We start from the raw sequence: 72,089 nt of genomic DNA, 5'->3' as shown, positions 1-72,089 counted from the left end.
AGAATATCATCCAGATACACAATCATAAATTTGTCCAAATAATCGCGGAAAATGTCATGCATAAAGGACTGGAAGACTGAAGGGGCATTTGAAAGACCAAAAGGCATCACCAAATACTCAAAATGGCCCTCGGGCGTATTAAATGCGGTTTTCCACTCATCCCCCTGCTTGATTCGCACCAAATTATACGCCCCACGGAGATCAATCTTAGAGAACCACTTGGCCCCCTTTATACGAGCAAACAAATCAGTAAGCAGTGGTAACGGATATTGATATTTAACCGTGATTTTATTCAAAAGTCGATAATCAATACACGGCCTCAAAGAGCCGTCTTTCTTAGACACAAAGAAAAAACCGGCTCCTAAGGGAGATGACGAAGGACGAATATGTCCCTTTTCCAAGGACTCCTTTATATATTCTCGCATAGCCGCGTGTTCAGGCACAGACAGATTAAATAAACGACCCTTAGGGTATTTACTACCCGGGATCAAGTCTATGGCACAATCGCACTCCCGGTGCGGAGGTAGTGAACCAAGCTTGGGTTCTTCAAAAACGTCACGAAAGTCAGACAAGAATTCAGGAATCTCAGAGGGAATAGATGATGAAATGGAAACCAAAGGTACGTCCCCATGAGTTCCTTTACATCCCCAGCTTAACACAGACATAGCTCTCCAGTCGAGGACTGGGTTATGAGATTGCAGCCATGGCAATCCCAGCACCAAAACATCATGTAGATTATACAGCACCAGAAAGCGAATAACCTCCTGGTGATCCGGATTAACACGCATAGTCACTTGTGTCCAGTATTGTGGTTTATTACTAGCCAATGGGGTGGAGTCAATCCCTTTCAGAGGTATCGGAGCCTCCAATGGCTCCAAATCATACCCACAGCGTTTGGCAAAGGACCAATCCATAAGACTCAAAGCAGCGCCAGAGTCGACATAGGCGTCCGCGGTAATAGATGACAAAGAACAAATCAAGGTCACAGATAGAATAAACTTAGACTGTAAAGTGCTAATTGAAACAGACTTGTCAGGCTTCTTAGTACGCTTAAAGCATGCTGATATAACATGAGTTTAATCACCACAATAGAAGCACAACCCATTTTTTCGTCTAAAATTCTGCCGCTCGCTTCTGGACAGAATTCTATCACATTGCATATTTTCTGGCGTTTTCTCAGTAGACACCGCCAAATGGTGCACAGGTTTGCGCTCCCGCAGACGCCTATCGATCTGAATAGCCATCGTCATGGACTCATTCAGACTCGCAGGCACAGGGAACCCCACCATAACATCCTTAATGGCATCAGAGAGACCTTCTCTGAAAATCGCCGCCAGGGCGCACTCATTCCACTGAGTAAGCACAGACCATTTGCGGAATTTTTGGCAGTATATTTCAGCTTCATCTTGCCCCTGAGACAAGGACATCAAGGCCTTTTCCGCCTGAAGCTCTAAACGAGGTTCCTCATAAAGAAACCCCAAGGCCAGAAAAAATGCATCCACATTGAGCAACGCAGGATCCCCTGGTGCCAATGCAAAAGCCCAGTCTTGAGGGTCGCCCCGGAGCAAGGAAATTACAATCCTGACCTGCTGTGCAGGGTCTCCGGCAGAGCGAGACTTCAGGGACAAAAACAATTTGCAATTATTTTTAAAATTTTGAAAGTGAGATCTATTCCCCGAGAAGAATTCAGGCAAAGGAATTCTAGGCTCAGACATAGGTGCATGAACAACGAAATCTTGCAAATTTTGTACCTTTGTGGCGAGATTATTCAAACCTGTAGCTACACTCTGAAGATCCATTTGAAACAGGTGAACACAGAGCCATTCAAGGATAAGAAGGAGAGAAAGAGAGGAAGGCTGCAGTATAGGCAGACTAGCAAGTGATTCAATTAAGAGCACACTCAGAACTAGAGGAAAAAAAAAAAAAAAAAAAAAAAAAATTGTAGCAGACTTCTTTTTTCTCTCCTTTCTCAGCCAGTAATTTAACCCTTTTTTTTGGGCCGGTCAAACTGTCATGATTCTCAATGGCGAGAGAACATAGCCCAGCATATATGAGAACTAGCTCTTGGAAGATGGAAACTATACTGACCATGAACTAAACCTGCCGCACAACTAAAAGTGGCCGGGTAGCATGCCTACGTTTTTTTATCCCTAGATGCCCAGCGCCAGCCGGAGAACTACCCAATCCTAGCAGAGGAAAAGACAGTCCTGGCTCACCTCTAGAGAAATTTTCCCAAAAGGCAGACAGAGGCCCCCACATATATTGGCGGTGATTTTAGATGAAATGACAAACGTAGTATGAAAATAGGTTTAGCAAAAATCGAGGTCCGCTTACTAGATAGAAAGAAGACAGAAAGGGCACTTTCATGGTCAGCAGAAAACCCTATCAAAACACCATCCAGAAATTACTTTAAGACTCTAGCATTAACTCATAACACCAGAGTGGCAATTTCCGCTCACAAGAGCTTTCCAGACACAGTAACGAAACAGCAGCTGTGAACAGGAACAAAATGCAAAAACACACAAGGACAAAAGTCCAACTTAGCTGGGAGTTGTCTAGTAGCAGGAACATGCACAGAAAGGCATCTGATTACATTGTTGACCGGCATGAAACTGACAGAGGAGCAAGGTTATATAGCGACTCCCACATCCTGATAGGAGCAGGTGAACAGAGGGGATGATGCACACAAGTACAATTCCACAAGTGGCCACCGGGGGAGCCCAGAATCCAATTTCACAACAGGTACCCATCCGATTTGCGATTACCTTGATGTTTGGAGGATGGGCTCACATTTTTTGGCCAAATCTTGTGCTAAGCATCTCATGTGTTTTTTCATAGATTTCACAAGCCATTAAGCTATTCACATTTCATGTATCGCACATTTCCTTGCTTTAGTACAGTTGAGTGCAGCCATTGATCTATTTGCTATGTAAGACTTTTTTGGTTATGCACCAGTTCAGACTAGATTGCTGTTCAGTCAGTTTACTTATATTTACTATGTATACGTCACCAGAATCACCATCAGTACAAGAATACATCATCAAGATTAGTACAGCAATCAATTGTGATGTCATGTCAGGCCCATTTACATTTATGTCTCATGAACCTACACCTCCCAGTATGTCTTTAACAATGGTAAGGAGATGCTGAGAGTTGTTATCAGTCTTTATCAGACTGTGGACCATACAGGAACTACAGTACTGATGGCACATATTCAGTATTAATGAGTTAACATTTACATCCTGGTATCTTGTAGGTGACATCGCCTCTGATTGGGTTGTTTCTTTATTTTTGTCTCTATCTTTCCCAGATGCCATGATGGCTTTTTGCATCCACAGATCTTTACTCCAGATTCCTTCTTCTCTGGTCTTCTGCAACAGATTCTGACACAGTGCTCTAAAAAACAAAAGTGTTATTACAAAACCCTCTGTATAAAAATATCTGTCCATACTATGACCTAAAGAAGCCTTCCATGGTATATAGCCTCCACACCATCAGCACTTATGAACTACAGCCTATACCATGGCTGGCCCCTATCGATTGTTTTTCCTTACTCTCTCGATATTTCCACACTGTCCCTCCCCCATGCTAACCTCTCTCCATACTGTGCCATCATTGCATGCTGTCCTCTCTCCATGTTCATTCTGTGCCCTCATGCTGCTCACCATATTGTTCCACTCGAAACTGTGCTCCCTCCTCACACTGTTCCCCTACACGGCATGATGGTCACCACAGCTGCCCATACAGTATGATACCCACAACAGCCCCAATATACACTACAATGTCCACCACAGCTACCATGCAGAATGATGTCCACCACAGCCCCAATATACAGTAAGATGTCCACCACAGCCCCTATACAGTATAATGTCCTCAACACCCCCCTATACAGTATGATCATCGCAACCCCCAATACAGTATGGTTACCACAGCCCCTTTATAGTACAATGTCTTCACAGCCCTCAGTATAATGTCCCCCTCAGACCTCTTTAGTGTGATGTCTCCCACATATCCTATATTGTATAATGTCCCCACAGCAAAGTTATAATATCTTCCACAGCCCCTCTTGTTATGTCCCCAAAGTCGACCCCTCTTGTAATGTCCCTACAGCCAGTCCCTCGTATGTCACAACAAGCCAAATATATGTCCCCACAGCCAGCTCCATGTAGGTCCCCACAGCCAACCTCATGTATGTCTCCACAGCCAGCCCCATGTATGTCCCCACAGCCAACCCCATATGTCCCTACAGGAAGGCCCATGGCTAGTCCCAATATGTCCCCCAGAGCCTGCCCCATGTATGTCCCCTCAGCCAGCCTGACATATGTCCCCATAACAAGGCCCACAGCCAGCCGCACGTATGTCTCCCACAGCCAGGCCCATGTATGTCCCAACAGCCAACCACACATATGTGCTCATAGCCAGCCCCACATATGTTCTCTCAGCCATCCCATCTTATAACATCCCCTATTCAGTGGCAAATTGATATAAGATAAATAAAAAATAACTTAATCAACTAATCCAGGCTCCCCATGCAGTGGGAGCTGGATGGCGTGATGACAACACAGTATCGCACCATCCAACGTTCCCTGTGCATATAGTCTCCTATAGTGAATGCATTCTGCTGGAGCAGGAGGCTGATTACAGCTCCTCTGCTCCTATTCAGGGTAGTGCTCTCATCAATTGTGTTCGATTCTTATAGACAAGAATACAAATGAGTGCAGGGAAGGAGCAATAGCAGGGGCACAGGCAGAGAAAGGGTTGAGCGATGTTAATGACTGACACCGCTCACCTCCATGCCCGCGCCCCTGCCGTCAGTTTGCTCAAAAAATGCACCCCCTAGGGTGACAATAGGTAGTACCATAGGTGGGTGCATACCCTGCATATCCTTAGTCTCGGCCCTGTTCTTGTTATCTTCTTCTGCACACTATAATTACACCAACAGAATCCCATAAAGGAACCTATTCAGAAGAGCCATTGAGTCTATATGGGCTAGATTCCCCTACATATCTGTAGCTTTTCTACAAAAACAGGAGATGTAGCCAATGTAAAGTTCATGGTTTTGCAGAGTCATTAACCCTGGTGACTTTCTAACAAGCAGGGTCATGCTAAGACCATCAGTTGTATTGAGTAGCTCCTTCAAGATTTGAAGGTCTTAAACAACAACCGTTGAAACCATTGACCATCCATCAATTTTACTGGATGCCAGTAGTATTGTATTGTGAAGAGAAGTGCTTTTCTAAGACCTTGTGCATAAAAAGCTGTTTTATTAAACATTTTCAGTGTTGCCCAAGGCAAATAAAAAACTTTTAACTTTCAGCTAATTTTTATTAAGCTGTCTCCACCTGGATAAAACTTTTTGCATCACTCATTGTGAATGAAAGCTAAAGTTCACTACTAGTGATGAGCGAATATACTTGTTACTCAAGATTTCCTGAGCACGCTCAGGTGTCCTCCGAGTATTTTTTAGTGCTCGAAAATTTAGTTTTTATTGCCGCAGCTGAATGATTTATATCTATTAGCCAGCATAAGTACATGTGGGGGTTGCCTGGCTGCTAGGGAATCCCCACATGTACTTATGCTGGCTAACAGATATAAATCATTCAGCTGCGGCAATAAAAACTAAATTTCTGAGCACTAAAAAATACTCGGAGGACACCCAAGCGTGCTCAGGAAATCTCGAGTAACGAGTATATTCGCTCATCACTATTCACTACTGGTCGTGTCACGCCATTCATCTTGGGATATCTCGGGCCAAGAGAAAAGATAAAGACGGACACTTTCATACCCAGTCTAAAAAAAACATAAAGTAATCAGAATAAATGATTGAATCAGTGATCCATATTTGGAAATCATGTATTTATAACTTGTATCTCATGGGAAAGGCATCTTTTTAATTAACCAACCATCACAACATTCTACGTCAGAGAGTTTTACTGTCTCACTACTCTAACAGTAAAGAAACCCCACCTGTGATGAAAATTATGTAAACTTCTTTCTTGTAGACATAGGACACGATTAATCAAAACTTGTGTTGTTTATGCCGTTCTTGATGAGTGGACATGCTTGTCATGTCCCATGTTTTGGGAATTATATTGCATTATCATTGTGTTGTTATATTATACTGTTTCGTTGCTATGCAATAAGTTTTGCTCTTTTTAGAAGTTTGCACTTCCTCTCTCCTTGTCTGTTTCTGATGTAGTTTTGATGTCAGTAACCTCTCCCTTCTTTCTCATTCACCATCTATAAGCCATCTTACAGCCTCATGTGTGTGCAGTCCTGTTTCTGAAAAGTTTTTTTTACCTGCTGTATGTGTGCATATTTATGAGAATTCAGCTGGAAAATAAGCATTCTGGAATCTTCAAACGTTCCTCCTACAGTCAAGTTAAAACTATCTGAGGACACCACTATGTGTGAGTACTGTTTAAAAAGATAGCCTAGAAACTGTCTCACAGCGCTGTACGCTTGCAGCTTAGTCATGGAGCTTTTAGTCAGATACATCTGTAAAGCCAGTCTACAGCTTCCATAAAGCAACAAAACACTCTTCAGAGTATGTGCTTTAAGCATATAAGAAATCATTCAGTGTTTGTACGCATAATAGCAATTCCCCTCCTTCAGCTTCCAGAAACTAGCAGCTCTCATCACAACTTTTTTCAGCCTGTGAATTACAATGGATGAGGAAAAGACTACACTGTCTTTACCAGATCCACTATCCGATGATGAATGTATAAAGTTTAATCCTGAGTCCAGTGAGAAGGCTAAAAGTTCTACAAAACCTACATGGAAAGTTAGGGAGAACTTTGAATCCATTAAACATGATCTTTTTTGTGCTATAGCAGACTTATGGCAAAAATTGCTGAGTCACATTAACAGCATCTCCCAGCCTGATTTTCTCAAACTACCTTTAGCCCTAGGACAACTGTTCAGTTTATGAAACCTATGACAATTGTCTCTTCAGAGAGGAAGAGGACTAGAACTCTAGTGCCACCTATGCAGACACTGTGTTTCGGGGTACTGCCCCTCGTCAGTGCAAAGTGAAGATCTGGCTTGGCTGATTGAGAGGCGTCTGACCGGGATCCAAGAAGTATTGTTTCTCCTTGCGGAGAGTGACATGATAAGCATGTCGAGGTGAGGAGACTTAAAGCCTTTGCATATTTCCCAGAGGAGCATTGCGGCTTTAAGTCTCCTCACCTTGACATGCTTATCATGTCACTCTCCGCAAGGAGAAACGATACTTCTTGGATCCTGAAACCTATGACAGAAAGACAAACGAATACATTACAATTCTGCAAAGGCTTAACACATTTGTCTCTCTTGAAGAGCTGCAGGTTTTTTGGAAATGTGCCTTTAGAACGATAAACTGACCTCGGCATCACAGCAGTTGAAGAGCTAGATTTGCTGATCAGGTGGCCCAGGCCACAATCCACAGAACAAGTCAAGAGACTTAGAGCTGTCCACATCAGTAATCCATCGGTTGGTCTCATGGCTGGTTGGGGGAGACTAGAATGGAACTATAGTAGTCCTGAAGCCATAGAAAATGCACTATTCAAGCGACTATATGATTTTTCAAAAATATCCAATAAGAACAGTTCAAAATTCCAAGATCTCAATGACTTCTTGTTAGAGCTCCAGCTGGCCAAAACAGACATGCACCTACCTGACCTCAGCTACGTGGACTCTGTTCATGGGGTAAATCCACTTGTTTCTAAGCTATCGTACAATATTCAAGAAAAGTGAACCATACTTGGGTCAAGGTGCAAAAAAAAAAAACCAGGTCTCCTTTCCTCCATTTTTCTACTTCTGTGAATGTATAGAAAATATTGCAGAATCTAAGACTGACCCAAGCTTTTCCTATGGAGAGCTCAGTGGCCCTGGTTTATCGTCTTCTAAATATGAAAGTCCATATCCTAATAACAGAAACTGCTGAGGTCCAGTGTCAGTCAAGATGACTGATGTTCTTCCCACACCTTCATCATCTCCAGACAAAAGCAACAAAGGTGAATAGGTTGAAAACCCTAATCGACTGTGTCTCATTCATAAAAAAGCCGCATCCTTTAAAGGAGCGCATCAACTTCAGCAATTAAATGCTCCAGGAATGCAAGGAGATTATAAGGAACTATGGGATATGTTAGGCTAGGTTCACCTTGCGTTAGGGCAATCCATTTAGCGCTAGCGCTAGCGGATTGCGCTAACGCAATGTTTATTTAGGGGCCGCGTTAGGGGTCGCGTTAACGTCCCCGCTCTCGCAGATCCCCGATCTGCGAGAGCGGGGAACGGACCTCGAACGCGCCGCGGACGCTGCAAGCAGCGTCCGAGGCGCGCCACAGAAGAACGGCACATCGCCAGCGCGAGCCGAAAAAGGCACGCGCTAGTGATGCGCTACAGGGAAACTTCACATTGCTGTCAATGGGTGCGCTAACGGACCCGTTGCACGGCGTTAATTGCGACATTTTCGCCGTGCAACGCTGTCCGTTAGCATGCATACATTAACGCAATGTGAACCTAGCCTTACAGATATTGTGCTTCTACTGAACACCTTGCTAAAAGCTGTAAAGTTGCTATTAAGTGTTTGGAGTGCAACAGTGAAGATCACATACAGGTGCTCCGTCCATCCCAACCTAACTCTGTAGAGGTTACACCTTCTCCCATCACAAAGCATGATGGTGAAGATGGAGATTAAGCAGAGAGTCCTACCACAATATCTTCATCGTGCACAGAAGTCTGCGGTTATGGCCTCTGGAACAAATTGTGTGCAAAAATATGCCTGGTGAACATACATCCCAAGGGTCTAATCGCAAAGGTGTATGTCATCCTGGAAACTCTTTCATCAGTTTAACTTGAAATGCTCACCCTACACCCTGGGCGCCTGTAGTCATGTTACGGAGGTCTCTGTTGGAAGGGCCAATGGAGTCCTAGTAGCTTCTCTCGAGAACAACTTGGAGCTACCCCTACCCACTTTTGCTGAGAGCAACCAGATACCATATAACAATCCAAATATTCTGATTCTGTTCAGCAGAGACATTCTCCGGCTTCACAAGTTACATCAGCAAATGAACCGTCTACACAATACTCCATTTGCACAATGCTTTCATCTAGGCTGGGTTATCATAGATAAGATGAAGAGGCCTACAAGGATTTCCTCATTTAAGACTCATGTCTTTCCAAATGGTCGCAGCACTTCCTTGCAGTCATGCCCATATCATTTCTGGGTGAAAAAGAAGCTGAGTGACAGTAAGTGGCAAGCAAGAAACTCCTGACAACATGAACATGTTCGTGTCCTGTGATGAAAACCTCCGGTCAACAGTGTTCAATTCTACAAGTGAAAACAATAAGCTGGCACTTGCAAGAAAGGGCAAGGAATTCATAAGGATTATAGAAATGGAATTTGCCCAGCATGATTCCGACAGCTGGATTGCACCTTTAGTTTTTTCTTCTCCAAGAACAAGGTTGCAAATCTGCAGCAAGCAATGTCAAGGTTTTCATCTTTACTATGCACCCTAAAGAGAAAACCAGAGAAGGAAAAACATTCCTTTGACTTCATGCAGAATATTTTCGTGAGAGGTCATGCAGAGCATGCACCGCCACTGAAAGAAGAAGAATGCTAGTACCTGCCATCCTTTGTTGTCTATCATCCTTGCAAATCTAACCAAATCAGAGTGGTGTTTGACTCCAGTGCTCAGTATGAAGGTATCTCTCTTAATAGCCTACTCCTCTCTGAGCCTATCCTAAACAGTCTTATAAGAGTGCTGATTAGTTTCAGGCAAGAACCTGTTGCAGTAATGGCCTACATTCAGCTAATGTTCCATTGTTTTATCATGAGAGAAGACAGTAGAAACTACCTCAGATTCCTATGGCACAAGGACAATGATGTCCACAATGAGGTCATAGACTGCCAGATGACGGTACATGTCTTCGGGAACAGCCCCTCACCTGCTGTGACAATATATGGACTGAGATGGACAGCCCAGGAAGGTGAGAGAGCATATGGACCTAATGCTCGTCTATTTGTGAAACAATTACTATGTAGATCAGGGGTCTCAAACTGCATTCCTTGAGGGCCTCAAACTATGCATGTTTTCAAGATTTCCTTCGCATTGCACAAGGTGCTGGAATCATTATGTGTGTAGGTGATTAAATTATCACATGTGCAGTACAAGGAAATCCTGAAAACATGACCTGTTTGCGGCCCTTGAGGAATGCAGTTTGAGACCTCTGAGGTAGATGATGGGCTTAAATCTCTGCCCACAAGTAAAGAGGGAATTGGTCTGCTCTCTACCACACAGGAAATGCTGTCCACAGCAAACCTCAGACTTCACAAGATCATCTCCAACAGCCAGGAGCTAATGAAGGCATTCCCATCTGATTCTCATGCACCCTGCTTAAATGGCCTTGATCTGAGCTCTGACATTCCTCCTATGCAATGAAGCCTTGATCTGCTTTGGGACATTAAACAGGACATGCTCACATTCCAGGTGTCTGTCTGTGACAAACCCTTCACCAAATGTGGAGTCTTATGTGTGTGAACAGCATCTACTATCCTCTTGGATTTATAGCACCCATCACCATTCAAGGAAAGATACTGTTGAGAAAGCTGACAGTTGATAACACGGATTGGAACCCTACCATCACAGAAGTAAAAAAGACAGGAGACAAAGAAGAAGTCTCTGGAGGTCTTAGAACATCTACATGCCCAATGTTGTTATTCCTTAAGGTCCCTTTCACTGCCATCAGAAGAGAAGTCCTCATTTTCTTTGACGAACCTACAGAGGCAATAGCAGCAGTAGCCTATCTAAAGACCCCAGAAGTCAACAACAAGGTGCATTGTGGATTCATCATGGGTAAGGCCAAATTAGCCACAAAATCTGAAGACTGTGTACCAGGGCTTGGACATTGTGCTGCTGTACTGGTTGTGGAATTAGCTGAAGCTATAAAGGATGACATGGACATTGCCATTGATTCATTTAAATTCTACACAGATTGTAGAGTGGTGCTTGGTTATATGTACAACCAAATAAAACAATTCTACATCTATGTCAGCAATATAGTAGAGCACATCAGAACCTTTTTTACTGTGGAGCGGTGGCACCACATCTCCATTGACCTGAACTCAGCTGACTGAGGAACAGGACTCATGGCTGCATCTAGCCTTTGTGACAAAACCTCTCTATCATCTTCAGGCTTTCTACATGAGGTCCCCCTTGTTCTGTTGATGCCAGCAACACATATGAGCTTGAGGAAACGGACGCTGGTGGGGAGATCAGACCAGCCATCTCTACATGCTTACACATCTGTGGTACTACGGTGGAAGTTCACCCCTCCCTTCTTCCATATTCACCATCTATCAACCATCTAGAATCTCTTGTGTATGCAGTCCTGTTTCTGAAAAGTCTTTTTACCTGCTGTATGTGTGCATATTTACAAGATTTCAGCTGGAAAATAAACCAGCTGTGGGCATCACTATATGTGAGTAAGGTTTAAAAGAGACAGCCTAGGAATGGTGTCTCACAGCGCCCTGCGCTTGCAGCTTAGTCATGGAGTCCGAATAGTGCTGGAGTCAGACGCCTGTGATTCATAAAGAGCCTGACGCCTCTTCATGAATCAGGGGTGCCAGACAATTGGCATGCACATTCTGTGTGCAACTCACCACAAATCGTGCTCCAGTCCCTCTTGGCATTGTCACGACTCCTGGGTATTACTGCAGGGGGGAGAGCTGCACCCAGCAGCAAGGGAACTGAGCAAAGCGCCAGGTTACTAACCAGGTAACAAACGGGACCTGAACCATGTGACAGAGTGGGATGTGGTCGGGGCGGAGCCAGATGCCGGGATGCAGAGGAGACGATACACCCAGGAGAGTAGTCAAACAAGCTAAGATAAGAACCAGGAGATCACAAGGTACCAAATGGGAGAGACAGGGAATTGTCAGAAGAGAAGCCAGAGGTCAGAAATCCAAAAGAACAAGCGAGCAGAGTAAAGCACGGAGAGCAAGGAGCACAATTGCAAATGGAGTACACACTCCAGGGGTCAGGCACACAGACAAGACGAAAGTATAGCTAACAGGGAATCCTAATCTGGAGTGAATATTAATACCCCTCCCAGATCCAAAGAGAGGCCAGCAAAATTAACCCTGAGAGAACAAGACATTAACCATGTCCTAACCATGACAGGCGTCTTAACGCCACCATCTCAGCTCCTCTCATTTCAGCTGAGCTGGGAAAAACCTGCAAGAAGGACCCAGAAGTTGCAAAATTTAGGTACAACTAAACTTAGGTGCCTAAACTTTGCGCCTTTTCAAAGCTTCTATTTTGGACTACTGGTATGAAAGCTTTGATGAATCGGGGCCAAAGAGTATGTCCTTTTGTCATGGCCTAAGTGTTGCAATGTCCATTAACATTGATTTTAGATTTCCCCAAAATCTTCTTTTTATACTTTTTTGAATCCAATTAACCCTAAGTAGACATGACTGAATCAATCTGTGCACGATTTACTTAAAGCTGAATTTCCTGAACTGTACAGGTCCCTATGAATTTGAACTCTCTTCATTTCAATTGCGTTTCCGCCATTAAACACTGCTGAAGACTCAGAGAGTGAGCTAATGCCAATCACATGGACTAGCACAACTATCAAAGGCAGTATGAAAAAACGGTGGAAACCATGGAGTGCCTTTGTATGTTTGCTCATTTCGCATAATGATAGAAAAAAAACTAATCTGATTGTGGTTTAGTACTTTCAGTGCTGAAGAGGATTTAAAATGGGAGTGCAAGCCTCAGTTTGTGAATAATTTGATAAAGCCTCTGGCTTCCTCAAATCGCTTTAAATAAGATCTGTCACCAGGTTTTTGTTTCCTAATCTGTGTGCAGCATAATATAGGGTCAGAGACTCTGATTCTAGGGATGTGTTGCTTACTGGGCTACTTAATTTTTATAAAATCATTGTTTGATCAGCAAAAGATTGTCACTAGAGGACTACCTGGCCTACCGCCAGGTAGTGTAACCCTGCCCCCACCAAAAGTTAGCAGCTTTCTGCTTATGCACAATGTAAGCAGAAGGCTGTCAATCAGTGATGTGGGAGTGGTTATACAGAGCTCAGCTTTCAAAGAACTATTAAATCTGTAGAAGATAAAACAGCAAAAAGCCCAGTAAGTGATACATCGCTGGAATCAGGGTTTTTGCCCCTATATCATTTTTCTCTAAGATGGGGTAACCAAAACCTGGCAACAGAGGTTTTTGTGTATCCGTTTTTGTGTTGATCACTTTACAGAGCTATACATCATTTGTAAATGTTGAAATATTTTAAACATAATATTTAAAAAGTTAACTTATTAATCTTTCCTATAGATGTAGTGAGTCACCCGCCAGGGCCTGGGGTACTCGGTACCGAGTCGGGTTACTATTAAAGGGGTGGTCCCAGTGGCAGCGACCCGGTCCATGGCCCTGGGCACCCAAGTAAAAGGGGAAAGGTCTTTTTAAGGGAGTCATAGTAAAGTTTGGGTTCGTGATGCCACCTGTGGTTCTCGGTCAGAGGTGACCGACACTGCTTAAAGGGGTCCTATGGGGCTATGTTACTGCAGCAAAGATGGTGACGCTTCCCACAGGTGAAGCGGGGTCCCAAGGGCTCCCGATGTGTTTGGCAGGGATGGTGAATGCCAGCAAATAAACGGAGGACACAGGGTTGCAGTCTTTACCTGGTTTACTGATGTTGAACAGCCTCAGTCCAGGGTACCGGCAACAGGTGTCGATGGAGTCCAGGCAGCCTGAAGACAAGAGGAAATCCCTTTGCCAGGTCAGTTTGGGAGCCTTCCACCTTGCGCTGATTTCTAGTCCCTTGCTGCCTGTAGTGTCCTGACAAGGTCCTCGGTTACTCTCTGTCCTGGGACAGTCCCTGCATGGTAGGCAACTTGAGCCGTTCCCTTGGGGTCTCTGTATACAGTGACTCCGGGCTCTAATTGTTGCTGTACCACAGGTATTATGTGGGCAAGTCACTTTCAGCTTCTTGACCTCTGGTTCTGCTGTGGGACTTGCAGTTCCACACAGCCTCGGGCTTCCGGTGCCCGGTCTCTGCTCCCTTCCAGCTCTTGAGTTCTCCTGTGCTCCTTTACTGTCTCTCGTCTGCACCAGACTAACTCACTCCTCCTCCAGACCAGAATGTATATAGGGAAGTTCCCCTTAAACCAGGTTTAGAGCTCCCCCTTCTGGCCTGGAGTCAGAAAGTGTTGCATGTAGGATTACCTGCCAAAGGGATCCCTCTTGTCTCCAGGCATGGCATTACCCTCCCAGAGAGGAAGACACCACCACTTTGGTACCCGAACTCCTGGGGTGCCACATGTAGCAATGCCTAAAAATGCCTATATAAAAATTGTAGGACATGTACACCATTTGTGTAGGCTGCTGCACACTTACTTTGTATAATGAGTGCCGAGGCCACACATATAACGTAGGTGCACTGGCACTATCATTAAACAGTTTAAAGAATCATTTTCACCTCCAGTTCTGTGTCAATCCAGAAATATTAACATGGATATCTGAAAATGATATTAGCAGATATTATATTTTACTTCTATTTTACTTTTAGATTTTTTAGATTTTTATTCTATTCTACTTTTAGATTTCTTCTCTATATTTCGTTCATCTTTCCATCAGTGATTGTATGTATTCTATCTTTATAGCCCTAAATGATTACTATGCAAAGTGTCTTCAGTAGCAGAGTCGACTTGCCTTAATTACTACATGTACAAACATTGGACTTGGTTGTACTCGCAAACCTTTCAGAGATAAAGTTTCATCGAGATTCCAAAAGCTCTATAATCCCATGATGAATTCTCTAGATGGCAGCATTTGCCTTCTTAAATATCTACTCATGTAGTACCTTATTAGTACCTTATGAATGGTAAATGTAACTCCAAAGCAATGAACAAATATGTAGGCGCATTGCCATAGACAATATTAAAATATTCCTTTTATGCACCTAATTTTTCAGTTACATTTCATAGATGTAATGGTGTATGACTAAACTATTTAAAGGGAATATGTCACCAGGAAAATGGAGCAAAATCTTCAGGCACTGTGTTATATAGCAGGGGCAGCTGAGCAGATTGATTGACACACAGCATACAATCAAAGACAAGATATGATTGTTGTAAATCTTGCACATGTGCCTAATGTGCCAGTATTCTGACCATACTGGGGATTATTTGGAGGATGTCAATCATGTCTACGGAGGCATTTTTACATGATCGACGTCTCACCAGACTAGTCTTGACTCATTTGCATATGCTGAGCTGCCTGGAAAAAGTTTATTTTTCAAGGACAGAAATGTTAGTGTCTTAAAAAACTCCATCTTTTAGAATGCAGAATTAGATGTACAGTGTAATGCTATACTGACATTTTGGGATAGTTAGTAGACCTGACAGGTTCCCATTAAACTTAATATAAAATCTGCAAAAGTCTTTAATGGGTTTAACCCCTTCCTGACATCTGACGTACTATCCCGTCGAGGTGGGGTGGGCCCGTATGACCGCCGACGGGATAGTACGTCATACGCGATCAGCGGCGCTCACGGGGGGAGCGCCGCCGATCGCGGCCGGGTGTCAGCTGATTATCACAGCTGACATCCGGCACTATATGCCAGGAGCGGTCACGGACCGCCCCCGGCACATTAACCCCCGGCACACCGCGATCAAACATGATCGCGATGTGCCGGCGGTGCAGGGAAGCATCGCGCAGGGAGGGGGCTCCCTGCGGGCTTCCCTGAGCCCCCCGCAGCAACGCGATGTGATCGCGTTGCTGCGAGGGTCTTACCTCCCTCCCTGCAGCTCCCAGACCCGGATCCAAGATGGCCGCGGATCCGGGTCCTGCAGGGAGGGAGGTGGCTTCACAGACGCCTGCTCAGAGCAGGCACTGTGAAGCAGCCTGCACTTTCCTCAGATCGGTGATCTGTCAGAGTGCTATGCAAACTGGCAGATCACCGATCTGTATTGTCCCCCCCTGGGGCAAAGTAAAAAAGTTAAAAAAAATTTTTTCCAAATGTGTAAAAAAAAAAAAAAAAAATATTCCAAAATAATGAAAAAAAAAATAAAATATTATTCCCATAAATACATTTCTTTATCTAAATAAAATAAAAAAAACAATAAAAGTACACATATTTAGTATCGCCGCGTCCGTAACGACCCAACCTATAAAACTGCCCCACTAGTTAACCCCTTCACTAAACACCGTAAGAAAAAAAAAAAAAAAACGAGGCAAAAAACAACGCTTTATTACCATACCGCCGAACAAAAAGTGGAATAACACGCGATCAAAAAGACGGATATAAATAACCATGGTACCGCTGAAAACGTCATCTTGTCCCGCAAAAAACGAGCCGCCATACAGCATCATCAGCAAAAAAATAAAAAAGTTATAGTCCTGAGAATAAAGGGATACCAAAATAATTATTTTTTCTATAAAATAGTTTTTATCGTATAAAAGCGCCAAAACATAAAAAAATTATATAAATGAGATATCGCTGTAATCGTACTGACCCGACGAATAAAACTGCTTTATCAATTTTACCAAACGCGGAACGGTATAAACGCCTCTCCCAAAAGAAATTCATGAATAGCTGGTTTTTGGTCCTTCTGCCTCACAAAAATCGGAATAAAAAGTGATGAAAAATGGTCACGTGTCCGAAAATGTTACCAATAAAAACGTCAACTCGTCCCACAAAAAACAAGACCTCACATGACTCTGTGGACCAAAATGTGGAAAAATTATAGGTCTCAAAATGTGGAGACGCAAAAACTTTTTTGCTATAAAAAGCGTCTTTTAGGCTGGTTTCACACTTGCGTTTTTATCTGCATGCGTTTTTTAAAAAAACGCATGTGTGAAAAAACGCATGTAAACGTGGTAAAACGCATGCGTTTTTAGACGCATGCGTTTTTATAGAAAAACACAAGAAAACAAACAAAAAAAAAAAACCCTACCCCTAACCCTACCCCTAACCTGAAATACGTGGCACTAAAATATACGTTTATATACGTATATAAGTGCCACGATATTTCAGTGGCCACGTATATAAGTGTCACGTATATAAGTGCCACGTATATAAGTGCCACGTACTTAAGTGCCACGTACTTAAGTGCCACGTACTTAAGTGCCACGTACTTAAGTGCCACGTACTTAAGTGCCACGTACTTAAGTGCCACGTACTTAAGTGCCACGTATTTACGTGCCACGATATTTCAGTGCCACGTATAACCACATAGTTATAGTATTTATAGTACGTGGCACTGAAATACGTGGCACTGAAATATCGTGGCACTGAAACACGTGGCACTGAAACACGTGGCACTGAAACACGTGGCACTTAAATACGTGGCACTTAAATATGTGGCACTTAAATACGTGGCACTTAAATACGTGGCACTTAAATACGTGGCACTTATGACTGTCAGAAAATGTTCATTAAACGGTTAGAGGTGAGGTTAGGGGTAGGGTTAGGGTTACCGTTGGGATTAGGGTTAGGGCTGTGTTTGGGTTAGGGTTTCAGGTAGAATTGGGGAGTTTCCACTGTTCAGGCACATCAGGGGCTCTCCAAACGCGACATGGCGTCCGATCTCAATTCCAGCCAATTCTGCGTTGAAAAAGTAAAACAGTGCTCCTTCCCTTCCGAGCTCTCCCGTGCGTCCAAAAAGGGGTTTATCCCAACATATGGGTTATCAGCGTACTCGGGACAAATTGAACAACAACTTCTGGGGTCCAAGTTCTCTTGTTATCCTTGGGAAAATAAAAATTTGGGGGGCTAAAAATCATTTTTGTGGGAAAAAAATATGTTTTATTTTCACGGCTCTGCGTTGTAAACTGTAGTGAAACACTTGGGGGTTCAAAGTTCTCACAACACATCTAGATAAGTTCCTTGGGAGGTCTAGTTTCCAATATGGGGTCACTTGTGGGGGGTTTGTACTGTTTGGGTACATCAGGGGCTCTGCAAATGCAACGTGACGCCTGCAGACCAATCCATTTAAGTCTGCATTCCAAATGGCGCTCCTTCCCTTCCGAGCTCTGTCATGTGCCCAAACAGTGGTTACCCCCCACATAGGGGGTATCAGCGTACTCAGGACAAATTGGAAAACAACTTTTAGGGTCCAATTTATTCTGTTACCCTTGTAAAAATACAAAGCTGGGGGCTAAAAAATCATTTTTGTGAAAAAAAAAAAGAATTTTTATTTTCACGGCTTTGCGTTACAAACTGTAGTGAAACACTTGGGGGTTCAAAGTTCTCACAACACATCTAGATAAGTTCCTTGGGAGGTCTAGTTTCCAATATGGGGTCACTTGTGGGGGGTTTGTACTGTTTGGGTACATCAGGGGCTCTGCAAATGCAACGTGACGCCTGCAGACCAATCCATTTAAGTCTGCATTCCAAATGGCGCTCCTTCCCTTCCGAGCTCTGTCATGCGCCCAAACAGTGGTTACCCTCCATATATGGGGTATCAGCGTACTCAGGACAAATTGGACAACAACTTTTGGGGTCCAGTTTATTCTGTTACTCTTGTAAAAATACAAAAGCTGGGGGCTAAAAAATCATTTTTGTGAAAAAAAAAAAAGAATTTTTATTTTCACGGCTCTGCGTTATAATCTGTAGTGAAACACTTGGGGGTGCAAAGCTCTCAAAACACATCTAGATAAGTTCCTTAGGGGGTCTAATTTCCAAAATGGTGTCATTTGTGGGGGGTTTCAATGTTTAGGCACATCAGGGGCTCTCCAAACGCAACATGGCGTCCCATCTCAATTCCAGTCAATTTTGCATTGAAAAGTCAAATGGCGCTCCTTCCCTTCCAAGCTCTGCCATGCGCCCAAACAGTGGTTTACCCCAACATATGGGGTATCTGCGTACTCAGGACAAATTGCACAACGTTTTTTGGGGACCAATTTCTTCTCTTACCCTTGGGAAAATAAAAAATTGGGGGCGAAAAGATCATTTTTGTGAAAAAATATGATTTTTTATTTTTACGGCTCTGCATTATAAACTTCTGTGAAGCACTTGGTGGGTCAAAGTGCTCACCACACATCTAGATAAGTTCCTTAGGGGGTCTACTTTCCAAAACGGTGTCATTTGTAGGAGGTTTCAATGTTTAGGCACATCAGGGGCTCTCCAAACGCAACATGGCGTCCCATCTCAATTCCAGTCAATTTTGCATTGAAAAGTCAAATGGCGCTCCTTCACTTCCGAGCTCTGCCATGCGCCCAAACAGTGGTTTACCCCAACATATGGGGTATCTGCGTACTCAGGACAAATTGCACAACATTTTTTGGGGACCAATTTCTTCTCTTACCCTTGGGAAAATAAAAAATTGGGGGCGAAAAGATCATTTTTGTGAAAAAATATGATTTTTTATTTTTACGGCTCTGCATTATAAACTTCTGTGAAGCACTTGGTGGGTCAAAGTGCTCACCACACATCTAGATAAGTTCCTTAGGGGGTCTACTTTCCAAAATGGTGTCACTTGTAGGGGGTTTCAATGTTTAGGCACATCAGGGGCTCTCCAAACGCAACATGGCGTCCCATCTCAATTCCAGTCAATTTTGCATTGAAAAGTCAAATGGCGCTCCTTCCCTTCCAAGCTCTGCCATGCGCCCAAACAGTGGTTTACCCCAACATATGGGGTATCTGCGTACTCAGGACAAATTGCACAACATTTTTTGGGGACCAATTTCTTCTCTTACCATTGGGAAAATAAAAAATTGGGGGCGAAAAGATCATTTTTGTGAAAAAATATGATTTTTTATTTTTACGGCTCTGCATTATAAACTTCTGTGAAGCACTTGGTGGGTCAAAGTGCTCACCACACATCTAGATAAGTTCCTTAGGGGGTCTACTTTCCAAAATGGTGTCACTTGTAGGGGGTTTCAATGTTTAGGCACATCAGGGGCTCTCCAAACGCAACATGGCGTCCCATCTCAATTCCAGTCAATTTTGCATTGAAAAGTCAAATGGCGCTCCTTCCCTTCCAAGCTCTGCCATGCGCCCAAACAATGGTTTACACCCACATATGGGGTATCAGCGTACTCAGGACAAATTGTACAACAACTTTTGCAGTCTATTTTCTCCTGTTACCCTTGGTAAAATAAAACAAATTGGAGCTGAAATAAATTTTGTGTGAAAAAAAATTAAATGTTCATTTTTATTTAAACATTCCAAAAATTCCTGTGAAACACCTGAAGGGTTAATAAACTTCTTGAGTGTGGTTTTGAGCACCTTGAGGGGTGCAGTTTTTAGAATGGTGTCACACTTGGGTATTTTCTATCATACAGACCCCTCAAAATGACTTCAAATGAGATGTGGTCCCTAAAAAAAAATGGTGTTGTAAAAATGAGAAATTTCTGGTCAACTTTTAACCCTTATAACTCCCTAACAAAAAAAAATTTTGGTTCCAAAATTGTGCTGATGTAAAGTAGACATGTGGGAAATGTTACTTATTAAGTATTTTGCGTGACATATGTCTGTGATTTAAGGGCATAACAATTCAAAGTTGGAAAATTGCAAAATTTTCCAAATTTTCGCCAAATTTCCGTTTTTTTCACAAATAAACGCAAGTTATATCGAAGAAATTTTACCACTATCATGAAGTACAATATGTCACAAGAAAACAATGTCAGAATCGCCAAGATCCGTTGAAGCGTTCCAGAGTTATAACCTCCTAAAGGGACAGTGGTCAGAATTGTAAAAATTGGCCCGGTCATTAACGTGCAAACCACCCTTGGGGGTGAAGGGGTTAAACAGAATTTGAAAAACATGGCCACTTTCTTCCACAAACAGCTCAACATCTGTCCATGAGTTATATCTGCAGTTTGGCTCCATTGCAGTAAATGGGCCTAAGTTCCAATACGACTCACAACTAATATATAGGTATTAACCCTGCTGTTCTGTTTAGATTTCACATTAAAAAATTGTAACAAATAAAGTAAACAAAAATTAAAAAAAAAAAAAATTCCCACAGAGAGTACCCCCCTATTGACGAAAAGTCAGCGACCCTCAAGTCTCAGAATCACACGCTGAATTTTTATAACATTATAGAATTTCAAAAACGGTCATTTTTGACCAACAGAACAGCATCTGTCAGTAGAATCAACCCTTCTAAGTTGTTTATATGGGCACTCAGGTCATAGGAAGCTGGATAAAATGATACCTTCATATCTGTGATCTCATGTCTTGTTCTAGAAAAATCCATGGCTTTGTTAACATGTAATTGAACTGTTCAGGCTATGGGCTTGGCACGGATCTGCATGAGAATCTACCTCCAGGTTAGGGGCGGACATAGCGCATGTGCAGCCAGTGCGGCTGGACCGGGGTCTGGAGGTGGTGGTTGGCCCCTGGAGGGGGGCAAATAATGATGGCAATCTGGACTTTTTCTCTGGCCCCGAGGATCCAGGGGGCCCCTGGCCAGATTGCTCTCATATGTGGCTGGCAGGGAGCGATCCCTGCAACTCCGCTGCCTATAGGAGAAGCTGCAGGGATCCATGCTCTGTTTCCTACCCGCGCTTCCTGTCTAACACAGCAGCGCAGCTGGATGACATCATCATTCAGCGTGTGGCTGTGCCAGAGAGAGGAAGCTGCCGGCGACAGTGATGCTGCGGCTGAGGGAAATGTGCCGAGAGGTGAGTGGTGCTCTGTGTGAGTGTGTGTGCGTGCATATGCATGCGTAGAAGTGAGTGGTGCTGTGTGTGCGTGCAGAGAGGTGAGTGATGTCTGTGTGTGTGTAGGTGGTGGAGAGGGCAATTATATGGGTGGAAAGGGCAATAATGGTGGTGGTGGGGGAGGAGGCAATGATGAGGGTGGTGGGGGAGGATGCAATGATGGAGGTGGTTGAATGGGCAATGATGGGGATGGTGGGGGAGAAGGCAATGATGGAGGTGATGGAAATGGCAATGATGGGGTGGTGGGGAGAAGGCAATGATGGAGGTGGTGGAAAGGGCAACGATGGGGTGGTTGGGGAGAAGGAAATGATGGGGGTGGAGGAGAAGGCAATGATGGAGATGGTGGAAAGTACAATGATTGGGTAGTGGGGGAGAAGAATGATGGGGTGAGGGAGAGGATAATGATGGGAGTGGTGGGGAAGAACAATGATTGTGTGTTGGAGAGGGCAATTATGGAGGTGGTGGTGGAGAGGGCAATGATGGAGTGGTGAGGGAGAAGGGCAATGATGGGAATGGTGGGGAAGAAGGCAATGATGGATATGATGGGGAGGGCAATGATGGGGGTGGGGAGAAGACAATGATGGGAGTGGTGGGGGAGAACAATGATTGGGGTGATGGAGAGGACAATGATGGAGGTGCTGGAGAGTGAAATAATGGGGGTGGTGGAGAGGACAATGATGGATGTGGGGGAATGGGATGAGAGTAAATGGGACTTATATTGGACTTATGAACAGGAGGAGGGGGAGAAAGACCTAAGATATGGATGTGAAATGAATTGGGTAGTGCAGGACGGTGTGAAGCCTCTAATAGCATCCTCCCCATCTCACAATTCATTGTGATGCTATCGGGGACTTAAAATTTATTGGGGAGAGGAGGCGGTAAGGTGCATAGGACACTTCATAATGAACTGAAAGGTGGGAAAAGACTCTGTCTAGAACTTGTAATAAATTGGGAGGTGGTGGAGGATGCTCAGTACCTGATAATGTCTTTTCCCACCCCCAAATTCATTATTATGCTATTAAGGACTTATAATGAATGGGTGGAATACAGGACAGGGACTAAGACTATGTGCATACATTCAAAATTTGCAGGAGAAAATTCTGCTGCATATCCTAATGTGTTGGAAACTAAGAGAGAAAATGATGCGCTCTCTGATTAAGTGTAGGTGCAGACTGAACACGGACTAAGTCCAATGACCGTAATCAAAAGGAGAAATCAGCCACACTCAAAAAGTCTTTTTCAGTTGCAAAAAGGAACACTTGTGTTTATTTCATATACAAGAGACGTTCACCACAGACAAAATAAGTGAAAACAAGGTGGTAAGGTAATTTTTTGACCCTGCTCCAGGTCTTTGTCAAGCCTTACTTGAGTAGTACAGAAAAACACTTGTAGGCTGGTGTAGAGGGTTAGAGTAACATAAGTCCCAATTGGGGCTTATTCATATGTAGAGTAGGATGCCGTCTGTGGTGGTAAGCAGCATGTGCATGAGACTTCAGGGATCTCATTCACTTTTCTTGTACTGTAAAACCTTACATAATTTCCATGTGCACATAGCCTTACAGAAATTAAGCAGAGTCACAGACTCAATAATTTATATTATTGGGCTTCAGAGAATTATAGTTAATGGGTGATACAGTGCTGCTTATCACTTTATATTTTTAATGTTTGGGTACATATTTGTATTGAGAGGAGAGACACAAGCATGTATACAATACAGTGGGGAAAAAGGTATTTAGTCAGTCAATGTGTTGGCACACATTGTAGTGGAATGATGGCCCATTCATCCATGCAGATCTCCTCTAGAGCAGTGATGTTTTGGGCCTGTCGCTGGGCAACACTGACTTTCAATTCCCTCTGATAGTTTTCTATGGGGTTGAGATCTGGAGAGTGGCTAGGCCACTTCAGGACCTTCATATGCTTCTTACGAAGCCACTCCTTCGTTGCCCTGGCGGTGTGCTTGGGATCATTATCATGCTGAAAGACCAATCCACGTTTCATCTTCAATGCTCTTGCTGATCGAAGGAGGTTTGCACTCAAAATCTCACGATACATGGCCCCATTCATTTTTTCATGTACACAGATCAGTCGTCCTGGTCCCTTTGCAGAGAAACAGCCCCAAAGCATGATGTTGCCACCCCCATGCTTTACAGTAGGTATGGTGTTCTTTGGATGCAACTCAGCATTCTGTCTCCTCCAAAGCGTTCAACCTGCAGTGTCCAGATGTTACAGCATAGTGGAGTGGATTTTATGAAATCCCATCTCCACTATGCGTGCGAACACGCATCCGGTGGTCCTGCATTTACGGACATGCGGCACATCTTTTTTAGAATGCAGTATGTCTATTTAAATCACAGAGCCCTATGTATCTATGTGGTGCGGAGATTCTGGATGTGTGCAATGAACACATCCGGAATCACCGCATGTGCAGAAGGGGCGGCGCTTTGGACGGAGCAGGGTTTCCGCTCCGTCCAAAGCGCCGTCATTAAGGACCGTGGACACGCACCCTAAAGGACAGAGGCCTACATAACAAGAGAGGGTGCTGTGTAATAAGAGATGGCAATATATATAATAAAGGAGACAATGTAAGATATATATGTATATCTGTAGCTTTGTCACCATAAAAGGTTGGGGACCCAGACAGATTCCTTGCACAAAGGCTCCAAGCTGTTAGAGTCTGCTCCTGCTCCAGAGATTACTTTAAATGAAAGGGGTGTTACCAGTGTGATGTGTAATGGTTGCTCTTCTCTCCTGATCTCTCTGCAAAGCTGTGGGTCATTATAACTGATACATCTACAGGTACCTCCAACTTCAGCTTCCATCTCACAGGCAGACAGTGTAGCAATAATGTTACAATACAGCAGAGCTGTGAGAGCTGCAGATGCTAATGTGTTTGTAAGAAGGTAAAGTTCAATTTTCCTGTTCTGTGTCAGTTACATGTCTCACACCGGTATCTCCCCCTTTTATTTAAAATAATATCTGTAGGCAGATTTTTACGTAGATCAGTGTATTTGTGTGTTTTACTATTTACCTCTATCAAGGATCACATACAGAATTTTAAGAAACATTGTCACCTGGTATATGCAACTCACTGTATATACTTGATAACTTATAACTTTGAATGTATATTTCTCTCATGCCAATAATAACTACAGGAAAACATTCAGAAGGTGGTATTTATGAAGGTGCGGTATTTATGTGTAAAATGAATTACTTATTAGCAATCACTTAGACATTATTTGCCATATCTAATATGTTGAAGCACTGCTTTATCTTTTCCGAACACAGGAGCAGGGTGCGATATTGAATTACTAACTAATACCTGTTTATATAAGCCGCATACTTCAGATAAGTATTTGGTGCAGGAAAAAGGTCATCATATTGAAATCAGATGTGGCTGCGCTCATAATTTCTTCCTGCACTTCTGTCCTGTTTTCCCCGAGATCTAGAAACACGCCTGTTTTTCCTCTTTTAGCTGACATGAGCCAGTAAAATTATTCAAGCATTTGAGATACTTTCACAGAAACATCAATGATTGCTTGACTTCACAGCAAATAAATCTAACCCAAGGCAAAATTGTACAGTAGTGAGCTGAAGCATCGCTACTTCTCAGAGACACCCAATCCAAACTAACCTGCTGCTTCCAAGATAGCGTCGGCTTCTTCAAGGCATGTTAGTGATAGTCTTATACGAATTTGGCATGCTCCAAATGTAAAATATAAAGTGTCAAATGAGAAAGGGTTCACCTCTGTGTCCTTGCTCCACACTGGATATTTTATACATTGCTTTAAATCTTATTCCAGTGAACTTTGAACTGGGATTTATACAATATTTTTGTTATCAACTACTTCTAATGCAGCTGTGGCTTCAGATACACTTTATGTAATAATAATAATAATAATAATAATAATAATAAATATAATGTACGTAATTGAATAGTAGTGCAGAGAAGAGTTGTTATAATAGCAATAAGGGTAATAGTTTTGAAAACTAAAAGCACTATAATGGTTAAAGAAGTGCTCCCATTAAATTTCTATCTTAATATATTGCATTCATCATATTATATAGTACTGTAATCTTACAATTGCTCATTTTGCCTTTCTACCCAGTTAATTCTTCTCTTTTCCATTAGGTCTATGACATAGCATGATTAAAAACAGACTAGCTGAATCCTTTTAAGCTCTGTGTAGAAACATGAGGTCAATTTTCCCTGCATGAGTCACTACAAAAGTCCCTGGCAGGGGAAGAAGAGAGCAACTGAGTCAGGAGTTGAAGAGAGGAATGATAAATGCAGGGACAAGAGACTTCCTGTTTCTACACAGAGCAGAGAAAAGAGAAGAATTTACTGGGTATAAAGGCAAAACTAGCAATTGTGAGTGCAAAAAGAGGATAAAAACGTTGATGGGAGGGCTTCTTTAAAGTTGGCTGAGCCTTCCAATTTTGGTGTCATAAGTTATCCATCTAATGTATATGCGGTTTCCAAGATTTCAGAGAAAGAGTTGAGGGAGCTAAGGGTCAGGAAATGTGAATTCACACACCTGATCCCTTTCTTTTCTGGGGCGTAAGGGGTGTTGGACAGCAGCTTTGTCCTCTTTCCCAACAGAAACTAAATGTACTTGATCGAGCAGAGCATTAATATTTATAAAAGAGTTGGAAAATGCTGTTCATCTCATTTATATGGACACCTTCAAATGGGCCTCCAGCTGTATAGGGCAATTGGTGGTTGACATTGGGTGGAAAAGTAAATGGGAGCAATTTAGATACTTTACTCCAAGTGCAAAAATAAATTATACGCAATATACTTTTTTCCCATTAGTCTAATTATGAAATGCTAAAATGATAAAACGTAAAGGTTTGGGGGATTTATTCAGCAGGTTTTTTTGTTTGTTCTTCTTTTTTCTTCCTTATAAAGCTAGATTGACTCCACTGTAAACCCTTTAAGGGATACAAGGGATTTTCATCCACCATTTGTTGACTTCTGAATAGTATAGTAAATCTACTAGATAATACAATTGACAGTCCCTACTGGCATATCATTTCAAGACTTTTTCACTTTTTTGTAAAGTTGGAGGGCAACCCTGTAAGAACTGAACTAGTACCTAGTAGCCTAGTAGAAGAAATCAGCTGGAGGAAATACAAGTTTTATTTTTAATTAATTTTTATTAGAACCATTCAAATACATGTTGAGCAATGTAAATGTCCAAAACTTTGCTTTATTGACAGCCTGATAACATCATAGAACATTTTGATAATTGTGATTCTTTGTTCCTTAAAAATAAAGAGAGTCAATATTAGTCTTTAGATCAAAGTTTGAGGCCAGGACACAATATTTTTAGCAATACATTGAAGAGATACCAGAAAAGTAAACAGAGATAGTGAAAAAACCATGTTGGAATACTGGGCAAAGGTGCAGAACCTCTGTAAACAGGTATTCTGCCAATTCCAGTTGTTATAAATACTTTTATTATTATTTAAATGACCTAAAACCTTCTTGGGAGAATATAGAGCTTGGTGTCGGCTGATACAAGGAAAGGAACCAGATCATGACATAATCACCTGGGAATACAGGGATTGATAATCCGGTGTTAGGATTAAAGAGTGGCCTCTTATGATTTACCTTAGTCATAGCTTTTATTTTAATGGGAATGTAAATTAAGAAGTCAGTGCTGAAACCAAACTATTTCTTGATGCCCATCTAATTGAAGGTGGTAACCCCGTGTAAAATAAGGCAAGACAGGGAACATGACATTATATCCCTAAAAGATACAAGATTTCTCGTAGAAATTCAACAGACTTTTACATGATTTTTTAAATTAAAAAAGATGCTTCTCATATAATTATTTTCCTTTAATGAAGATCTTGGTAATGGTCATGGTAGCATATTTACAAGTCAATTGATGCTGATGGTAGCATATTTACAAACTAATTGATGCTGATGGTAGCATATTTACAAGCCAGTTGATGCTGATGGTAGCATATTCACAAGCCAGTTGATGCTGATGGTAGCATATTTACAAGCTAATTGATGCTGATAGTAGCATATTTACAAGCTAATTGATGCTGATGGAAGCATATTTACAAGCTAATTGATGCTGAGAGTAGCATATTTACAAGCCAATTGATGCTGATGGTAGCATATTTGCAAGCCAATTGATGCTGATGGTAGCATATTTACAAGCCAATTGATGCTGATGGTAGCATATTTACAAGCCAATTGATGCTTATGGTAGCATATTTACAAGCCAATTGATGCTTATGGTAGCATATTTACAAGCCAATTGATGTTGATGGTAGCATATTTACAAGCCAATTGATGCTGATGGTAGCATATTTACAAGCCAATTGATGCTTATGGTAGCATATTTACAAGCCAATTGATGCTGATAGTAGCATATTTACAAGCCAATTGATGTTGATGGTAGCATATTTACAAGCCAATTGATGCTGATGGTAGCATATTCACAAGCCAGTTGATGCTGATGGTAGCATATTTACAAGCTAATTGATGCTGATAGTAGCATATTTACAAGCCAATTGATGCTGATGGAAGCATATTTACAAGCTAATTGATGCTGAGAGTAGCATATTTACAAGCCAATTGATGCTGATGGTAGCATATTTGCAAGCCAATTGATGCTGATGGTAGCATATTTACAAGCCAATTGATGCTGATAGTAGCATATTTACAAGCCAATTGATGTTGATGGTAGCATATTTACAAGCCAATTGATGCTGATGGTAGCATATTTACAAGCCAATTGATGCTTATGGTAGCATATTTACAAGCCAATTGATGCTGATAGTAGCATATTTACAAGCCAATTGATGCTGATAGTACCATATTTACAAGCCAATTGATGCTGATGGCAGCATATTTACAAGCCAGTTGATGCTGATGGTAGCATATTTACACGCTAATTGATGCTGATAGTAGCATATTTGCAAGCCAATTGATGCTTATGGTAGCATATTTACAAGCTAATTGATGCTGATAGTAGCATATTTGCAAGCCAATTGATGCGGATGGAAGCATATTTACAAGCCAATTGATGCTGATGATAGCATATTTACAAGCCAATTGATGCTGATGATAGCATATTTACAAGCCAATTGATGCTGATGATAGCATATTTACAAGCCAATTGATGCTGATAGTAATTAATAAAATACACTGACGCTATAACTAGAAGTAAGAACCACACAAGTGCTGCCGGTATGTCAGACAGATACTGCGCCCAATCTGTCAATAGAACAAAGACCAATTAAATAGTGTGAAATACCACACTACAAGTGCCTGAGACCAAACCTAGAACAAATCCGTGTTTTTTTAAAAAAAACATAACAGACCTTCCCATCCACGAAGGTTGCAAACACCACCTACTGCACAGTGTCATTTTTGCAAGTCCGCTTAATAATTGTCATATATAGAGAGAGGGAAAGGGAAAACACTGAACTCCCTATATTATCCATCCATACCATATGGTGATATCATAACAGTTGACAGTGCCTGTTAAGGTACCTTCACACGAAACGACATCGCTAGCGATCCGTGACGTTGCAGCGTCCTCGCTAGCGATATCGCTTCGTTTGACACGCAGCAGCGATCAGGATCCTGCTGTGATGTCGCTGGTCGCTGAATAAAGTCCAGAACTTTATTTGGTCGTCCGATCGCTGTGTATCGTTGTGTTTGAAAGCAAAAGCAACGATACCCAGCGATGTTTTACACTGGTAACCAGGGTAAACATCGGGTTACCAAGCGCAGGGCCGTGCTTAGTAACCCGATGTTTACCCTGGTTACCAGCGTAAAAGTAAAAAAAACAAACAGTACATACTCACCTGCGCGTCCCCCAGCATCTGCTTCCTGACACTTACTGAGCGCCGGCCCTAAAGTGAAAGTGAAAGCACAGCGGTGACGTCACCGCTGTGCTGTTAGGGCCGGAGCTCAGTCAGTGTCAGGAAGCAGACGCTGGGGGACGCGCAGGTGAGCATGTACTGTTTGTTTTTTTTACTTTTATGCTGGTAACCAGGGTAAACATTGGGTTACTAAGCGCGGCCCTGCGCTTAGCAACCCGATGTTTACCCTGGTTACCCGGGGACCTCGGCATCGTTGGTCGCTGGAGAGCGGTCTGTGTGACAGCTCTCCAGCGATCAAACAGCGACGCTGCAGCGATCGGCATCGTTGTCGCTATCGCTGCAGCGTCGCTTCGTGTGAAGGTACCTTAAGTCGTAGATTTGCTTACCTACCCAATGTGTGGAGGTGTGTGTCGAGTACCAAGCAGCTAGTCTCCTTCCAGAGAACCGGGGTACGAGGCCCGTAAACATAAACCATAAACCACAATACATACATACGTATCAAAAAATGGTTCCTTCATTAATGGAGATGTGAAAGCATGTATAAAATATGGAAGAGAAAGCGAGAGATAAATATGTTTGGTGACTAATGACAGCCTGAGAGAGACTCTGGATGAGGTGTGAGGGAATAGGGTCACTCACTAATGCAGATAGTAGGGGAAAAAGAAGAGAGGATCCTATAGACTTCTAAGAAGAAAGTAAAAAGCATCAGTCACTTTGCATTATTAGGTTTTTGTAGAGAGGCAAGTAGAATCCTCTCAGTATGAGAAATAATTCATCATTATTCTGAAGAAATCTTATACTCTGTTCTATTTTATTCTATTTTTTTCTGTGTTTCTGACACAAAAAACTAATGACAATAGTGGTATCTATACAAATGTGTCAGCACTGGGTATTCCATAATCTCACATTTAATACTATTATAGCCTGAGTTTCCTGGTCAATAGTATGGAGCATAAGCATTGTTATTGCTGTCGTACATTCCAACACATCCACAGATGAGTGATCGCTGACAGTTTCCAGAATGGTTTACTATGTCTCTGTGGTTTAAGCCATTGATGTCCAGAAACTCATTGATCAGAAGTAAAAATATCTTTATTACCACAGAAGTGAAGGTTAATATACCGCAATGTTGTCTGCACATGTTACCTACAAAACAGTAATTAGATATATTAGAATTATATGCTATCATATACTGTACATATTATTAATGTCACCTTATATACCATAATTGTATTTATTTCTAAAATCTCCAAACATTATTGATAATTTATTGTTAAAATGTATGGTTTTTTTCTCTCTCGGATTGTCCCAGATCTGACTAATGTTCTAATAATATACTGCTCAGAGCAGCATGATGTGGGGGGCGATGCCCAAATTCCATGGATGTATCATCACCTGGGCTGCTTGCTGTACTTTTGATAAAATCACTGTTTATCTGCTGCAGGTCTAGCAGTTCTGTGAATGCTGAGCTCTGTATAACCCTGATTGGCAGCTTTCTTTGTATACTGTGCATAGGCAGAAAACTGCCAATCAGTGGTGGGGTTATACAGAGCTCATTAATATCAAGGACTATAGTGTAGCAGGTTTACTAGTCCTGTAGTGATAATATCCTGCTAATAAAGCAGTGATTTTATCAAAACTACAGCAAGCAGCTCATTCCCTAACTACATTGTATAACAGGTATGGTATTTTTTTCCCTACTGCTGCAGCTTCTGCCCCCGACCTGAAACAAAGCATTTTAGGGCCTATCCTCTTTTTACTAAAAAGATTAGTAAAAAAAAATGAATACAAGATCTAGTATTAGTATGGCAGCCAAGTCTTTAAATTTGTAGTTCTAAGGAATCATATGTTGTCCAAGCATTCCCAGCAAAATGTTTATCATCTTAATATATTGCAATCATCATATTATATAGGACTGTGATCTCACAATTGCTCATTTTGCCTTTCTACCCAGTTAATTCTTCTCTTTTCCATCAGGTCTATGACATCATGTAATTAAAAACAGACCAGTTGAATCCTTCTAAGCTCTATGTAGAAACCAGAAATCAATTTTCCCAGCACGACTCATAAGTCACTACAAAAGTCTCTGTCACGGAGAGGAGAGCAGCTTAGTCAGGAGTTGAAGAGGGGGATGATAAATGCAGGGATAAGAGACTTTCTATTTCTACATAGAGCAAAGAAAAGAGAAGAATTAACTGGGTAGAAAGGCAAAATGAGCAATTGTAAGTACACAGTGCTATATAATATGATGACTGCAATATAATAAGAGCATAAAACTTTGGTGGGAGGAGTGCTTCTTTATTATCCAAAACAATCCTCTTCAGACGAATGCTTCTGGGAAAACAAAGCATTTCATGGCAGCCTCTGAAATGTGGTGTTAGGGAGTAAAGACGTTTTAGGCATTTCTTCATTTCTCTGCTTTAAGATAATAAAGAAGCACTCCTCCCAAGGCACTCCTGCAACAAAATATTTATATAATTGTTTACCTTGGTTACATTTATTAACTTCTAGGCAACCAATAGCTAACCGAGCATTCTATCAAAACAAAATCTGATTATTTGAGGAATCGTCATATTTTCGTAGTGAGACCACTTCTTTTGCCTTTCTTTTTTTTTTATTCATTTGCCTTTCATAAGAGAACCGGTTTGGTTAAAATGTTTGGGTTTTCAAGGAAAGGTACAAACTAATTTGTGTGAAAACATTTGTCATGAATTGATACGTACATGATTAAATGCCCACTTCAAAGGCACTGTGATAAAACGGCTCTAATCAGACTTCTTTCACAAATGCCCTGGGTGGATAACAGCAAAATAAACACAGTTACTATTTTAGCAAATATTCCTGATAACCTATTAACCAAGTGGAACTGCTGAGTTATATCACATTGTAAACACAATGAATAAACAGGTTCATTCTATAGCAGGGAGGCGAGTGCCATACCCTGGGCTATAACAAATGATATTGTTAGCCCTCCCCCGTCCATAATTTTACATTATAGGGGGGGTCTCATGGCCTCACAGGCTCTGAAAATAAGCTGTTTTAGGTTTTAAAAGTAATGTTTAAACTTTGTGATTCCTGAGGTAAGCTTTGGCTAGGTAAGCCAAGAGCAAGTTTTATCCGGTTTTATGCTTGAATTGGCGGTTCAATTCAAGCATTTTCATTGGTGGTTCTCAGTTTGGCGGGCTTTTGTGTTGGTATAAAAGCCCTTTCAGTTTGAATTTCCTGTCATTCAACGGTTATCCTGGAAGAACCGAAGATGGACAACCTTATGCAGCAGCTGCTTCTGAGGGCTGGAAAAGAGGATGGGGAGGCTTGGCTAAGAAGCTGCCTTGCTAGTGATCCATTACCTTCACCGGCTATTGCTGTTACCACTCCGTCGGATTCGGTATCTGAGACGCAGCCTCCGCTCCTTAATACAGCGGTAGCTGTGACAGCGTGCGGTCCGGGCCGTTCCAGAAGGAAGACGCCCCGGAGATCGATATCTCCGTCACTTCCGCCGGCAACTCCCTATAGCCGGGCGAATAATGTGAGTAGGAAGCGGAACCGTCCATCAAGCGGGTCTCGCAGCGCCGCGCGAGATTCTCAGCCTCAACATTCAGAAACGCCGGCTACCTCATCATCAAGCGCCGCCATCTTGCTCACCGCCGGCAGCCGTAAAAGCGCTGCGGCGGCACCTTTTACACAGGCTGAGGCAACGGTCTCATCCTGGAACCTTAGCCATCAGACTTCAGCGACATCCAGCAACTTGGCGACAGAAGACCCAGTCTGCATTCAACTATCTCCTGCTCCAGGAAACCCTCAGATGTGCTCGCCTCCCCTTGTAGGCTCGAGCGTTGGTCCTCAGGCTGACCTGATACCCAGAGGTGTTGTACAAGCAAGGGGTGAGATTGTAAATGTCCCCTTGTCTGTCTATCCTGATCAACTCAGGGATATTATAAAAAGTGTCTTAGCCGAATCCTTAGGGGAATTTGGTAGTGTACCCTCTGATTCCCCATCCATTATCCCTGAAGTTAATTTGTTACCTCAGAATACATTTAAGGAGGCTTTGACTTGTGAACTCTCTCCACTTGGGTTTCACTTGAGCTCATCAGTCAAAGACCTTATTTGGAGTAATTCTTACGTGGACTTATTTTCTTTACTCCCCCGCAAGGACTTGCTGAATAGATCTGAGAGAGAAAGTAAACCTGAAAATGAGGATTCTAAGCGTTCTGCTTTTAAGTCCTTTAATAACTGGATTCAGGCCTTTTCGATCTATTCAGCTGTTCTGGGGGAGAAGTTTCCTGGTCTGTGTTCTAAATTATTCCAGCACATCGATATTATTTTGGAGGCTTATCGTAACTTTGGAGGTGTTGCATGGCTGCATTATGACGAGGCCTTTAGGCAAAAATTGGCTGTGCACCCAGATATTAATTGGGGGGTTAAAGATGTAGGCTTGTGGTTAAATCTGATGCTGCCACAAAGGCAATACTCTAATAAACAAACAGTTTCCAGCTTTTCAAAAAAGGGCGTCTGTTTCGCTTTTAACAAGTCCACATGCAAATGGGGTAATTCGTGCAGGTTTCGCCACGAATGCTCTATTTGTGCGAACTCGCACCCCTTGTTTAAGTGCTTTCGTAGACAGTCATCCAAAGAACCCATTCCTAAAAGCGCAGACGCCAGTGAATCTCCAAGAAATGCTGTGGTGGCTAAACTTGTACCCAAAACAGGAGACTAGTAGACTTTTGTTTAATGGGTTCTGTTTTGGCTTCAATGTCCCTCAATTTAAGGGCCATGGCTGTACTATTGTTAGGAACCTTTCTTCATTGATCCACCACCGCGAGGTGGCGAGTAAAAAGATTTTAGAGGAATTAGTTTTAGGAAGGATTGCGGGCCCGTTTCCGAACCCCCCTTTCGCTAATTTTCGGATTTCACCCCTTGGGATTGTTCCCAAGAAAGAAATTGGGAGTTATCGCTTAATTCATCATTTATCCTTCCCTTCAGGTGCCTCCCTGAATGACGAAGTAGATAAAGCCGAGTGTTCCGTTTCATATTCATCATTCGATTCCGCCATAGATTTACTTAAGAAATTTGGCAGATTCTCCATGATGGCAAAAGCAGATATAAAATCCGCGTTCAGGCTCCTTCCCGTTAACCCCTCTGGATTTAACTCCCTGGGTTTTCACTTTGAGAATCAATTTTATTTCGATAAGTGTTTACCCATGGGTTTTGCGTTGTCATGCTTTTATTTTGAGAGCTTTTCATGTTTTTTGCATTGGGTAATAGAATCCAGCATTCGAAATGCTGGGATTCTACATTACCTAGATGACTTCCTTTTTGTCGGTCCACCATTTTCGCAAGCTTGCCAGATGGCTTTGAATACTTTTTCTTCAATGTGTGACAAATTTAGGGTTCCTCTGGCTCATGACAAAACTTGCCAACCCACTAATGTCATTGAATTTTTGGGTATTACCCTAGATTCAGTTCGGATGGAATCTAGACTTCCGGAAGTAAAGATTACAAAACTTTGTACCGCCTTGGATAAATTTTCACAGAGTAAGAAAGTGACGCTTAAAGAAATCCAATCCCTTTTGGGCCTCTTGAACTTTGCTCTACGGGTCATTCCAATGGGTAGAATTTTTTCCAGACGCTTGTACGACTCTACCATTGGAATTTCTTCCCAGGAATCGCATATCAGAGTGTCATCTGACTTAAAGGAAGACGCCAAGATTTGGCGGACTTTCTTAGGAAGTTACAACGGCAAAAGTTGTTGGCAATCTACCTTTACCCTTTCTGATACTTTGAATTTTGCTTTCTCTTGTAAAGCTGATTCGGGCTGTGGTGTCCTGTTTTCTCCTCATTGGTGCTTCCTCGAATGGCCGGATCATTGGATCCAGAACGGGATAGTAAAGAATTCTATGATTTTGGAAATTTTTTCCATTTTTCTAGGTTTAACGTTGTGGGGGCACCTTTTGAGAGATAACAGGATTTTGATTTTGTCAAACCATCCGGGTGTTATTCTTGGGATTAACACCCTATCATCTAAGAATTTCTGGGCCATGAAAATTCTAAGGCAGTTAGTTTTACTTTGTTTAAAGTTGAATATCTGGCTCAAGGCAAAAATTGGAACAAGTAGCTTATCGTTTATTACTGACTCCATTTGCTTCCAACATTGGCATATTTTTCGCCAACAGGTTCCTTCAGCGGATTTGGACCCAACAGCTTGCCCTCAGCAGATTTGGGATTTAATTCTGACTTAATTCCTCACTTTATTGAGAATTCTTTGTCGCCTAGAACATGGGCTGATTACTCGGCCGCATGGCAACAATGGATTAATTTTTGTAATTTAAACAATTTTAATTTTAGCATATCCAGTCCTATCTCTGGTTTGAGGTTTCTTGAATTTCTTTGTAACAAAGGTTTATCCTTTTCGGCAGTTGCCAAATCTCTGGCGGGTATCTCATTTTTTCTAAAACTTCTTGGGAAAAACCCTTTGACTGGATTATTTCCTATCAAACAATTTTTGAAAGGATTTAAACGGTCAAGCTTCAAACCAGACAATAGACGCCCGATCTCCCTCCCATTTTTAAGAGACCTTTGTTTATCACTTCATGAAGTTTGTACCAATTCTTTCGAAGCTATTTTGTTTTCCGCTGCGTTTTCCTTAGCTTATTTTGGGGCGCTACGTGTCGGAGAATTAGTTTCTGCTAAAAAATGTAATCCCTCTGGGCTTATGGTCTCTGATGTGACCATTACGGATCCGCATCTGTTTTTATTTGTTAGGCGTTCCAAAACTGATCAGCTAGGAAGGGGCGTTAGATTGAAGATAGAGGCTAAACCTGGTGAACCCTTCTGCCCTTTATCTACTACTGCTAACTGGCTTAGCGTTAGACCTTCTGTCCCCGGGCCTTTATTTGTTCATTTAGACGGGTCCCCAGCTACTATTTTCCAATTCAATTCAGTTTTAAAAAAATGCTTACAATTTTTAAAAAAAGATCATTTAAAATTCACCTCACATTCTTTCCGTATAGGTGCAGCCACGGAGGCAGCGAGAGCTGGTCTACATAATTCTCAAATTATGCAACTGGGAAGATGGGAGTCGGGAAGGTTTAGACTTTATGTGAGACATGACCTGTATGATAACTAAATTTGATTTCTTTCAGGTGTCAAGGTGGTATGGATCGTGGGACACTCTTATGTGTATTGGGCTCAGAAGAGAGCTAATCAACGTTTTTATTCTGAAAATCTTTCTTTTAGCCAGGACTCGGTTTTAGTATTTTGGCACAGTATAAGAGGCCTATATTGGTTTAATCTAAGTTATGAGTTGAACAGATGTTTTGTCAAATTTCCTCATCCGGATCTAATAATCTTTCATTTAGGGGGCAATGATATCGGGAAAACAAAAACTTTGGATCTTTTATCCTTTATGAGATCCGATTTTGTTTACTTTAAGCAGTTTTCTCCTCTCACTTGTTTTGTTTTCTCTGAAATCATCCCCAGGTTTATTTGGTCTACGAAAGAACTTTCCTTTATTGAAAGAATTCGGAAGAGAGTCAACAGAAATATGTGTAAATTTTTACCAATGATTAACGGCTTCTCTTTTAGACATGCCGAGTTGGAAGGTTTTTTATTGGGTTTATACCGCAACGATTTAGTCCATCTCTCTGACATAGGCTTGGACATTTTTAACTTAGACCTTCAGACAATAGTGGAAAGATGGCTGTGCTTTGGTGGGGGGGCCAGGTCTCTTTGAGCCCTGGCTTATGGAAAATCGCCCTTCGGGTGGATTGGTTGCATCGTGATTAAATTGAAGGTTATTTAAGAGTTAATAATTTAAAGATGAAGTAATGTATGTTATGAATTTTAAAGTTACTCAAAATAAATGACACGGCCATTTCTTCCACTTATTGTTTCCGGTCTCTTTATTGTATGAATGGGCCTTGTGAGGCCATGTTAGCCCTCCCCCGTCCATAATTTTACATTATAGGGGGGGTGTCATGGCCTCACAGGCTCTGAAAATAAGCTGTTTTAGGTTTTAAAAGTAATGTTTAAACTTTGTGATTCCTGAGGTAAGCTTTGGCTAGGTAAGCCAAGAGCAAGTTTTATCCGGTTTTATGCTTGAATTGGCGGTTCAATTCAAGCATTTTCATTGGTGGTTCTCAGTTTGGCGGGCTTTTGTGTTGGTATAAAAGCCCTTTCAGTTTGAATTTCCTGTCATTCAACGGTTATCCTGGAAGAACCGAAGATCCCGCCCACCCTTCCCCTTTTTTTTTATGGTTATTCCCTGTCGTGTCATTTATTTCGTGAGGAAAATCGCCCTTCGGGTGGATTGGTTGCATCGTGATTAAATTGAAGGTTATTTAAGAGTTAATAATTTAAAGATGAAGTAATGTATGTTATGAATTTTAAAGTTACTCAAAATAAATGACACGGCCATTTCTTCCACTTATTGTTTCCGGTCTCTTTATTGTATGAATGGGCCTTGTGAGGCCATGAGCAATCAGTTAGGCCCCTTTTACACATCAGTTTTTTGCCATCAGTCACAATCCGTAGAATTTTGAAAAAAATGGATCCAGCGACTGATGCCGCCGGATCCGTTTTATTCTCATAGACTTGTATTAGTGATTGCGATGGATGACCTCATGTTTCATCCGTCGTTCACCGGATCATCGAACATTGTTTGTCCGGCGGCCGGAGACAACTGACAAAGTAACGTTTTTTGTGTACATCGAAAAAACAGAGAGCGACTGATCCATCGCCGTCCGTCGTTTGCTAGAATGGAAGCCTATGGCACCGGATCCGTCAAATGACAGAATCCGGTGACAGATTCCGTTTTTTTTTAACTGAGCATGCTTCGATCCAATTAGCCAGATCCGCTAGTCGGATCCATCTAAAAAACGGATCTATCGCATCAGTTTTTCACAATCTGCGACGGATCCATCGAGCCAACGAATTGTGACTGACGGCTAAAAACTAATGTGTGAAAGGGGCCTTAGTCTTCTCAGTGTATGGGGCCACATATCGTCCTATATCTCTAAATATGTGAATCTGACTTTATATTTAAAGGCATAAATCCATAGTTGCAATGGCAAAGTCATGAGATATTTGATCTTTTGTTTTCATATTTTGTTATGAAATATCAATTTAATTAAAGTTCAGCAAATAGTTAATTACATGGAAAAATATTTGAAAACCAAATTGATTTGCGTTGTGAAATAAAGGCAAAAGGAACATTTTAACAAAATACACTATGCTTCCAATAATGAATACTCGGGTGCACATATTTAGTCTTTTCTGTGTTTTTCTTCTTATGCTGTAGGCAGTAATAACCAAATTGTAATTAAAATCATAGCATGTAAGCTTACCACTAAATCACATTGGCTGACCATCTAGTGTGTACGGGGGTTTCCAGTTTCTCACTGAAGGCAGGTGTCAAGGAAAAGAAGAATCTGGTTTAGCATGCACCAGCATTGCTACCGTAAAATGTATACTCTTAGTGGTAATCCAAACATATTATTATTATTATTTATTATTATAGGGCCATTTATTTCATGGCGCTATACATGTGGGGAGGGGTATACATAAAAAAACCAGGTACCATAATCTTAATCAATACAAGTCAAGGCTGGTACATGAGGAGAGAGGACCCTGCCCACGAGGGCTCACAATCTACAAGATAATTTCTTCATTTCGTCATTACTCCTAGAGGTTCTCACTTAGTAATTCAGTAAGGTTGGACTTCACGGCGACTTTGGCACAGGTCATACTGGTAAAGATTGCTATGTGCCATTGCAATATAGTAGTACAATGCAGGTATATGGGGTCTCACTGCGCCCCCTTGGGTATCAAGACCACGACAAGCAAGTTGCAAAAAATCTGACTGGGTCCAATTTTTTCCGATTCGCTTGTTGTAAAACTCTAAGGGCCAAAATGTGACTTGTGTCAAGGCCAAAGTAAGGATTTAGGATGAAAATTAATTTGTATTTCGGACCAAAGGTCTAATGGTATCAGCGCTTATGCACGATGATATAGTTAAGAGTGGCAGTCACTCCGGGTAGGCCACATTGAGCATGATCGCCCCCTCTGCTTCCTTTGGTAGCTACGCTATTGATATACAGTTATCTATTGTTGAAATTATTGACTGTTGCACAGAAAGTACCATCAAGGTTTTTTCAATTCCAAATAATTTCTTTGCATGGTTATGCCAATATGATTGCCTCTTCAATGTTAGGCCTTACCTTTCCCTTTCCATTCTTGGGTTTAATAAGTGACCACTTGTAAAACTTCCTGGAGATTCCTGAGGTTTGTCATAAAAATAGAATAAACAAAACTTTAAAGGGCTTAAGCATTGGAAAAAAAAACGTCTTAGTTTTACCATTAACAGTGGCATTCTATGCCTGGCATCAGCTCAGCCCCAGTTATTTCAATAGGGATGAAATGCAATACTGGATCCAATACGGGATACCATCAATGGTCAGACGTGCCATTTTTGGGGGATAAAGCGAACATTGTTTTCTATTATGAATGTAATTTGCCTAAGATATAATCCCATGTCAGCGTTAGAGCACGCTTAGACAGTCTAATGGAAAAAGCAAGCAAGATCACATAAATCAAGTGTAGATTTTAATAGTATATTCAACGGCACAATAATAGCAGAGTTCATCACAAAATGTGTAGCATCCAGGCAATAAATGCTGCTGTGGTTTATCTTAGTCATATATAAAATGTAGCAGTTATACTATAACAGAAGGTAAGTTTACTAAATAGTGCAGGCAATGAACTTGTAAAACATGATGGGAAAAGGCTGTTAAAGTACATTGAAATGTATCATATGGTGCAGTCCTAGCTCACGCAAGTCTGCTCATGGGAACTCAGCCCCAAATGAAAGTTTATGTGTAAATCTGCTTATAGAATATTGAACAGTGACATAAAAAACAGAGAAGATAGTATACCTGTGGTCAAAAATTGATGTATACATTTATGTCTGTCTCCAGTACCTGTCCTTACTGGCTTCTAAACTCAAATTGTGTAACTCTAAGTTCTCCTGTTCTCTTCACACTAAGTCTGTCCTGTGAAGGTTGAATTTAAAAGGAATCTGTCACCCGATTTTTGCTACTTCATCTCAGAGCAGCTGGATGACTACATTAAGCTTCCTGCAGCTCAGAGTCCCTGTCTTCCTTATTTAATTTGGTAAATACCATGTTTTCCGCACAGCTCTTCTCAAATTGACTCATGAATCCCCCTACCGTTTTAACTCACTCCGTGCCATTTTCTTCGCTTGTTTTCAGTATTACTTCTACGGCGTATCCCACTACTCCTATACAGACCACAGCCTATGCTGTACACCTAAATCTTATCAGCTTTCGGTATGGTTATCTTTATGTTTCCCCTGGTCATACATTTCACCTATTTTGGTACCCTACACATTTCCCCATCGCATATTGCATGCGCCTATTATGTTCTAGTACTACCATGTTGTTCTACTACACCTTATGTATTATCTGATCTGTTTCTGTAATATATTTCCCTATAAGACTCTATCAGGACTTATTTGTTCCTCGCTTGTTTTCAGTACTACCCCTACAGAGTATTCTCCTACTCCAGTACAGTCCACATCCCATGCGGTGCACCTAAATCCAATCAACTTTCGGTAGGGTTGTTTCAATATTTCCCTGTTTTAATATTTCCCTCGATCCCACATTTCACCTACTCTGTAACCGTACATATTCTCCTATCACATGATATGGCATACGTCTATGATATTTCTCAATAGCCATTGTTACCTACAGTACCTTATGTATGGTTTGTTCTGTTTCTGCAGTATATTTTCTTACAAGGCTCAATCAGGACATACTTTTCTAAACATCGCTTTTCCCGGATGGGAACATATAATATATGGTTGCTGATGCACTTTCTCTATGGTATGTCCTCATCTACATTTCCCGACTCTATCTCTATATTCCCTGTGTGTCTTCCATCTCTCTACGTATGCTACATTCCCCTCCTCCTAGCCCTTTGGATTGATGTCTTCATGTCATGGACATTTTTTCCTTTATCCTATATCATTCAGCATATAGTCTTTCAACCATCCGGCCTTCTACCTCTCTCTTATGTGACATATGTTCATTTTCTCTTTGTAAAATATGTATTATATTGTATCTCACTGTATATACTGTATATATTTATATAAATATTGTCTCTGTTTTTTTCAGCGACACTGTGATCAAGGCCACGTCGTGGCCGAAGCTTCTCAATTGCTTGTCGCTCATCACCTATTAATAAACTTTTTCACTTGAAGCAAATTCCTCCTTGTCAAGAGTGCAGTGATTATTGACTTTCTAATTTATGGGATCTCTAATTCCGTTCACTAGCACCTTACCCCCACTTCGTGTGCCGGCCATTCGCTTCTACCATAATGTAGGAAAGAGACCCTGATTCCAGCAATATATCACTTCGTTTACTGGGTGCAGTAACTGTGGCACAATCAGGGATTTTAGATGTAGCATGAAGCAGAGCTGAGGAAGCTAGTAATAATAATAATAATCTTTATTTTTATATAGCGCTAACATATTCTGCAGCGCTTTACAGTGTGCACACATTATCATCACTGTCCCCAATGGAGCTCACAATCTAAATTTCCTATCAGTATGTCTTTGGAAAGTGGGAGGGAACCAGAGAACCTGGAGGAAACCCACGCAAACACAGGGAGAACATACAAACTCCTTTCAGATGTTGTCCTTGATGGGGTTTGAACCCAGGACCCTGCACTGCAGTGCTAATCACTGCACCATAATCCCGCCCACACTAGGCTCGCTTTTTAGATTATATATTGTTAATAAGCTGATAATCAGTGGGAGAAGCAGAGTCAGACCAAGAAGCAAGTGGGCTGTAGTTCGGACAGTGATAATCTTCTGCTAAAAAAATAAACTGATACAACAGAACACAGCCTAATTAGTGACACATCGCTGAAATCAGTGTCTTAGCTCCTACCTTATGCTTCCCTCAGATTACAACCCCTGGCAAAAATTATGGAATCACCGGCCTTGGAGGATGTTCATTCAGTTGTTTAATTTTGTAGAAAAAAAGCAGGTCACAGACATGGAACAAAACTAAAGTCATTTCAAATGGCAACTTTCTGGCTTTAAGAAACACTAAAAAAAATCAAGAACAAAAATGAGGTGGTCAGTAATGGTTACTTTTTCTAACCAAGCATAGGGGAAAAATTATGGAATCACTCAAATCAGGAAAAAATTATGGAATCATGAAAAACAAACAAACAAAAAAAAACCACTCCAACACATCACTAGTATTTTGTTGCACCACCTCTGCCTTTTATAATAGCTTGCAGTCTCTGAGGCATGGACTTAATGAGTGTCAAACAGTACTCTTCATCAATCTGGCTCCAACTTTCTCTGATGGCTGTTGCCAGATCAGCTTTGCAGGTTGGAGCCTTGTCATGGACCATTTTCTTCAACTTCCACCAAAGATTTTCAATTGGATTGTGATCTGGACTATTTGCAGGCCATGACATTGACCTTATGTGTCTGTTTTCAAGAAATGTTTTCACAGTTTTTGCTCTTTGGCAGGATGCATTATCATCTTGAAAAATGATGTCATCATCCCCAAACATCCTTTCAATTGATGGGATAAGAAAAGTGTCCAAAATATTTCCCAGAGGAACATTGCGGCTTTAAGTCTCCTCACCTCGACATGCTTAACATGTCACTCTCCGCAAGGAGAAATGATAATTCTTGAAACCCGGTCAGACACTTAATCAGCCAAACTAGATCTCTCCACTTTGCACTGACGAGGGGCAGTACCCCGAAACACAGTGTCTGCAAATTGAGATTCTGGTTTGGCTTTTATCCTAAGTCATGTGACAAGGCTTGTTAAAGGGTCGACATTGACTGTTAGGATTGCTACTTCCAATAGGTGGCACTAGAGTTCTAGTTCTCTTCCTCTCTGAAGAGACAATTTGCATAATTAGCATAATTCCCAGAGAAGCATTGCGGCTTTAAGTCTCCTCATCTCGGCATGCTTAACATGTCACTCTCTACAAGGAGAAACAACACTTCTTGGATCTCGGTCAGACGCTTCTCAATCAGCCAAACCAGATCTCCACTTTGCACTGACGAGGGGCAGTACCCCGAAACACAGTGTCTGCAAATTGAGATTCTGGTTTGGCTTTTATCCTAAGTCATGTGACAAGGCTCGTTAAAGGGTCGACATTGACTGTTAGAATTGCTACTTCCAATAGGTGGCACTAGAGTTCTAGTCCTCTTCCTCTCTGAAGAGACAATTTGCAAAATATCAACATAATCTTGTGCATTTATTGAAGAGGTAATGACAGCCTTCTCCCCAGTGCCTTTACCTGACATGCAGCCCCATATCATCAATGACTGTGGAAATTTGCATGTTCTCTTCAGGCAGTCATCTTTATAAATCTCATTGGAACGGCACCAAACAAAAGTTCCAGCATCATCACCTTGCCCAATGCAGATTCGCGATTCATCACTGAATATGACTTTCATCCAGTCATCTACAGTCCACGATTGCTTTTCCTTAGCCCATTGTAACCTTGTTTTTTTCTGTTTAGGTGTTAATGATGGCTTTCGTTTAGCTTTTATATATATGTAAATCTCATTTCCTTTAGGCGATTTCTTACAGTTCGGTCACAGACGTTGACTCCAGTTTCCACCCATTCATTCCTCATTTGTTTTGTTGTGCATTTCCTGTTTTGGAGACATATGCTTTAAGTTTCCGGTCTTGACACTTTGATGTCTTCCTTGGTCTACCAGTATGTTTGCCTTTAACAACCTTCCCATGTTGTTTGCATTTGGTCCAGATTTTAGACACAGCTGACTGTGAACAACCAACATCTTTTGCAACATTGTGTGATGATTTACCCTATTTTAAGAGTTTGATAATCCTCTCCTTTGTTTAAATTGGCATCTCTCGTGTTGGAGCCATGATTCATGTCAGTCCACTTGGTGCAACAGCTCTCCAAGGTGTGATCACTCCATTTTAGATGCAGACTAACGAGCAGATCTAATTTGATGCAGGTGTTATTTTTGGGTATGAAAATTTACAGGGTGATGCCATAATTTTTTCCTCAGAATTGAGTGATTCCATAATTTTTCCCTATGCTTGGTTAATATGCTTGGTTAAAAAAGTAACCATTACCGATTACCACATTTTTTGTTCTTGATTTCTTTCAGTGTTTCTTAAAGCCAGAAAGTTGCCATTTGAAATGACTGTAGTTTTGTGCCATGTCTGTGATCTCCTTTTTTTCTACAAATTAAACAACTGAATGAACATCCTCCAAGGCCGGTGATTCCATTATTTTTGCCAGGGTTTGTACATAGCGGAAACTTGCTGATGTATTCCATTTAATATTTTTTAGCCATCTATTTCAAATGAATCCAAAGCGAAATGCAAATGTATGCAAATACATTTTAGGCTGAACATATCTAGAGTGGGGAGAAAAGTATTTAGTTACCCACCAATTGTGCGAGTTCTTTCACTTAAAAAGATCAGAGAGGCCTGTAATTGACATCATAGGTAGACCACAACTATGAAAGTCAAAATGAGAAAACAAATCCAGAAAACCACCTTGTCTGATTTGGCAAGATTTATTTAGCAAAATATGGTGGAAAATAAGTATTTGGGGATTAACAAAAGTTCATCTCAATATTTTGTTATATATCTTTTGTTGGCAATGACAGAGGTCAAACATTTTCTGTAAGTCATCACAAGGTTGGCACACACTGTTGATGGTATGTTGGCCCATTCCTCCATGCAGATCTTCTCTGGAGCAGTGATGTTTTGGGCCTGTCGCTGGGCAAAACGGACTTTCAACTCCATCCAAATGTTTTCTATGGGGTTGAGATCTGGAGACTGGCTAGGCCACTCCAGGACCTTCATATGCTTCTCATGAAGCCACTCCTTCGTTGCCCTGGCAGTGTGCTTGGGATCATTATCTAGCCTAAAGATCCATCCATGTTTCATCTTAAATGCCCTTGCTGATGGAAGGAGGTTTGCACTCAAAATCTCACGATTCATGGCCCCATTCATTCTTTCATGTACACGGATCAGTCGTCCCTGTCCTTTTGCAGAGAAACAACCCCAAAGCATGATGTTGCCACCCCCATGCTGCAAAGTAGGTTTGGTGCTCTTTGGATGCAACTCAGCAGTCTGTCTCCTCCAAGTACGACGAGTTTTGTTTCAAACAGTTCCACTTTTGTATCATTAGACCATATGACATTCTCCCAATACTCTACTGGATAATCCAAATGCTCTCTAGCATCTTCCGGAAGTACACCAGCATCTTCTCATCACAGCATATGGGCTGTTCCTACATGTTGCTATTTGACATACTATGTCGGCTGTTGATTAAATTGTAAATCTCTTGAAACTTTTTCTCCTCTGTGACTTATTGAGTGCTGAAGGTCATCCATTCTATACCTAGCTTAATACTTATCAAACATGCCTCTTCCGGGTTTCAAGCCTATATTTAAAATGGGCAGGTAGGAACCAGCACTAATTAAAAGCACCTTTGTCCCTTACAGAGTGCTGCTGTGCTCCTTTTTTTGTACATTGTGCAGTCATTGCAGCTTGCACCTGTTGACACTATATGGAGGTGCTGGTCAGTTTTTTTTGTTTTGTTTACTATTTTAGGTTACTTTCTTCTTTTTTGACTCTGCACTTCTCCCATCAGACCAAGTGTGCTTTTAATTAGTGCTGGTTCTTATCTTCCCCTTTAAAATGTAGGCTTGTAGCCCAGGAGGGACAGGTATAATAAGTATTAGGTTAGGTACCCATCAGAGAAGTGTCGCCTTGCCATGGTTCATGGGCACACATGAATTTGCCAATTTATAAGCTAAGAACATTCATTTATGTTAGTACATTTTATTTAGCAGTAATGCAGCTCAGATCTCATGTATTCAGTGTTTGCATATATCTTGGCCCTTACAGAGTGCTGCTGTGCTCCTGTTTTGTACATTGTGAAGTATTTTTTTTTAGTAAATAATGGCTGAATATTTCCTTGTGAATACTAAATAATAGAACATTTTGGAAAAACAGAGTAAATGTACCCATCCCACCAAACTGAGAGGAGAACTTATTAGTGTGTGTGTGTGTGTGTTCTGACTCGCCTAATTAATCTTCATGCTAGATTAACTTGATAAAATGTTGACCTGATATGGGATTAAAAGATTACCAATAACAGTTTGGAAATGAAAGCTACAACATGCCATGTGTCAACATTGTAATGATAACATTAACTCCGCAAGCCCCTTACCAGCAGTGTTTAAGCCTCTGCAACCTGATTTGGGTCTACCGCATATTAATGTCATGATGAATGGCTTCAAATGAAGGTCTTCAAGGTTGCACTTAAAAAATGTGAAAGTGCAGACACCTAGATTCCTGAGGCTTAGCTATTGTGGGATTCTTAGTAAAATCTTCCTTTGTAAGGAGGTTGCTTTCCCTGCTCCTTGCCTGGAACCACTTAGCCAGACAGCTGGGTTGTTGGGGGGAAGACTTTCTGCCCTGGACAGAGGGGACAGGTTGACTGCTGGGAAAAGAGAGGGGAGTGGTCAGAAAAGTGCGGGAGAGAGAGCGCGCCAGAGAGGGGACAGCGTGCCAGAGAGAAAGCAGGCTGCAGCGCCGCGCTCCCCATGACAGAGTGCTCCCCGTGAGGGCACTGAGGCTGAGATACCCACCAGAGTGACGGCTGGATGTGAGGGTGTAGATTTGGAAGCCTCCAGAATCAGAGACAGTGACTGTGCAGCCCTGGTGACCACAGTGACAAGCAAAGAATCCCTGGTGACCGCAGTGACAAGCAAAGAATCCCTGAGTGTGATAAGTAACTACCCAGAGTGTGTGTGACAGCGTTAATACAGGGAGACTGTCAGCCTGGTGCATAGAGGCTCTTGCAGAAGCAACGAGACTGTGCTATTTCCTGGTTTCACTTTCACTTTGCGAAGAACAGATTGCAGAGAGACTTAACCCCGGACCCTCCAGGAGACACAGAAGAGACTTCAGGATCCCAAGCCCTGCTGGTGACTGTATCCACATTGGGAAAAGGACCCTCCAGTCAGGACCTCCCTGGGCTGATAAGCTACAAGAACACTCGTTAACCCTTTGATTCCGCTTAACTGTTTACTGTTTTACTTGACTATTAACCCCGTTTACTCCCTGCGAGGAGAATTTTACCCCTGTTAATAAATCCCCTTCAACAGTTGGTCTGTCTGTTCCGTGGTGACATACGCAACCCTGCACTCTATTACACCAGCAGTGTTTAAGCCTCTGCAACCTGATTTGGGTCTACCGCATATTAATAATGCAGTGTAACGTGGCACAGCTGTGGAGGTGCACAAAGAGGGTTCCCAAACCAGAATCTCTATATGAAATAAACTTTGGCACTCAACTTGCAGTGATATGAATTTTTTAAATTTTTTAAGTGGCTGCCATTAAAAAATTCATATCACTGCAAGTTGAGTGCCAAAGTTTATTTCATATACCGCATATTAATGTCATGATGAATGGCTTCAAATGAAGGTCTTCAAGGTTGCACTTAAAAAATGTGAAAGTGCAGACACCTAGATTCCTGAGGCTTAGCTATTGTGGGATTCTTAGTAAAATCTTCCTTGTTTAACTCAACATCTTGCTATAATGCAGAATATCCATTATCACAAGTTATGCAGGTGCTCACATTTCATATTCTTATAGAGGATCAATCAGTTCAGGACTCTGTATGTAATGGTGCAGTCAGACGGCTGTGTAACACAGACGATGATTGCATCGCAGTGCATGAATTGGCCTGGGGCTCTCCTGACTCGAGCATAGACAGATATGCTGTCACGCTTGGGTCAGAACAGCTGCCGGCCAGTCCAAGCATTGCAAGAGATCGTCGTCCGTCTTATAAGGTTGTCTAACTGCACCCGTAAAAAAAGAATATCTCACCTATTGGACCATTTGGCCAATATTTTATTTACCTGTTTTTTTTTTCAACTTTCATCTGAAAGGTCTCCTTTTAAGAATTGAACAATTACAACTAGAGATGTGAAGATCTTTTGAAATTTGAATTTGCCAACTTTGCAGTATATTCCCCAAAACTTTGATTCAAGGAGAATAAGTTGGCGTGAATCTCAACACTGGAAAGCTTAGAATTTTTCACAAAATACATGTAAGGAGGAGAGTGAGATACAGAGAACTCTGCTGACCATAAGACTTTACACTATACAGGAGAGCGAAGATCCTGCTGACCATAAGATTTTACACTTTACAGGAGCCAGAGGGAGGACACTACTGTTATGACCTGGTGGTTAAGAGGCCACACTGATATGACCTGGTGGCTAAAATGCAACATGGGACGAGCTCTGGGAAGGTGGTATCTCTACTGACTGCAGTCCCTAATCCTAACAACAACACTAGTAATAGCCGTGGGATGTTCCTGACTCTCCCTAGACACCTCTTCACAGACAAAGAACTAACTACCCCTAAAGAAGGAAATAGAAAGCTATCTTGCCTCAGAGAAAACCCCAAAAGGAAAGACAGCCCCCCACAAATATTGGCTGTGAGTGAAGAGGGAAATGACATACACAGAAATGAAATCAGCTTTCAGCAAAGGAGGCCAATACTAAACTTGATAGACAGAGAGAAAAGGATACTGTGCGGTCAGTATTAAAAACTACAAAATCCACGCAGAGTTTACAAAAATGAACTCCACACCGACTCACGGTGTGGAGGGGCAAATCTGCTTTCCCAGAGCTTCCAGCTAGCCTGAATATGACATAGTGACAAGCTGGACAAAAAGAGACATATTTGCAGAGCAATAGAGTCCAAGCAAATGGACAAACAAAAACAAGCAAAAACTTATCTTTTGCTGACAAGGATAGGCCATATGAGAAATCCAAGGAGAGAACCAAATCCAACCAAGAACAATGACAGCTGGCATGAACTAAAGCCCAGAGCAGGTTTAAATAACAAACCCAGGAAAGGCGATTAGTGAAGGCAGCTGCCACAGCTACCTAAAGGAGCAGCAGTTCCACTCGAAACCACCAGAGGGAGCCCAAGGGCAGAACTCACAAAAATACCATTAGCAACCACAGGAGGGAGCTCCAGAACGGAATTCACAACAGTACCCCCCCTTGTGGAGGGGTCACCGAACCCTCACCAGAGCTCCCAGGCCGATCAGGACGAGCCAAATGGAAAGCACAAACCAAATCGGCAGCATGAACATCGGAGGCAACAACCCAAGAATTATCCTCCTGGCCATAACCCTTCCACTTGACCAGATACTGAAGCTTCTGCCTCGAAAAACGAGAATCCAAAATCTTCTCCACCACATATTCAAATTCCCCCTCAACCAAAACCGGAGCAGGAGGATCAACGAAGGGAACCATAGGTACCACATATCTCCGCAACAAGGATCTATGGAACACATTATGAATGGAAAACGAAGCTGGAAGGGCAAAACGAAAAGACATCGGATTGATAATTTCAGAAATCTTATAAGGCCCAATAAAGCGAAGCTTGAACTTAGGGGAAGAAACCTTCATAGGAACATGACGAGAAGACAACGAGACCAAATCCCCAACACGAAGCCGGGGACCAACACACCGACGACGGTTAGCAAAATGTTGAGCCTTTTCCTGAGACAAAGTCAAATTGTCCACCACATGAGTCCAAATTTGCTGCAACCTGTCCACCACAGAATCCACACCAGGACAGTCAGAAGGCTCAAGCTGCCCCGAAGAAAAACGAGGATGAAAACCAAAATTACAAAAGAAAGGCGAAACCAAGTTAGCCGAACTAGCCCGATTATTAAGGGCAAACTCGGCCAACGGCAAAAAGGTCACCCAATCATCCTGATCAGAGACACGAAGCATCTCAAATAGGTTTCCAAGGTCTGATTGGTTCGCTCCGTTTGGCCATTTGTCTGAGGATGGAATGGTGAAGAAAAAGACAAATCAATGCCCATTCTAGCACAAAAGGACCGCCAAAACCTAGAAACGAACTGGGAACCTCTGTCAGACACAATATTCTCCGGAATACCATGCAAGCGAACCACATGCTGAAAAAATAATGGAACCAAATCAGAGGAGGAAGGCAACTTAGGCAATGGTACCAAATGGACCATCTTAGAAAACCGGTCACAAACCACCCAGATGACAGACATCTTCTGAGAAACAGGAAGATCAGAAATAAAATCCATGGAAATATGCGTCCAGGGCCTCTCAGGAATAGGCAAAGGCAAAAGCAACCCACTGGCATGGGAACAGCAAGGCTTAGCCCGAGCACAGGTCCCACAGGACTGCACAAACGAACGCACATCCCGCGACAAGGAAGGCCACCAAAAGGACCTAGCCACCAAATCTCTGGTACCGAAAATCCCAGGGTGACCAGCCAACACCGAACAATGAACCTCAGAAATTACCCTGCTAGTCCATCTATCAGGAACAAACAATTTCCCCACAGGACAGCGGTCAGGTTTATCAGCCTGAAACTCCTGAAGTACCCGCCGCAAATCAGGTGATGGCAGAAAGAATCACCCCCTCCTTGAGGATCCCAGCCGGCTCAAGAACTCCCGGAGAATCAGGCAAAAAACTCCTAGAAAGGGCATCAGCCTTCACATTCTTAGATCCCGGAATATACGAGACCACAAAATCAAAATGTGAGAAAAACAGAGACCACCGAGCTTGTCTAGGATTCAACCGCTTAGCAGACTCGAGGTAGACCAACTGAAAACCAAACCTACCCCTAAAATCATCAATCTTTATTAATAATTCCGTAAAATACCAAAAAATATCTATAAAGTGAGATAAAATTACATCCTTATAGGAATCCACCCACGGATAGGGATAAAGTTAATCTTAAAGGGTACCCCCTATAGAGTTTCTATGATACCAGAAAAACCAAATAGAAAAAACCAAGTAGAAAAAATGAAAAAAACTTTTAAAGCAAAAAATAAAAAATTATCAAAATTGAAAACATCAAAAAAACACAAAAAAATCAAAAAATAGGCTAATACCTTTGTAGATACACAATACCTCTTCTAGCCCTACTTGGCCCTGGAAACTGTTGTCCTTCCTGACAGCGGAGGTTGGCACCCTATATTGCGATGTGGCGCCCCCACTCAACGACGGCTGTCCCTCCTATCCCTGGGTAATCCCTAATAAACTAATAATCACAGACAAAAAACATACAGATATGGATCAAATTAGATCCATCAACACAGAATAAATGTCCCTCTATATATGTTCCTCACTATAAGCTCCCACCACTAAATTGGTTATGGAGGATGAAGACTATAGTGCACACCGCAAGTTAAAGCTTGGTGTCACCACCTTGTGAGCTATACAAATTGTGACATACGGATTAGTGTGTGTCATATATGAAACACCTTATTTATGTTCCTTTGGTTATATGGAGCTGCCTGTATATATTTGATGAGCCTATTAAGGGGATATAGACCTTTTATGGATATGCACCTTTGAAAACAAGATATAAAAGTAGAAAAACTAGCATCAATACAATATATTTATCTACTTATATGATTCAATATAGCAGCCTTGAGCTGTTTTAGTAAAAAGGTGCAATACTAGGTGGTGACACCAAGCTTTAACTTGCGGTGTGCACTATAGTCTTCATCCTCCATAACCAATTTAGTGGTGGGAGCTTATAGTGAGGAACATATATAGCGGGACATTTATTCTGTGTTGATGGATCTAATTTGATCCATATCTGTATGTTTTTTGTCTGTGATTATTAGTTTATTAGGGATTACCCAGGGATAGGAGGGACAGCCGTCGTTGAGTGGGGGCGCCACATCGCAATATAGGGTGCCAACCTTCGCTGTCAGGAAGGACAACAGTTTCCAGGGCCAAGTAGGGCTAGAAGAGGTATTGTGTATCTACAAAGGTATTAGCCTATTTTTTGATTTTTTTTGTGTTTTTTTGATGTTTTCAATTTTGATAATTTTTTATTTTTTGCTTTAAAAGTTTTTTTCATTTTTTCTACTTGGTTTTTTCTACTTGGTTTTTCTGGTATCATAGAAACTCTATAGGGGGTACCCTTTAAGATTAACTTTATCCCTATCCGTGGGTGGATTACTATAAGGATGTAATTTTATCTCACTTTATAGATATTTTTTGGTATTTTACGGAATTATTAATAAAGATTGATGATTTTAGGGGTAGGTTTGGTTTTCAGTTGGTCTAGTCATATACTCCCCGTTGATAATTGGGTTGTTGGTTGGCAGACTCGAGGTAGATCAGATTCTTATGATCAGTCAAGACCACCACGCGATGCTTGGCTCCCTCAAGCCAATGTCGCCACTCCTCAAATGCCCACTTCATAGCCAACAACTCCCGATTGCCGACATCATAATTACGCTCAGCAGGCGAAAACTTTCTGGAGAAGAAAGCACATGGTTTCATCAACTAGCCATCAGAATTTCTCTGAGACAAAACGGCCCCTGCCCCAATCTCAGAAGCATCAACCTCAAACTGAAAAGGGAGAGAAACATCTGGCTGATGCAACACAGGGGCAGAAGTAAAACGACGTTTAAGCTCCTGAAAGGCCTCAACAGCCGCAGAGGACAAAGTCATCACATCAGCGCCCTTCCTCGTCAAATCGGTCAGAGGCTTCACCACACTAGAAAAATTAGCAATAAATCGGCGATAAAAATTGGCAAAGCCCAAAAATTTCTGAAGGCTCTTTACAGATGTAGGTTGATTCCAATCATGAATGGCCTGGACTTTAACAGGGTCCATTTCAATAGCCAAGGGAGAAAAAATGAAACCCAAAAAAGACACCTTCTGAACTCCAAAGAGGCACTTAGACCCCTTCACAAACAATGCATTAGCACGAAGGACCTGAAATACCATCCTAACCTGCTTCACATGAGACTCCCAATCATTGGAGAAAACCAAAATATCATCCAAATACACAATCATGAATTTATCCAGATAATTCCGGAAGATATCATGCATAAAGGACTGAAATACCGATGGAGCATTAGAGAGCCCGAATGGCATCACAAGATATTCAAAATGGCCTTCGGGCGTATTAAATGCTGTTTTCCATTCATCACCTTGTTTAATACGCATGAGATTATACGCCCCTCGAAGGTCGATTTTAGTAAACCAACTGGCACCCTTAATCCGAGCAAACAAATCAGAAAGTAAAGGTAAAGGGTACTGGAATTTGACAGTGATCTTATTGAGAAGGCGATAATCTATACAGGGTCTCAAGGAGCCATCCTTCTTGGCAACAAAAAAAAATCCCGCTCCCAACGGTGACGAAGACGGGTGAATATGCCCCTTCTCCAAGGACTCCTTTACATAACTCCGCATAGCGGCATGCTCTGGCACAGACAGATTGAAAAGTTGGCCCTTAGGGAACTTACAGCAAGGAATCAAATTAATGGCACAATCGCAGTCCCTATGAGGAGGCAGGGAACTGGACTTGGGCTCATCAAATATATCCTGGAAATCCGACAAAAACTCAGGAACTTCAGAAGAAGGGGACGAGGAAATGGACATCAAAGGAATATCACTATGTATCCCCTGACAACCCCAACCAGTCACAGACATAGATCTCCAATCCAGCACTGGATTATGTACCTGTAACCATGGAAAACCCAGCACAACAACATCATGCAAATTATGCAACACCAAAAAGCGAATATTTTCCTGATGTGCTGGAGCCATGTACATGGTTAACTGTGTCCAGTACTGAGGTTTATTCTTGGCCAATGGCGTAGCATCAATCCCCCTTAAGGGAATAGGACTCTGCAAAGGCTCCAAGGAAAAACCACAGCGCTTGGCAAATTCTAAGTCCATTAAGTTCAGGGCAGCGCCAGAATCCACGAATGCCATAACAGAAAAGGACGACAATGAGCAAATCAGGGTAACAGACAAGAGAAATTTAGGCTGTACAGTACTAATGGTAACAGACCTAGGGACCCTCTTAGTACGCTTAGGGCAATCAGAAATAGCATGAGCAGAATCACCACAGTAAAAACACAGGCCATTCTGACGTCTGAATTTCTGCCTTTCTGCTCTAGTCAAAATCCTATCACATTGCATAGGCTCAGGACTCTGCTCAGAGGACACTGCCATATGGTGCACCACTTTGCGCTTGCACAAGCGTCGATCAATCTGAATGGCCAAAGACATTGACTCATTCAGACCAGCAGGCGTAGGAAACCCCACCATAACATCTTTAAGGGCTTCAGAAAGACCTTTTCTGAAAATCGCTGCCAGGGCATTCTCATTCCATTTTGTGAGCACAGACCACTTTCTAAATTTCTGGCAGTATACTTCTGCTGCTTCCTGACCCTGACACAGAGCCAGCAAAGTTTTTTCTGCCTGATCCACAGAATTAGGCTCGTCATACAGCAATCCAAGCGCTTGAAAAAATGCGTCAATATTGAGCAATGCAGGATTTCCTGGCTCAAGGGAGAATGCCCAGTCCTGCGGGTCGCCACGCAGCAAAGAAATAACAATCTTCACCTGCTGAATGGGGTCACCAGAGGAACGGGGTCTCAGAGCAAAAAACAATCTGCAATTATTTTTAAAGTTCAAAAATTTAGATCTATCCCCAGAAAATAAATCAGGAATAGGAATTCTAGGCTCTAATACCGGAGTCTGGACAACATAATCTTGGATACTCTGTACCCTTGCAGCGAGTTGATCCACGTGCAAGGACTGACCCTGAACCTCCATATCAGCACCAAAATCCTGAACCACCCAGAGATTAAGGGGGAAAAAAAGACAAAACAAGCTACAAAGAAAAAAAAAATGACTCAGAACTTTCTTTTCCCTCTTTTGAGATGCATTTAACACATTGTGGGTCAGCTGTACTGTTATGACCTGGTGGTTAAGAGGCCACACTAATATGACCTGGTGGCTAAAACGCAACATGGGACGAGCTCTGGGAAGGTGGTATCACTACTGACCGCAGTCCCTAATCCTAACAACAACACTAGTAATAGCTGTGGGATGTTCCTGACTCTCCCTAGACACCTCTTCACAGCCTAAGAACTAACTACCCCTAAAGAAGGAAATAGAAAGCTATCTTGCCTCAGAGAAAACCCCAAAAGGAAAGACAGCCCCCCACAAATATTGGCTGTGAGTGAAGAGGGAAATGACGGACACAGAAATGAAATCAGCTTTCAGCAAAGGAGGCCAATACTAAACTTGATAGACAGAGAGAAAAGGATACTGTGCAGTCAGTATTAAAAACTACAAAATCCATGCAGAGTTTACAAAAATGAACTCCACACCGACTCACGGTGTGGAGGGGCAAATCTGCTTTCCCAGAGCTTCCAGCTAGCCTGAATATGACATAGTGACAAGCTGGACAAAAAGAGACATATTTGCAGAGCAATAGAGTCCAAGCAAATGGACAAACAAAAACAAGCAAAAACTTATCTTTTGCTGACAAGGATAGGCCATATGAGAAATCCAAGGAGAGAACCAAATCCAACCAAGAACAATGACAGCTGGCATGAACTAAAGCCCAGAGCAGGTTTAAATAACAAACCCAGGCAAGGCGATTAGTGAAGGCAGCTGCCACAGCTACCTAAAGGAGCAGCAGTTCCACTCGAAACCACCAGAGGGAGCCCAAGGGCAGAACTCACAAAAATACCATTAGCAACCACAGGAGGGAGCTCCAGAACAGAATTCACAACACACTGCTAACCATAAGAGCTTACATTCTATAGAAGAGAAAGAGAGAACCCACTGACTATAAAATCTTACACTGTACAGGAGATAGAGACCTACCCAGTGACTCTGGAGATAGAAAATGACTCTCCTGTATAAACTGTCCTACGCTGGAAACTGCTGATTTGTGATGACCAAGGTACTGACCTCCACTGTACAAGAATACGGACTATTCGCCAAACTAGGAAGGAAAGTGGGGGGAGTTATAGAATACCAAAACCAGAGACCAGAGAGTCCGTTTGCAAATAAAAACATATCAACTTTATTAGAAAAAATGTGAAAATCACAGGCAAGGGGAGACAGTGGACAATAATGCATGACCATGCACAGCTGCAAAATTGCAAAAGTGGCGCATGGAAACAGGAGAGCCAATGGGTCCCGCAGTACGGACATAATTATGAAATATTAAATATCAAATACCAAACATCAGTGTGATGGTAATAGTAAAAGAGTCAAAACCTCAAAGCATGTGCGGGAAAGTCTGGAATGTACCAGTACATATGGGTAAAGTTAGATCAAGTAATAAGTATTGGATACATGAAACATGCTGGTGAGTACTGAATACATGAAATATGCAGGTGAATGGCACATGTATATGAAGCAGATGTACCGAGCTATTGCATGTTTACCTATAGTGGGTGGCAGACAGGGGCTCCCCGGGTTCATTCATGTACCCCAACGTGCGTTTCAGATGCTGTCCTTCGTCAGGTATGATAATCAGTAAGATGTCATAGCTGCAAGGCATTATGGGGAGGCCTGAGCATCAACGCAAAATGACTTTAGCCCGTTCTCTGATTCTTCAGCAATGTGGGAAACAGTGTTGGGCAAGTTTTTTTCTTTTTATGTGAATCAAATCTTAAAATGTTTGATTTTGTGTGAAACCCCGAATTTCAGGAAATTTGACTTGAACTTGATCTTCTGTGTAGCTAGCCGCTTATCTTTAACTTCAAGCATTCATAAGTATAATTGGACAAAGGTTAAAAATCATTAGTAGATGTAGAATGGACCAGAAAGGAATAGCTGGTCAAGCATGCCATTCCATTTAAAATCTATGGCACTGATGACAATGCCCAAGCGAATTGCAATCATTGTCATTCCCATCGACAAGATATGGAGCGCTAAGATCTTGCGGTAATGGGAGAATGAGGAAATAAGTAACCCTGCTAATCAATGGGGGTCGCAGTGGTGAAAGCCACACAGGCTTAACTATTAATATGCATCTAAGTTGGAATGTCTTACATAAGCAAGCAATGCTGTAAGATAACCATACTAAAGGTGGCAGAATTGTGAATAGAGCTCTGGAGTGTAATGTTTACTATAAGAACAGTTGAAGACAAGTTTTACATGTGAGGATACGTTTTCCAAACCATGCACAATTCTTTTCACTATTTTATATGTAGTTGGTAATATGGTTTTCAAAACTACAAAGTTATTGTAAATAAGTAAAGTCATAAATATATGCTAAAAATCTAAACAAATGCTTTCATATTTAGTATTAATTTATTGGACTTTTTAACGCTATGCAAGACATTAAGATCAAAACAGGAAATACAGCCAGAATTAACCTAGGAGTTTTATCCCTCATCACTGGTAACAGACTAAATTGTTTCCATTAGATTTTAGTCTTTACAGTATAACCAGCTGATTTATTAAAACGCTTCAGATATATAGCTATCTAGTTTAACTTGTCACCCACAATAAATATATATTATGTGAGAGTACAGGTTAATGCACCTAAAATCTTGCTTTCCTTCCCAATGTCCCATTTCACAGACATTATATTTATGATTGGGTAAAATAAGATATATCAATGATGGCTAATGTATTGTTGAGATCATCGGCAGATCCAAAAAATAGACATTGGTGGTCTGATTTATGCAGCACTGTATGATGTGCAGTCCAGCAAAATATCCCAGTGCCAGGCATTTTTGCAGTTTTAAAATTATGACCCATACTCAGAGTTTGACCACTATTTTGGCATCTTTTGAATTTTCCCATTATCTGTGTGGGTTTCAATTTATATGCAAAATTAAAGCAGTTGCCTAGGAGGACTAGCACGAATGCAGACATTGCATATTTCTGCTTGTGCCTTTTTTTTGTTTTGCTCTTTTTTATATGTCACATCCCCTTAGTATTCTCTTACTTTTGTATGTTTTTCTCCGAACACATATGTAATAGCTTGTCCATTGCAAAACATTGAATCTTACTATTTCTGTTGTTTATATGGATATTTTTGTGAATAAAACATGATTTTTTGGAAGATTAATCCTGCAGTATATACCTTTTAATGGCTAACTGAAAAGATGGTAATAATTAGCAAGGTTTTGAGACTACTCAGATCTCTTCATCAGTCATCGATAGTATGCTTTCAAGACTACTCAGGTCTCTTCGTCTGGCATGGATACTATGCTTTGGAGACTACTCAGGTCTCTTCATCAGGTGTAGATACTATGCTTTGGAGACTACTCAGGTCTCTTCATCAAGCATAGATACTATGCTTTCAAGACTACTCAGGTCTCTTCATCTGGCATGGATACTATGCTTTGGAGACTACTCAGGTCTCTTCATCAGGTGTAGATACTATGCTTTGGAGACTACTCGCGTCTCTTCATCTGGCATAGATACTATGCTTACAAGACTACTCAGGTCTCTTCGTCCAACATGGATACTATGCTTTGGAGACTACTCAGGTCTCTTCATCTGGCATAGATACTATGCTTACAAGACTACTCAGGTCTTTTCATCTGGCATAGATACTATGCTTACAAGACTACTCAGGTCTCTTCAGCAGGCATAGATACTATGCCTGCTAAAGAGACCTGAGCAGTCTGAAAAGTTTGCTATTTGTCACATCTTTTCAGTTAGACATTAAAACAGTATCAACCACTGAGGACTCTCAAATTTTAATCTTTTTCTATCTACTGGCCAACATGGTGCAATGATATATTTCTCCTGTGCAGTAAATACCAACATTTATCATTAGAGCTGGGTTATTTTTCACACTTTCAGATATACAAGAGTGTGACCATCCACACGTTTAATACAAAGTGAGTGTTACTCAACATATTTTCAGGCATTTGAGTTTTTCATTGCTAAAATGAGTGACAAACACTTAAAAACTTTTTGTTTTGTGAAAAAAAAAAAACTAGTAGAAACCATATTACTCTTTAACATTTGGAAACAGAAGTAGGTGCTGCCATGCTTGTAGCAAAATAGCAGTCAATTCTTAAAGAGTTTTCCAGTGCTAAGATATTGATGATCTGAGTTTAGGATATCATCAATATCAGATCATCAATATCAGAATGATGGGAGTTGGACACCAAGCACCTCATTGATGATCTATAACAAGCTATGGCAGGGAGAGGGGCAGCACAGCTCTGTACACTGTTCAGTGGCCAATGCCCAGTAATACACAGGTAGCTATAACACTGGCATGGATAAAGAGATGCAAACAAATCAATAAATATCTCATCATACTCAATGCTTTAAAATGTCGATTTGCGAGCAAGCACTTACAGTTCTGTAATTATATTATCACTCCAAAATATAACTTGGCAAAGCAAAAGGTAATACTCATCTACATGTACCTAAAATAAAAATGATTCTACTCTAGCTTTTACATTAATAAATTGTAGCTAATACAGATGAGCAAATCGATTCACAGGTCCCTGATCCATTGGCCACATTAGTAGTTTGCGGCCACCAGACAGGTACTCTGCAATCTAATTCCTATCTGCGGGCATCTCCAGCTCGTTTTTAATTAGCCAGCCTGCTATGATATCATCATTACATTGTGGCAGAATGATGGCTCAGTGGTTAGCACTTCTGTCTTGCAGCACTGTGGTCCTGTGTGCAAATCCCACCAAGGACAACATCTGCAAGGAGTTTGTATGTTCTCTGTCATGATCTCAATGGCAAGAGATCATAGCATAAGCATATATAGGAACTAGCTCTTGGAAGATGGGAACTGAGCTGACCATGAACTAAACCTAACACACAACTAGCAGTGGCCGGGTAGCATGCCTACGTTGATTCTAGATGCCCAGCACCAGCCGGAGGACTAAATAATGCTAGCAGAGGAAAATATTAGTCCTAGCTCACCTCTAGAGAAATACCCCAAAAGGAGACAGAGGCCCCCCACATGTATTGGCGGTGAATTAAGATGAAATAACAAACGTAGGATGAAAATAGGTTTAGCAAATTTGAGGTCCACTTACTACATAGCAGAAGACAGAAAGGACACTTTCATGGTCAGCTGAAAACCCTAATCAAAAACACCATCCAGAAATTACTTTAAAACTCTGTCATTAACTCATAACACCAGAGTGGCAATTCCTGTTCACAAGAGCTTTCCAGACACAGTAACGAAACTACAGCTGTGAACTGGAACCAAAATGCAAAAACAAACATGGACAAAAGTCCAACTTATCTAGTAGTTGTCTAGGAGCAGGAACAAGCACAGAGAGGCTTCTGATAACATTGTTGACCGGCAAGCAACTAACAGAGCAGCAAGGTTATATAGCGACTCCCACATCTGATGGGAACAGGTGAACAGAGAAGATGAAGACACCAGTTCAATTCCACCAGTAGCCACCGGGGGAGCCCAGAATCCAAATTCACAACAGTACCCCCCCCTCAAGGAGGGGGCACCGAACCCTCACCAGAACCACCAGGGCGATCAGGATGGGCCCTATGAAAGGCACGAACCAGATCAGAGGCATGAACATCAGATGCATTCACCCAAGAATTATCCTCCTGGCCGTATCCCTTCCACTTGACCAGATACTGGAGTCTCCGTCTGGAAACACGAGAGTCTAAGATTTTCTCCACAACGTACTCCAACTCACCCTCAACCAACACCGGAGCAGGAGGCTCAACGGAAGGCACAACCGGTACCTCATACCTGCGCAACAATGACCGATGAAAAACGTTATGAATAGAAAAGGATGCAGGGAGGTCCAAACGGAAGGAAACAGGGTTAAGAATCTCCAATATCTTATACGGGCCAATGAACCGAGGCTTAAACTTAGGAGAAGAGACCCTCATAGGGACAAAACGAGAAGACAACCACACCAAATCCCCAACACAAAGCCGAGGACCAACACGACGGTGGCGGTTGGCAAAAAGCTGAGTCTTCTCCTGGGACAACCTCAAATTGTCCACCACCTGCCCCCAGATCTGATGCAATCTCTCCACCACAGCATCCACTCCAGGACAATCCGAAGATTCCACCTGACCAGAGGAAAATCGAGGATGAAACCCCGAATTACAGAAAAACGGGGACACCAAAGTGGCAGAGCTGGCCCGATTATTGAGAGCGAACTCCGCCAATGGCAAAAAAGCAACCCAATCATCCTGGTCAGCAGACACAAAACACCTCAGATATGTCTCCAGGGTCTGATTAATCCGCTCGGTCTGGCCATTCGTCTGAGGATGGAAAGCGGACGAAAAAGATAAATCTATGCCCATCCTAGCACAGAATGCCCGCCAAAATCTAGACACGAATTGGGTCCCTCTGTCAGAAACGATATTCTCAGGAATACCATGCAAACGAACAACATTTTGAAAAAACAGAGGAACCAACTCGGAAGAAGAAGGCAACTTGGGCAGAGGAACCAAATGGACCATCTTAGAGAAACGGTCACACACCACCCAGATGACAGACATCTTCTGAGAAACAGGCAGATCTGAAATAAAATCCATCGAGATGTGCGTCCAAGGCCTCTTCGGGATAGGCAAGGGTAACAACAATCCACTAGCCCGAGAACAACAAGGCTTGGCCCGAGCACAAACGTCACAAGACTGCACAAAGCCTCGCACATCTCGTGACAGGGAAGGCCACCAGAAGGACCTTGCCACCAAATCCCTGGTACCAAAAATGCCAGGATGACCTGCCAACGCAGAAGAATGAACCTCAGAGATGACTCTACTGGTCCAATCATCAGGAACAAACAGTTTATCAGGTGGGCAACGATCAGGTCTATCCGCCTGAAACTCCTGCAAGGCCCGCCGCAGGTCTGGAGAAACGGCTGACAATACCACTCCATCCTTAAGGATACCTGTGGGCCCAGAGTTACCAGGTGAGTCAGGCTCAAAACTCCTAGAAAGGGCATCCGCCTTAACATTCTTAGAACCCGGTAGGTATGACACCACAAAATTAAACCGAGAGAAAAATAATGACCAGCGCGCCTGTCTAGGATTCAGGCGCCTGGCGGTCTCAAGATAAATCAAATTTTTGTGGTCAGTCAATACCACCACCTGATGTCTGGCCCCCTCAAGCCAATGGCGCCACTCCTCAAAAGCCCACTTCATGGCCAAAAGCTCCCGATTCCCAACATCATAATTCCGCTCAGCGGGCGAAAATTTACGGGAAAAGAAGGCACAAGGCCTCATCACGGAGCAGTCAGAACTTTTCTGCGACAACACTGCCCCAGCTCCGATCTCAGAAGCGTCGACCTCAACCTGAAAAGGTAGAGCAACATCAGGCTGACGCAACACAGGGGCAGAGGAAAAACGGCGCTTAAGCTCCCGAAAGGCCTCCACAGCATCAGGGGACCAATCAGCAACATCAGCACCCTTCTTAGTCAAATCGGTCAATGGTTTAGCAATATCCGAAAAACCAGCAATAAATCGACGATAAAAGTTAGCAAAGCCCAAAAATTTCTGAAGACTCTTAAGAGAAGAGGGCTGCGTCCAATCACAAATAGCTTGAACCTTGACAGGATCCATTTCAATGGAAGAGGGGGAAAAAATATATCCCAAAAAAGAAATCCTCTGTACCCCAAAAACACACTTAGAACCCTTCACACACAAAGAATTAGACCGCAAAACCTGAAAAACCCTCCTGACTTGCTGGACATGAGAGTCCCAGTCATCCGAAAAAATCAGAATATCATCCAGATACACAATCATAAATTTATCCAAATAATCGCGAAAAATATCATGCATAAAGGACTGGAAAACTGACGGAGCATTAGAAAGACCAAAAGGCATCACTAAATACTCAAAGTGGCCCTCGGGCGTATTAAATGCGGTTTTCCACTCATCCCCCTGCCTGATTCGCACCAAATTATACGCCCCACGAAGGTCAATCTTAGAGAACCACTTGGCCCCCTTTATGCGAGCAAACAAATCAGTCAGCAACGGCAATGGGTATTGATATTTAACAGTGATTTTATTCAAAAGCCGATAATCAATACATGGTCTCAAAGAGCCGTCTTTTTTTGACACAAAGAAAAAACCGGCTCCTAAGGGAGATGACGATGGACGAATATGTCCCTTTTCCAAGGACTCCTTTATATATTCTCGCATAGCAGCATGTTCAGGCACAGACAGATTAAATAAACGACCCTTTGGGTATTTACTACCCGGAATTAAATCTATGGCACAATCGCACTCTCGGTGCGGAGGTAACGAACCAAGCTTGGATTCTTCAAAGACGTCACGATAGTCAGACAGGAACTCAGGAATTTCAGAGGGAATAGATGATGAAATGGAAACCACAGGTACATCCCCATGAGCCCCCTTACATCCCCAGCTCAACACAGACATAGCTCTCCAGTCGAGGACTGGGTTGTGAGATTGCAGCCAAGGCAATCCTAGCACCAAATCATCATGTAGATTATACAGCACCAAAAAGCGAATAATCTCCTGGTGACCCGGATTAATACGCATAGTTACTTGTGTCCAGTATTGTGGTTTATTATTAGCCAATGGGGTGGAGTCAATCCCCTTCAGAGGAATAGGAGTCTCCAAAGGCTCTAAATCATACCCACAGCGATTGGCAAAGGACCAATCCATAAGACTCAAAACGGCGCCAGAGTCGACATAGGCGTCCGTGGTAATAGATGACAAAGAGCAAATCAGGGTCACAGATAAAATAAACTTAGACGGTAAGGTGCAAATGGAAACAGATTTACCAAGTTTTTTAGTGCGCTTAGAGCATGCTGATATAACATGAGTAGAATCACCACAATAGAAACACAACCCATTTTTCCGTCTAAAATTCTGCCGCTCGCTTCGGGACAGAATTCTATCACACTGCATACTCTCTGGCGATTTCTCAGTGGACACCGCCAGATGGTGCACTGGTTTGCGCTCCCGCAAACGCCTATCGATCTGAATAGCCATTGTCATGGACTCATTCAGACCCGCAGGCACAGGGAACCCCACCATAACATCCTTAATGGCATCAGAGAGACCCTCTCTGAAAGTCGCCGCCAGGGCGCACTCATTCCACTGAGTAAGCACAGACCATTTACGGAATCTTTGGCAGTAAATTTCCGCTTCATCTTGCCCCTGAGATAGGGACATCAAAGTTTTTTCTGCCTGAAGCTCCAAATGAGGTTCGTCATAAAGCAACCCCAAGGCCAGAAAAAACGCATCCACATTGAGCAACGCAGGATCCCCTGGTGTCAATGAAAAAGCCCAGTCTTGAGGGTCGCCCCGGAGCAAGGAAATCACAATCCTGACCTGCTGTGCAGGGTCTCCGGCAGAGTGAGATTTCAGGGACAAAAATAATTTGCAATTATTTCGAAAATTCTGAAACCCAGATCTATTCCCCGAGAAAAATTCCGGCAAAGGAATTCTCGGCTCAGATACAGGTGCATGACAAACAAAATCTTGCAAATTTTGTACCTTCGTGGCGAGATTATTCAAACCTGCAGTTACACTCTGAAGATCCATTACAAACAGGTGGACACAAAGCCATTCAAAGGAGAGGAAAAAAAAAAAAAAAAATATCAGCAGACTACTTATTTCTCTCCTTTCTCAGCCAAGGATTTTAACCCTTTAGTGGGCCGGTCAAACTGTCATGATCTCAATGGCAAGAGATCATAGCATAAGCATATATAGGAACTAGCTCTTGGAAGATGGGAACTGAGCTGACCATGAACTAAACCTAACACACAACTAGCAGTGGCCGGGTAGCATGCCTACGTTGATTCTAGATGCCCAGCACCAGCCGGAGGACTAAATAATGCTAGCAGAGGAAAATATTAGTCCTAGCTCACCTCTAGAGAAATACCCCAAAAGGAGACAGAGGCCCCCCACATGTATTGGCGGTGAATTAAGATGAAATAACAAACGTAGGATGAAAATAGGTTTAGCAAATTTGAGGTCCACTTACTACATAGCAGAAGACAGAAAGGACACTTTCATGGTCAGCTGAAAACCCTAATCAAAAACACCATCCAGAAATTACTTTAAAACTCTGTCATTAACTCATAACACCAGAGTGGCAATTCCTGTTCACAAGAGCTTTCCAGACACAGTAACGAAACTACAGCTGTGAACTGGAACCAAAATGCAAAAACAAACATGGACAAAAGTCCAACTTATCTAGTAGTTGTCTAGGAGCAGGAACAAGCACAGAGAGGCTTCTGATAACATTGTTGACCGGCAAGCAACTAACAGAGCAGCAAGGTTATATAGCGACTCCCACATCTGATGGGAACAGGTGAACAGAGAAGATGAAGACACCAGTTCAATTCCACCAGTAGCCACCGGGGGAGCCCAGAATCCAAATTCACAACAGTTCTCCCCGTGTTTGAGTGGATTTCCTCGGGTTCTGTGATTTCTCCCAACACTTTAAAGACATACTGATAGGGAATCTAGATTGTGCCCCCTAATGGGGACAGGGATGATAATATCTCTAAAGTGCTGCAGATTATAAAGGCGCTGTATATGCAGCGCCCCAGAGTCCTGGTCGTTGCAGTACTGTGGATCCTCCACTATGGGGAGCCATGGTGCGTTCGATGGCACTGAAGGAGTTCCTCCGAACAGGTATCACAGACACCAATATGTTTCACAGCAGGGCCTCCGGGGGGAGCTAAGGGTTCTATTCATTAGGCCACTCCCCACCATAGTGGGTAAACTGGGGGTCAGGCAGGAAGTTAGAAGAGAAGGCTGACTGGATTGAACGAAGCAACACCTTGTGGCAGAGGGTGTTGTGGAGGAAGAGACAGTAGGGTCTCTGCCAGGGGTGGGATCCTGGCAGAGGCTTGGCATTGGAAAGAACGTAACGGGACCGTGCCTGCTCAGAATAGCGGCGGTGCCCTAAGAAAGGACTAGAAGCGAGATAGATTGTGCTGAGTGAGAAACGAGATCAAGCAATAGGAGAATTCCAGTAGGGGTCGTGCTGTAAGACCGGAGCAACACCCTACTGAGGCGCATTACCGGTGGCCGGAACGCCGAGGGAGTATTATAACATTCAGCTTCAAGCAATACTCTAAACAGCGGCAGGACAGTCAGTTTAAGGCGGGCTGTCTAACACATATCACCTATGAAGTCTTGGGAGGCAATTGCGGGAGAGGGGCGTCTCTAGGGTCCCGGAAGAACTCCAGGCCTATCCGACAAACGGGTGCCGTTCCAACTGTAACATCAGGAAGGGACGGAAGATTAGAAGAACATCATTTAATCGAGTTGTGAGGGAATTTAAGAAACAGACACAACTGTTGTGGGGTACTTTCCGTAAGCACAGCAGGGAAGGACTACAACACATAGCGCTAAGAAGGAAGGCACCGATTTCCACCTGTGAAGTGAACTCTGGAGGTGCCATTGGACCGGCCGGACTTGCGCAGCCTGGTGAACCGTATTCTGGACTGAGGACTCAGAGATCTCCAGTAAAGAGGTAAAGAGACTGCAACCTGGTGTCCTCGTTATTTACCGCGACCTGCACCCCACAACTGAACCGTTACAACACCACTTATTGCACCGGACGTCCCCCACTGACAGACAGGGCCACGGACCGGGTCTAGCCACCGTGACAACCCCAGGACTGAGACCTAGAGGCCCGGCTCCGGGTACCCCTCGGCCCTGCGGCGGTGCGGGGGCGCTCCATATACATTAAATAAGCATAATAAATAATCATTATTATGTCAGGCAGGTTAATATGATAGAAGGTAAACGGATTGCATCTGGCCTCCACAAAATACTGACATGGTCGCTGGACCAAGCTACTAGGAAATGATTCGATCATCTCTAATAGTTGATCATGTAAAATACTTTTAAGGGATGGGATAAATCAGCCTTAGTAATTGATGTCTATACGTAACACTACTGCAGAGTCTGAAATTAAACTTTTTTTTACAATCTGCCACAAAGGGGAACTTTGCATATACTTTCTTTTCTGTATTATTACTTGTTTCTTTGTGTGTTCCTGTCTGAACGCTTACAGTTTAAGGACCTATGAGCTCATTCCTCTTGTCCTCTGATATATGTCATGACTTGGAATATCTTTCATTTTTTTGTTTTCAATAAAAAGAGATTTACAGAATAATAATAATAAAAAAAACAAGTTTACTTAAAAACTACAAGAGCTCACAAGCTATAAAACAGTTCTTCATAGGGTCACATGGCCGTAGGTTGTCTCAGAGAATGGAGTCAATTATGCAGATGACACTATGATCAAACTCTGATCGGAGTGTGATCAGAGTTTAATCAGAGTGTGACCCCATTCTGCCGGATGAGAAGAGAGAGAGCAAAATTCTCCATCTTCTCCATTGTGTCATCCAAGAACAGTCCAATGTTTCCCACGCACTCATTGACTTGCATGGCTGAGTGCGATCTGAAAATTTAATGAAACTTGGACATGCTGCAATTTTTTCCCCAGACAGGCTCTGTCCCATGAAAAAATTGGATATATGCACGGCCCCATTGCTTAACATTGGTCCAAATGCTATCCGATGTCTTGTCATAACAGACTTGGACTGATGATTACTGATAAGCATGAGCCCAGAGTGTAACCCATTTCCTAGATGGAGTCTCCTACAGAATGAAACGCAATCACCTATGAGCAGGTACAGCTCTGTATAGTTATCAGCTGTTCCATGCTTGCTAAGCTGCTGCCCACACCAGCAGGGCACCTCTGTAGCAGCCAGCACTCAATAAAGGACTGGGTATTATGGACACTGCCAGTTGAAGACCCGCTACATGATTTTATTGCAATTTTGCTTTATTTAATTGAGTTACATACTTGACAGTAAAATGGACTTTTTCATTGACATCTAATATTGTTAAATTGCCCCAAGAAAGGACATTGCTAAATACTAGGACCGATCATATTAAACCAGACTGCAATCAAAGCCCATTGTGGCTCTATGATTGGCCAACTTCACCTTTTGAGCGAGTAATTTTCGTTTTTCTGTGTGGAAGCAATTATTTTACTCTGCACTGGTTACCAATAGTTTAGTTGTCACGCACCTTAACAAATTTACAAAAGGGGAGAAATATAAGAAGGCAGTATATACACAGAAAAAGGCTGTAAATTACATGTTATAGATTGTCACGTAAATGCACAGGTTACATATCAATAACTAAAGCACTAAAAAAAGAATCCTTATGCTTCACTTTATGCGACATCAAACATACGATATTTTGCAAAATGTTGCAGATGTAGCAGGGCTGAGATTATTATCGACAGAATTTGAGTTTTTTCACCTGAATGCAATAGACTGTAATGTCACAAAATGTTGTCGTCGCTTTATCGTAGGACCGAAGCAAACAGCTTGATGAGTTATCATTTTACGGAAAATGAACAATTCATCGCTGCAGTGTTACACAATTACGTGTCTGTACCTCAGCTGAAGAGGTTAAATCTTCCTAATTTGCCCGTACACCTGGAAATGCACCATACAATATTACCTTATGCGTGTTGTCTCCTCGCAGGCCTCTGGTGACATTAGAATAACATTAACCTATGTCTGCTGGCATGAAAACCACGAGCGGAAGCCGCATAATGCCAACCTAAAGCCACCACGCTCCGCACAGATGCCACGAGGCAATATAGTCATGGAACAGTGATATATTCATGCTGACAAAAACGGTATTGAGCTATAAATTGGGGAAAGGGCAAATTAACGAAGACGGATTTGCAAATTATTAATGATTTTTTTCGGGGGGGAACAGTTTGTTAGGAAATAAAAGCTACGCTCAGTGAAACTCTCCCCAAACAGAATGCATTTTATTCCTCTGCAGTTTGTCCGTCAGGTTTTTCTCTGACAACATAATCCCAAACTAATCCCCAGCATTCAGCTTTCCTTGTTGGCTCTCATGCAGGCTGCTTAGACAAATCCTGCTACCTGTCAGCCCTCCTGAATGTGCCAAACAGGCAGCCAGGTTAACCCCAAGGGAAGCCAGGAGACCTTCTGACTTAACCCCTGCTTCCCTCCCTAAATAATCCACTGTAAATACACGTTCTAACTAGGGATGGTCCACTTCAAATTTGTTTCATAGACAGCTCTTAAGAAGTGAGGATCTGGGGATCATTGCGGCTACTGTGCTGATATTTCACAGCCCAGCTTCAAACAGAAGTAAGCAATGGATGGATAGGACTTATTGATAGGACTAAATCTCTTGATGCTCTTTGTCACCTTGATGAGCCCTTTTTCTGCTTCCCAAATCAGATAAACCAATACAGTCCCAGGTCAATCAGTGTGTCAGATGGAGCTAATCCAATGCGTTTCTGTGTTTACATGCAACAAACACCAAGTGGCATCCGGTAAATGCAGAGAAAAAAAATAATAGTAATACAACGATAAGAAAACATAAAACAAAGCGCGAAAACAAATCTCTTTCCAAAATACTTACTCACTTTTCCTAAGCCGCGTCCTCATTGGAATTCAAGTCACATCTTACTATGGGTTGGTAAAGCATCCAGAAATCCACAGCAGAAAATAACTTGCAAAAGCACGGTATAGCAAAGAACACTTGAAAGCTCTGCTAAGCTACCCACAAGAGAAATGCAATAAAACATCACTCATCTGCTCTGATGTGTTCAAGGCATATTGTCCAGGTTTAATATCCAAAAAAAAGAGGACCCAGAAGTTAATGTAACAGCAGTGAATCCTTGGTTTTGCCACTGGCAATGTCCATTGTGTCTTGAGATAAGAACATTTATTTTTCCTCAATTAAATGTCAGACATTCTCTTTAAGGGAAGCATTGGTGCCCTCCCCCCTTCCCCACTCACTTTCTGCCCCCCTCCTAGGTTTCACACATTCAGACATGTATCACATCCTAAGTCTATCACTATCCAGAGCCCCTTATCAGTTCTGCATCTCTGATCACAGTCATCTACGGAGTTTTCGTTGTTTCCAATTAGATGGAAATAATTGGATTTAGCGGTTAGTTTTCCCTTGTTTTGTGCTATTACTTTCCAGATGCAATAAAATATGCAGCATACTTATATTTTGGCAATGCGGCATTACCTTCCTAGTACAGATTCTGAAATTCCCCTATATTGTCCATATCCAAATCAAAAGAAAGCTATGTAGTATGGAAATGAATGGTTTATCTATTGCCTTCATTATGCTAATAATCGCGATCATTATGATCTGACAATGATGTAGATATGTTTTGTCAGCTAGAAATGATGAAGATTTCTTATTATGACTGTTCACAAACAGTCATGTCATTATTGGGGACCAGGAAGCATTTTACGAACAGGTAAGCATAGATTGGACAGATTTGCTTTCAGTCCATCTGACTCCTCCATACACTGTTTCACCGAGAGTAAAAGAATTTGCAATCTGAAGTTGGACATGCTGGGTGACTGGATGTTATCTGACTGGGGTGGTGGGAGGACGAGAATTGGGATGCTGCCATGCCTACTAGACTGTTGGCCGGACCACCTAATATAGGTGGATTCAGACAATGTTAGGGTGTATGGGTGTCTTAAAGGGGATGTCCAGGCTATAGGTCTGCAGTCACTATATGTGACTGCAGATTTGTGAATCTTCACATCGCACGCACTGCACACTGTTCAGACTCTCCAATGACAGCGCCATTAGCGGCAGGATCTTGACTGCAAGTGTGTGCTTCACATACATATGGTCACATACCAGCTAGATATACGTGGCCTTGCTCAATGCAAGTGTATTAAGCAAGATCAAACATGTCTAGTCAGAATGAAGTATGAAAATCACATACTTACTGTCATATGACCACCTGCTGCCGGCACCAGAGAATCCTCACAGTGTGCAGTGTGTGCACTGTGAGGATTCACAAGTTTGCGGTCATATAGAGTGATTGCAGATTTGTACAGCAAGGCTGGACAACCCCTTTAAGAAAAGTGTCAGACATTTTATGCAGCTGATTACTGCACCTCATCTATGAATATGGCATGTCCATTTAGCAAATCTAAAGGCCTTCATACACATCAGACTAAAGTCAGTAGAAATTGCTGATCGGATGGATCAACCAACCATCTAATGTGTACGGCGGTCTCCCGACTCCCTCCTAATATCATTATGGTTGAGTAGTTTGATTTTATATGCCGTCCTGCTTTATTCTCTTGGTTGGTTATAAACTACAGTCAGCGCTGTGTGGCAGCATATTTTTCCGCTCTCCCCATAGAGAACACATGAATGCTTAATTAAACAGATCATTCATGTACATCGGGACTTAGGAGAGAGAGACTTCAGCTAAACAGCTATTTCATGTGTATAACCAGCTTAAAAGGGGTCCTCCAACAATGAAATCGATTCTTCATAGGGAGGGATGTTTTTAGAACAATAAACAGAGACATACTTTCCAACAGCCCCGTGGATGAAGCACAGGCCAATCCCGCCACATCTGTGCCAGCTCCGGAAGCAATGTCTGCTCTGTTTGGAAGTCATCAGGATTAGGGTTGAGCGAAACGGGTCGATCATTTTCAAAAGTCGCCGACTTTTGGCTAAGTCGGCGTCTCATAAAACCCGATCCGACCCCTGTGCTTGTCGGCCATGCGGTACGCGACTTTCGCGCCAAAGTCGCGTTTCAATGACGCGAAAAGCGCCATTTCTCAGCCAATGAAGGTGAACGCAGAGTGTGGGCAGCGTGATGACATAGATCCTGGTCCCCACCATCTTAGAGAAGGGCATT

At 42.2% G+C, this 72,089-nt stretch overlaps 2 long non-coding RNA genes across 2 annotated transcripts; one reads left to right on the top strand and one right to left on the bottom strand.

The window, feature by feature from the left end:
• The first annotated feature begins 29,574 nt into the window (after positions 1-29,574).
• Positions 29,575-41,416, top strand: LOC143776242 (uncharacterized). The gene is made up of 5 exons (XR_013215798.1): positions 29,575-29,646; positions 40,559-40,685; positions 40,784-40,861; positions 41,068-41,145; positions 41,317-41,416. It is a non-coding gene; the product is annotated as an uncharacterized LOC143776242 (long non-coding RNA).
• LOC143776281 (uncharacterized) lies at positions 29,843-70,095 on the bottom strand. The gene is made up of 3 exons (XR_013215801.1): positions 69,822-70,095; positions 32,243-32,310; positions 29,843-30,665 (listed from the first exon to the last, which is right to left on the bottom strand). It is a non-coding gene; the product is annotated as an uncharacterized LOC143776281 (long non-coding RNA).
• Positions 70,096-72,089: the final 1,994 nt, after the last annotated feature.

This window comes from Ranitomeya variabilis, chromosome 1 (assembly GCF_051348905.1).
Source record: "Ranitomeya variabilis isolate aRanVar5 chromosome 1, aRanVar5.hap1, whole genome shotgun sequence".
Lineage (NCBI taxonomy): Eukaryota > Metazoa > Chordata > Amphibia > Anura > Dendrobatidae > Ranitomeya > Ranitomeya variabilis.
Note: the sequence above shows the minus strand (reverse complement) of the source record. Positions and strands in the feature narration are given on the sequence as shown.